At 36.5% G+C, this 60,948-nt stretch overlaps 3 protein-coding genes and 1 pseudogene across 5 annotated transcripts; all 4 read right to left on the reverse strand.

Moving 5' to 3' along the window:
• Nucleotides 1–289: 289 nt before the first annotated feature.
• Nucleotides 290–4,936, reverse strand: LOC113320233 (annotated as a pseudogene).
• A 32,667-nt stretch (nucleotides 4,937–37,603) lies between these two features.
• Nucleotides 37,604–40,493, reverse strand: LOC113323202. Its single transcript, XM_026571479.1, has 3 exons — nucleotides 39,885–40,493; nucleotides 39,429–39,791; nucleotides 37,604–38,347 (listed from the first exon to the last, which is right to left on the reverse strand). The coding sequence occupies exons 1-3, from the start codon at nucleotides 40,131–40,133 to the stop codon at nucleotides 37,820–37,822; spliced, it is 1,140 nt and encodes a 379-aa protein (XP_026427264.1). The 5' UTR covers nucleotides 40,134–40,493; the 3' UTR covers nucleotides 37,604–37,819.
• A 115-nt stretch (nucleotides 40,494–40,608) lies between these two features.
• LOC113323203 (constitutive photomorphogenesis protein 10-like) lies at nucleotides 40,609–48,524 on the reverse strand. Of its 2 annotated transcripts, none has more exons than XM_026571480.1 (4): nucleotides 48,278–48,524; nucleotides 47,168–47,241; nucleotides 46,405–46,552; nucleotides 40,609–40,931 (listed from the first exon to the last, which is right to left on the reverse strand). In XM_026571480.1, exons 1-4 carry the CDS (start codon nucleotides 48,495–48,497, stop codon nucleotides 40,834–40,836), a joined length of 540 nt encoding a protein of 179 aa, XP_026427265.1. In that variant the 5' UTR covers nucleotides 48,498–48,524; the 3' UTR covers nucleotides 40,609–40,833. The 2 variants fall into 2 exon arrangements, with proteins under 2 accessions (XP_026427265.1, XP_026427266.1); XM_026571481.1 differs by lacking the exon at nucleotides 40,609–40,931 and adding an exon at nucleotides 46,285–46,332.
• Nucleotides 48,525–48,952: 428 nt separating this feature from the next.
• On the reverse strand, nucleotides 48,953–53,329 carry LOC113323201 (glucan endo-1,3-beta-glucosidase 4-like). 2 transcript variants are annotated; one of them, XM_026571478.1, is made up of 6 exons: nucleotides 53,124–53,327; nucleotides 52,825–52,892; nucleotides 51,623–51,738; nucleotides 49,596–50,846; nucleotides 49,475–49,502; nucleotides 48,953–49,376 (listed from the first exon to the last, which is right to left on the reverse strand). In XM_026571478.1, the coding sequence occupies exons 3-6, from the start codon at nucleotides 51,687–51,689 to the stop codon at nucleotides 49,235–49,237; spliced, it is 1,488 nt and encodes a 495-aa protein (XP_026427263.1). In that variant the 5' UTR covers nucleotides 51,690–51,738; nucleotides 52,825–52,892; nucleotides 53,124–53,327; the 3' UTR covers nucleotides 48,953–49,234. The 2 variants fall into 2 exon arrangements, with proteins under 2 accessions (XP_026427263.1, XP_026427262.1); XM_026571477.1 differs by having other exon boundaries at nucleotides 48,972–49,376; nucleotides 51,623–51,741; nucleotides 53,124–53,329.
• Between the last annotated feature and the right edge of the window lie 7,619 nt (nucleotides 53,330–60,948).

Here is a 60,948-nt window from a genome sequence, read left to right on the forward strand (position 1 = left end):
TGACTCTCTAGATTTCTCTCTTGTAATCACAAAGGAAAGTGAAGATATGCAATTGATGACTGAATATTCATTCTGCACAAAATTGGGATGAATTTATAGTACAGGTTTGATTGTTAGTACACTAAGTTTGGATACAAATTGACCGGGTATTGTTGGAGAATAATGTGGATGAATTAGAGATGTAGGAATTGGTCAAAGCTGTATGGTTCACTAGTATGGGTCTTTCTTTAATCTTCACAGTCTCACCTTACGAAATTAAAAACGAGCAAGATTTGTGAACCTGTGCATGCCAAAGACAAAATTAGTCATAACTCATAACCTTTTATTAGATGTGTTTGCATGAGATTCTACAACACCGTCATCTTCGCACAGGTATGAAGAGAACAGGACAAATAAGGTACCAAAGACCAGATAAATAAGGACATTGCATCCTGATAGCTGTGTGTGGAGCTCATCTCTACTTCAAGTTTGCAACTCTGCTGTCTAACGATTAAACAATTTGATGACTAGGTAAACTGATTGGAATAGAGATACTCATGAGCACCACACCACGTGACAAAAACCATACTAAGACCCATAAGTGAACTCTAATCACCAGATAGACACCGCGGGCATTTGCAATGAAACCCAAATCCTTCAAACAGGAGGTTTTGTCACGCACCATGATCCATGCTTGCATCAATATAGCAAATACGAAGCTCTTCCCCTGTTAAAAACATGGGAGATTGATCACTGATAGCTTAATGTATAACTATTCAGAAAGATGACGCTAGTACAATAACATTCAGAAAGTAGCAGAAATTTAGTAATAGAGATCATATAATTTGGGAAAAAATAAAATAAAACAATCATGCTGATCTAAGATATATGATGCGAACCTGCTTTAATATCACGAAGAGCCTTCAATCTCGCATTTACATTCTCTATCCATATAATGTGACTGTTGGGATCTGAAACAAATAACCATGTTATCCATGCAATTGTATACATATAAATAATCAAGTTCTTCAAAAATCACTTATTATGTTTTTCCCATAGACTGTCAACAAAAGTCTTCACCATTTATCTGGTTCACGAGCCACCTTTAAGGGGTTCAACCAATCCCACACCTTTCATGTCAGTCACTCGTGGTCAAAGACTTACATGTTTTAGTACTGATTACGGTGAAGGAATTTATCAGATAGGCGCTAACATATGAAGCTCTACATATGTGAAGAATAATTTGGTGATATATATAAATTTCTTTGCCAGAAGCTCTGTAAACTCCAATATGATAGAGATAAGGTTATCAATCACAAAATAAACTATAGAAAGATGTCATATTACTAAATTACCATGTAATAAGTGTAACCACCAAACATCAATTTTTCCAACCGTTTCAATCAAAACCTATCTAGTTTTTGAGTGCTAAACTAACTCCTTAACAAACAACTAGATAATCGACAAGGTATGTTATTACAGGGCAACCTGCAAATATATTCAGTAGTCACCAATTCTTTCTTATTTACTCAAATTTTGTGAATTGTGATTACTTAACCATAAGAAATAATGCGCTCACCACAATCATGATTGTAGAAGGAAGGAAGGATATAAACAGCATTTCCAACAGCAGATTCAGCGTCAACAGATGCTGCTGCAGATTAAAGTAGATCCTCGTATGATCCTCCAACCAATTCAATGCGAAACGCATTCGTTAGAACTAATAATGTCAAAGAAAATGCTGATTAAATGAATTCTAAGGATTCATAGACAGTTACCAATACAGCCTATGTGATACTTAAATACATTTTTTCTACCATATGGAGGATACATTCCATCTGTGCGTCCTTAAAGCCTGCTTTCGTAAGCGTGCTCTTCAACAAGCCAAATTCATTCTCCATCTGGAATAAAATTAGTACACCTTTAAGATAATGATGAAAAGAAAATAAACAACGGTAACATAGGTTTGACATAAATCTAAAATCTTCGCAGTAACTAGGGTATCTTTTGGTAAGCCACAAGAGCTACAAACGTGGCATGCAAATGCACAGGGAGGGGCCAAATTTGAGTTCTTGCGATTAACTTCAACACCAAATTCAGAACAATAACATCAATACAATTTTATAACAGTTTTCATTTTTGTATTAAGTTGCACAAAGGTAGCGTATGTGTTAGTCATGGTATGTCAGTCTGACTGATATCCTACATGTACTTAGAATTGTTTGAATGAAGAAGAAAACAATATTAAACAAAAAGAACGCAACTTTAGCAGGGTAGCATGCTATAATGGATTTTGGTATATGTTGTAGAGTAGTGCGGTGCTTCATAATGATCACCTTCTTACACTTTCTGTCTTGAAAGGGTTTCTAGTCATTACCATAAAAATTTGTGAAAGGTTCTCACCTCTAAAATCATCTCAGGAATCAGCCTGGCAGGTTGAAGAATGTCAAGACTTTCTGCAGGTGCTGCTCCTGATATAACCATACATGCCAAGCGCTTGACAAGATGTGGATATTTTAAACCTAGAACCCTTCAGATAATAGTAGAATCAAAGTCAGAGTCTTTATTTATTTTAATCATAAGAGGTTTATATTACACCATTATTAGTCCTTACAAGCAGAGGTTAAAATTAACGGTTTGGTAATGTTTATTCTGTTAAGCATCCATGCCATAGTATTTTGTTAAATCGGGAATAAATTCACTAGGACACCTGATAGGTGTTTGGTCAGGTGTTTCTGATTGAAAAGTCAATGAAAAAATTGTGGGGATTTATTTACCTGCAGTGCTCATCATAGGCTGACCAATCCGCCTGCTTTTCAACTTCGTAAAAACCCTAAAAGTACAAAAACTAGTTAGTAGAGTGAAAGAGTTTCACCTTTCCTCAGAAAATGAAAAACTCGGTTTGAGTAGGTGCTAACAAGCTGGTAGAGAGTATACGTAACAACAGCTTGGCGCTAACCAGAAGTAAGCAAGCATCCGACAACAGATGTACAGTGCCACCAGCATTGGTGAATGAGAATCTAATCTCTATCCCAGACAATGATGAAATAAATGTTTATATGAGGCGAGGTGGTTTCATAAGCAAGGTGAGAGATTGCCTCAGCATTGCTTAAATAAAATGCTAGAAATAACAAGTCAGTAAACATTACTCTACAAAAATATACTATGAAATAACAAGTTAAGAATTAGTCTCACTCAAACATAAAAAACTACTGCCTTGAAGATAGAAATTATAGTCTCCATGATAAAGCAGCTTCCTTTATAACTTTGTTTGATCTCCACTTCAGTCTTCCCACATTTATGCAAAGAAACTCATATACAGGGTTTAACCCAAGATTAATTTTAAGCTTTAAAATAGATACTTATATAAAAGCCCTACGGAATTGAGAGCAAAATATTTGCTCGATACGCATTGGAAAACACAGTTCAAAGTCTTCTTATCCGAAAATGTGGAAGCATCTAGAGAAGCCTAAGAAGCATAAGCACACATGACCATCAACTTTTGAGGCGAAAAGGTGCAAATCAGACAACCTTTTTTACACTGGTTCCAGATGCAATAGAATGCTGAAGAAAGTACCAACTTATCAGGCAGCTGAAATGCAGAACAAAGTCGTGAACATGCTACTTCGCTTCAGCTGCCAAATCAGTTTTAGAAGCACCGAATCAATTTTTGGACCCGTAGAGATACTGAAATACTAGACACAACTTGCTCTAATCCTAATCAAACTAAGGTGCGCTTCACTGAATTAACTATATTTGCTTTGTACATCATTATAATTCATCACTTGCATTTTCGGCATTTACACAAAGCCCGTTATCTTTGCGGATCAGTAAGCACCTTGCACCAAAAAGACACACTATAACACTACATTTATAAACATCACATTCATAAAGTAACAAAGACAAAAGAACTAGGGTTTATATCAAAATCTCGATAAAAAAAGAAAGACAATTCACAATTCTTGATCAATTAAGCATCAAACCCATAAAGAGGGATAAGAAGTGAAATACCTTCGATTGTTGAATGCAATCTTCACTGCAGAAATGAATAGTTTGATATTTGGAATCAACTTGAATACTACTTCCTCCACCAGAATGTAACCTTTTGAGACAAAAATAACAGACATCGGAGAGTAGGGAAATGGAAGGATGAGTTATCAAGGGTTTAGCTGTGGATTAAATCTCCTGCTCCAATACAACGAGTTGCGAACACACCTCTCCCAGCTGATTCAGTAATAGAGACTTGAATTGGTGGGGGTAAAGGTCGATTCGTCTGTTGATCGGTATTATTGTAATTCGGGGTGGTGGTGGAGAAAGATGAGAGGGCTGCTGGGAGCTTATGAAGTTTGTTTTTCAGTAGTGGAGTATATAAACGACTGAGGGGAGACATCTTTTTACTACTTCAAGCAGCAAATCTCTCAATCCTACAGATTATTGATTACTGTCTCTGATTTAACTCACTAGTCACTACATACAGAAGCAAAATAAAATCGGGAAGGACAGCACTAAACCGTTGAGTTAAATTTTAAGTCAATGATCTCAAATTGTCATTTTTATACTCAATAATACATGATTGACATGACCAAGACCCAGTTGGTGTTTGAATATTTTTGAAAGCTCCACCGATATTTTAAGATGTTTGAATCTTGAATCCTTCGCGCTTCTTCTTAATCTCTGCTTCGTAAAAAAGACACAGAGAGAGGGGTAGAATCTACTAGAATGGTGGACGGGTTATTGGAGGTGGTGCTGGTGGATGCTGCAGGATTCAAAGATACCGAATGTTTCTTCGGTAATTAGATCCATCGTTCCATCGTTTTTGTCAAAACTTTCCTGTACTTGTCTGTTAGCCTGGAGATATACAAGTAGTTAGTTGATCAGTATAATATTTGTCACGCCCGGTACGCTATTTTCAATAATCAGCCATAGACTTCATATATGTTTTATCTGGTGAATTATGAAACTGTATAAACAGCTTAGATATAGGGATCAGGGAATCAACGTATTTTCGGTCACTTTTTATTTTCATTTTGTTGAAGTTGTTTAAATTCTAATTAACTCGTGAATTTGTATTGCAGGAGGGATAGATCCGTATGTGTTGATCAAATACAAAAGTCATGAGCGAGAGAGCAGTGTCGCCAGAGGTATGACTAAAGTTTTTAGCTTCATGATTATTACTTTGTGCCCACTGTTTCAATGTCTAAAACTAAGAGTCTTGGACGATGGTTGCAAAACTGCTTGGTACAGGAGAAGGTTCCAAACCAATGTGGAACGAGAAGTTCAATTTCAGGGTGCAATATGTTAGAGAAAATGAGGTTATAAAATAGTTTGGTTTTTGGTCTTGGTGCGATTGGAACTTAGGATCTATTGGTCACTAAGGACACTAGCTCATTTTCACTATTTGTGAATGAACCTTTAGTCCCACATAGGGAAAACTAAAGATGATACCTTTCCATAAGTATTGAAAATTTTGATATTAGAGTGGCCCTTGGGTCATTAGCACTTTTGTGCGAGGGAGAGGACTTAGGCAATGGGCTAGTTGGTGCAATCACACATTTTCGCACACGCGCGGTGAAATTGTTTTAATGCGCATTTATGAGACCTCTCTCTATTCTCCCCTATATAAAGCGATCACTTTCTCTCATTTCATTTTGTGTCCAGAAGAGCTACTATCCTCTTCTTTTCGTCTTCTCCCCCTGTGTGGTCCTTTATTTTTCATTCCGTGCGCAATTGTTGTTGAGGTCGTAAGAGTGGGAAAGTACTGTAGTGCTAACAGTGCTTGCAACGGGCAATTTTATCCTGGATACGAACTTGACCACAGGGTATAGGCATCACTCATTCTTGAGGCGTACCGGTCAAATATCGTGTTAAGGACAGCGTGTTGAACACGTGACTTTGTCCTCTGTTTGCAGTCCAATTGAGTGTCTATTTACTTTCCAGAAATTAATCCTTTTATTCTTACATCTTTCTTGAGTGTTTTATTGTTACAGACGCAACAATCTTAACACAATATTTCTGTTTTCTGTCTGTAACAATGGGTAAGAACGATGTTGAAAAGGCCTGCAAAGTTTTCTGGAAAAGACTTTAAGAGGTGGCAGTCAAAAATGTTATTCTTTCTAAGTTACCATGAGTTGGATTCATATGTTCTGAAACCTTTTGATGAATCACTGAATGATGCTGGTCGTGAGTCTTCTTTAGAAGAATGGAAGAGGAACAATTACATGTCTAAAAATCATATTCTGAATTGCTTGGAGGATGCTTTGTATGATTTTTACAATGCTAAAGAAAACTTCTCTGCTTTTGATTTATGGGCTGCTTTGGAGGCGAAATACCAAGCTGAAACTGTCGGAAGTAAGAAATTCTTGGTAGCTAGGCTTTATGAGTATAAAATGGTGAATGACAAATCTGTGGTTGATCAATTCCTTGAACTCCAGAAAATTATGAATGAAATTCTTGCCTAAGGTATGGTGATTGATGAAACTTTTCAAGTGTCTACTGCTATCAAGAAATTGCCTACTTCCTGGTCCGAGTACAAGAAGAAACTGAGACATGAAACTGCTGAAGTTACTATGGTTGAACTGGGTAAGAAAATTCAAGTTGAAGAATTGTTGTGCTCCAAGGACAAAAATGTATCTTCTTAAAGGGACATGTCTTACAAAGCTCATGTGACTGAACACAAAGGTTCCAATGCTGATAAGAACCGAAACAACTCCAAGAAACCTCCAGGCAAGAAAGGTATGTTTCAGAAACCTAAATTTAGCATTAATAAAATTAAGGGTGATTGCTATGCTTGCGGAAATCCTGGCCATATGGCGGTTCACTGTAGAAACCGTAAGGACCTTAAAAAGAAAAATAATGCTAATTTGGTTGAAAACAACAAAGATGAATTTTCTGGCACGGTGTCTGAAGTAAATTTGGTAACAAATGTGAGAGACTGGTGGGTAGACTCTGGGGCTACCAAACATGTCTGTGGGAACAAAGAAATGTTCACCTCCTACAGTAAGGTAGGGGAAGGAGAGAAACTCTATATGGGTAACTCATCTGCAGCTGCGGTTGTAGGAAAAGGCAAAGTTGGGCTCAAGCTCACTTCTGGCAAGACTCTCACTTTGAATGAAGTTCTTCATGTTCCGGACATCTGCAAAAATCTTGTTTCTTGTTGTTAGATGATAAGGGTTTTAAAATTGTAATAGAATCTGGGAAATGTGTTGTAACTAAGGGTAAGGATTATGTGGGGCAGGGTTATAAGACTGAGGGTCTGTATAAGCTTAATGTAAACTCTGCTGTAATGAATAATAATGATTCTTCTGCTTATGTTTGTGAGTCTTTGAACGTTTGGCATGGTAGACTTGGACATGTAAATTTAAATCAATGCTTAAACTAGCCAATGTGGGCTGCATACCCAAATTTAGTTTGGAAAAGGAACACAAATGTGAAATATGCGTAGAATCAAAGTATGCTAGAAAACCTTTTAGCAAAAATGTTCATAGAAATTCTAAACCCTTAGAATTAATTCACTCAGACCTAGTTGACATGAAATCAGTTCAAACTAGAGGCGGTAAGAAATGGTTTGTTACTTTTATAGACGACTGTACTAGGTACTGTCATATTATTTGCTTAGAGGTAAGGATGATGCCTTAGAAGCATTTAAGAGGTATAAACTAGAAGTTGAAAACCAATTGAATACTACCATTAAAACCATTAGGTCTGACCGTGGTGGTGAGTACATAACTCCTATAGGAGATTTCTGTGTAGAACATGGCATAATACACGAGGTTACCCCTCCTTATTCACCTCAGTCGAATGGAGTAGCTGAACGTAAGAACCGCACCCTTAAGGAGATGATGAATGCCATGTTAATTAGTTCAGGATTACCTTCGAACTTGTGGGGGGAAGCTGTCCTCTCAGCCTGCTATATCCTGAACAGAGTACCTTTTAAAGGATCAGATAAAACTCCATATGAATTGTGGAAAGGTAGACAACCTTCTTTAGCATACTTTAAAGTGTGGGGGTGTTTGGCTAAGGTTCAGATCCCTAAACCTAAAGCAACCAAGATAGGATCCAAAACTGTTGACTGTGTCTTCATAGGGTATCCTGAGCATACACCTGCATATAGATTTATGGTTGTGAATTCTGATGTTTCTGAAATTGGTGTAAATACTATTATGGAGTCTAGGGATTGTGTTTTTTGAAAATGTTTTTCCTTTAAAATCTGACTCTCGTAAGAGAGGTGTTGATCCCCTAGATGTTCCTTCAACCAGTCAGACTTTACCTTTAGAGGAAGATGAAGTAGAATTTGATCTTAGGAGGAGTAAAAGGGCTAGAACCAAAACCTCTTTTGGACCTGACTTCATAACACTAGCAGAGTCTGATCCTCAGACTTATAGAGAAGCCATGACTTCTTCTGAAGCTCCGTGGTGGAAAGAGTCTTCTATTAGTGAAATGGAATCCATCAAAGAAAATGATACATGGGAGATAGTAGATTTACCTCCAGGGTGTAAGGCCATAGGATGTAAATGGATCTTCAGGAGGAAACGTAACATAGATGGAACTATTCAAAAATACAAGGCTAGGTTAGTAGTCAAAGGCTACAAACAAAAGGAAGGTGTAGATTTCTTTGATACTTACTCACCCGTTACGAGAATTACTTCCATTAGGATGTTAATTGCTATAGCCGCGGTTCATAACCTAGAAATACATCAAATGGATGTAAAGACAGCTTTTCTACATGGTGAATTAGATGAAGAAATTTACATGGAACAACCTGAGGGCTTTGTAGTGAAAGGTTGTGAAAACAAAGTTTGTAAACTGAAAAAATCTTTGTATGGATTGAAACAAGCACCTAAACAATGGCATGAAAAATTTGATCATGTAATGTTTTCTAGTGGTTTTAGAATCAATGAATCTGACAAGTGTGTATATACTAAGCTTGTAAATGATGCCTGTGTGATTGTATGCTTGTATGTTGATGATATGCTTATACTTGGTACAAACATGGATGTAATTAATTCCACTAAGAACATGCTGAATGAGAACTTTGACATGAAAGACTTAGGCCCTGCAGATGTAATCTTAGGGATGAAAATTAGGAGAAATTCTAACGGTTATAGTCTTAGTCAATCTCATTATGTTGAATCTGTGCTTAGAAAATTCAATCATTTTGATTGTAAACCTGCTTATACTCCGTATGATCCTTGTTGTAAACTCAAAAAGAACAGAGGTAATGGAGTATCACAACTTGAATACTCACGAGTTATAGGAAGTCTGATGTATTTGATGAACTGTACTAGGCCAGACATTGCTTATGCTGTGAGTAGGTTAAGTAGGTATACTTGTAATCCAGGGCAGGAACACTGGGATGCACTTTTTAGAGTGTTGAGGTATTTGAAATACACGTTGACCTTTTGTTTGAATTATGAAAGGTATCCTGCCGTCCTTGAGGGATTTTGTGATGCAAACTGGATATCAGACTCAGAGGAGTCTAAGTCTACGAGTGGATATGTTTTCACTCTAGCATGTGGGGCTGTTTCTTGGAAGAGTTCCAAACAGACCTGCATAGCTCGATCCACTATGGAATCTGAGTTTATTGCGCTAGATAAGCAGGAGAGGAAGCCGCTTGGCTAAGATGCTTTTTAGAAGACATTCCTCTCTGGCATAGGCCTGTGCCGGCTATATCTATACATTGTGATAATCAAGCTGCCATAGCTAAAGCTAAAAACAGCTACTATAATGGGAAGTCTATACATATAAAAAGAAGACACGATACCCTAAAACAACTAATCTCAAAAGGCGTTATTTCCATTGATTGGGTTAAGTCCAAGGAGAATATCGCGGACCCTTTGACGAAAGGTTTGTCCAAGGAGATAGTTAGTAATGCATCTAAGGGGATGGGGCTTAGGCTCATTAAATAAACTTGCCATGAAGGATACTCAACCTTGCTGACTGGAGATCCCAAGATCAAGGTTTCGAATGAGAAACTAATTTGTGGCGGGTCAAGGTAAACACTATCAGAGAATTCATTCTCTGCCCCTTCCCTATGGTGTAGACGTGATAGTGTGACTGCATGTGAGGATGACTTTCTATTAAGTCTCAATGAGTTCTATAGTTTCAATTTTAGATTGAAGTGGGGTGTAGCAGTAAACACTCTTGATAGAACTCACCTATCTGAATGTGGAAGTGGGTCGCTTCCTATGAGAAGAGAGCTGATTCTCTAGAGCATTCGGAGAAACGGGATTTGTCCAGGGCCAAAAAGGACACAACGGCACGAACTCGACAGCACCTAGAGAGATCACGCGTGGTTATTATCGCGGATTACACCAAACGATGGTAGTTCAAGACATCGCGTTCACTGTCCATCAAGTAGTTCCGGCAATTTCTCACTAAGCAAAGGTTCAAGACCTCATGGACACCTCTTGCCTAAGTGGTATTTCTCGCTTTCCGTTTTCTGGTTTTTTATCGGTATTTCATTCATGTGGGGGATTGTTAGAGAAAATGAGGTTATAAAATAGTTTGGTTTTTGGTCTTGGTGGGATTGGAACTTAGGATCTATTGGTCACTAAGGACACTAGCTCATTTTCACTATTTGTGAATGAACCTTTAGTCCCACATAGGGAAAACTAAAGATGATACCTCTCCAAAAGTATTGAAAATTTTGATATTAGAGTGGCCCTTGGGTCATTAGCAATTTTGTGCTAGGGAGAGGACTTAGGCAATGGGCTAGTTGGTGAAATCACACATTTTCACACACGCGCGGTGCTTCGCACCGAAGCACGCACGCCGTCGTGCGTCCGTGCAGGCGGGCTGGCCGGGACGAGCCGGGCTCGGGTTCGGGTTCGGGTGTGGGTGTGGGTCAAGACTTATCTTTTTTGGCCAAACTTCTTTTGAATTTTTGAATTAATACTTAAAAAATTTCAAACAAAGTAAATCTTTGGGCGACTTTATGTCGATGCATGAACGTTATATCAACATTAATTTGCATGAACGTTTTATATCAAACTTAAATTTTCATGAACGTTTTTATTTCAAATTTAAATTTGCATGAACGTTTTATATCAAACATAATGACGCATGAACGTTTCAAACCGTTGGAAAGAATCTGAATTAATTGAAATTGTTTTAATACGCGTTTATGAGACCTCTCTCTATTCTCCCCTATATAAAGCGATCACTTTCTCTCATTTCGTTTTGTGTCCAGAAGAGCTACTATCCTCTTCTTTTCGTCTTCTCCCCCTGTGTGGTCCTTTATTTTTCATTCCGTGCGCAATTGCTGTTGAGGTCGTAAGAGTGGGCAAGTACTGTAGTGCTAACAGTGCTTGCAACGGGCAGTTTTATCCTGGATACGAACTTGACCACAGGGTATAGGCATCACTCATTCTTGAGGCGTACCGGTCAAATATCGTGTTAAGGACAGCGTGTTGAACACGTGACTCTGTCCTCTGTTTGCAGTCCAATTGAGTGTCTATTTACTTTCCAGAAATTAATCCTTTTATTCTTACATCTTTCTAACATCTTTCTTGAGTGTTTTATTGTTACAGACGCAACAATCTTAACACGATATTTCTGTTTTCTGTCTGTAACAATGGGTAAGAACGATGTTGAAAGGCCTGCAAAGTTTTCTGGAAAAGACTTTAAGAGGTGGCAGTCAAAAATGTTATTCTTTCTAAGTTACCATGAGTTGGATTCATATGTTCTGAAACCTTTTGATGAATCACTGAATGATGCTGGTCGTGAGTCTTCTTTAGAAGAATGGAAGAGGAACAATTACATGTCTAAAAATCATATTCTGAATTGCTTGGAGGATGCTTTGTATGATTTTTACAATGCTAAAGAAAACTTCTCTGCTTTTGATTTATGGGCTGCTTTGGAGGCGAAATACCAAGCTGAAACTGCCGGAAGTAAGAAATTCTTGGTAGCTAGGCTTTATGAGTATAAAATGGTGAATGACAAATCTGTGGTTGATCAATTCCTTGAACTCCAGCAAATTATGAATGAAATTCTTGCGAAGGTATGGTGATTGATGAAACTTTTCAAGTGTCTACTGCTATCGAGAAATTGCCTACTTCCTGGTCCGAGTACAAGAAGAAACTGAGACATGAAACTGCTGAAGTTACTATGGTTGAACTGGGTAAGAAAATTCAAGTTGAAGAATTGTTGTGCTCCAAGGACAAAAATCTTCTTCAAGGGACATGTCTTACAAAGCTCATGTGACTGAACACAAAGGTTCCAATGCTGATAAGAACCGAAACAACTCCAAGAAACCTCCAGGCAAGAAAGGTATGTTTCAGAAACCTAAATCTAGCATTAATAAAATTAAGGGTGATTGCTATGCTTGCGGAAATCCTGGCCATATGGCGGTTCACTGTAGAAACCGTAAGGACCTTAAAAAGAAAAATAATGCTAATTTGGTTGAAAACAACAAAGATGAATTTTCTGGCACGGTGTCTGAAGTAAATTTGGTAACAAATGTGAGAGACTGGTGGGTAGACTCTGGGGCTACCAAACATGTCTGTGGGAACAAAGAAATGTTCACCTCCTACAGTAAGGTAGGGGAAGGAGAGAAACTCTATATGGGTAACTCATCTGCAGCTGCGGTTGTAGGAAAAGGCAAAGTTGGGCTCAAGCTCACTTCTGGCAAGACTCTCACTTTGAATGAAGTTCTTCATGTTCCGGACATCTGCAAAAATCTTGTTTCTTGTGCTGTTTTAGATGATAAGGGTTTTAAAATTGTAATAGAATCTGGGAAATGTGTTGTAACTAAGGGTAAGGATTATGTGGGGCAGGGTTATAAGACTGAGGGTCTGTATAAGCTTAATGTAAACTCTGCTGTAATGAATAATAATGATTCTTCTGCTTATGTTTGTGAGTCTTTGAACGTTTGGCATGGTAGACTTGGACATGTAAATTATAAATCAATGCTTAAACTAGCCAATGTGGGCTGCATACCCAAATTTAGTTTGGAAAAGGAACACAAATGTGAAATATGCGTAGAATCAAAGTATGCTAGAAAACCTTTTAGCAAAAATGTTCATAGAAATTCTAAACCCTTAATTAATTCACTCAGACCTAGTTGACATGAAATCAGTTCAAACTAGAGGCGGTAAGAAATGGTTTGTTACTTTATAGACGACTGTACTAGGTACTGTCATATTATTTGCTTAGAGGTAAGGATGATGCCTTAGAAGCATTTAAGAGGTATAAACTAGAAGTTGAAAACCAATTGAATACTACCATTAAAACCATTAGGTCTGACCGTGGTGGTGAGTACATAACTCCTATAGGAGATTTCTGTGTAGAACATGGCATAATACACGAGGTTACCCCTCCTTATTCACCTCAGTCGAATGGAGTAGCTGAACGTAAGAACCGCACCCTTAAGGAGATGATGAATGCCATGTTAATTAGTTCAGGATTACCTTCGAACTTGTGGGGGGAAGCTGTCCTCTCAGCCTGCTATATCCTGAACAGAGTACCTTTTAAAGGATCAGATAAAACTCCATGAATTGTGGAAAGGTAGACAACCTTCTTTAGCATACTTTAAAGTGTGGGGGTGTTTGGCTAAGGTTCAGATCCCTAAACCTAAAGCAACCAAGATAGGATCCAAAACTGTTGACTGTGTCTTCATAGGGTATCCTGAGCATACACCTGCATATAGATTTATGGTTGTGAATTCTGATGTTTCTGAAATTGGTGTAAATACTATTATGGAGTCTAGGGATGCTGTGTTTTTTGAAAATGTTTTTCCTTTAAAATCTGACTCTCGTAAGAGAGGTGTTGATCCCCTAGATGTTCCTTCAACCAGTCAGACTTTACCTTTAGAGGAAGATGAAGTAGAATTTGATCTTAGGAGGAGTAAAAGGGATAGAACCAAAACCTCTTTTGGACCTGACTTCATAACACTAGCAGAGTCTGATCCTCAGACTTATAGAGAAGCCATGACTTCTTCTGAAGCTCCGTGGTGGAAAGAGTCTTCTATTAGTGAAATGGAATCCATCAAAGAAAATGATACATGGGAGATAGTAGATTTACCTCCAGGGTGTAAGGCCATAGGATGTAAATGGATCTTCAGGAGGAAACGTAACATACATGGAACTATTCAAAAATACAAGGCTAGGTTAGTAGTCAAAGGCTACAAACAAAAGGAAGGTGTAGATTTCTTTGATACTTACTCACCCGTTACGAGAATTACTTCCATTAGGATGTTAATTGCTATAGCCGCGGTTCATAACCTAGAAATGCATCAAATGGATGTAAAGACAGCTTTTCTACATGGTGAATTAGATGAAGAAATTTACATGGAACAACCTGAGGGCTTTGTAGTGAAAGGTTGTGAAAACAAAGTTTGTAAACTGAAAAAATCTTTGTATGGATTGAAACAAGCACCTAAACAATGGCATGAAAAATTTGATCATGTAATGTTTTTTAGTGGTTTTAGAATCAATGAATCTGACAAGTGTGTATATACTAAGCTTGTAAATGATGCATGTGTGATCGTATGCTTGTATGTTGATGATATGCTTATACTTGGTACAAACATGGATGTAATTAATTCCACTAAGAACATGCTGAATGAGAACTTTGACATGAAAGACTTAGGCCCTGCAGATGTAATCTTAGGGATGAAAATTAGGAGAAATTCTAACGGTTATAGTCTTAGTCAATCTCATTATGTTGAATCTGTGCTTAGAAAATTCAATCATTTTGATTGTAAACCTGTTTATACTCCGTATGATCCTTGTTGTAAACTCAAAAAGAACAGAGGTAATGGAGTATCACAACTTGAATACTCACGAGTTATAGGAAGTCTGATGTATTTGATGAACTGTACTAGGCCAGACATTACTTATGTTGTGAGTAGGTTAAGTAGGTATACTTGTAATCCAGGGCAGGAACACTGGGATACACTTTTTAGAGTGTTGAGGTATTTGAAATACACGTTGACCTTTTGTTTGAATTATGAAAGGTATCCTCCGTACTTGAGGGATTTTGTGATGCAAACTGGATATCAGACTCAGAGGAGTCTAAGTCTACGAGTGGATATGTTTTCACTCTAGCATGTGGGGCTGTTTCTTGGAATAGTTCCAAACAGACCTGCATAGCTCGATCCACTATGGAATCTGAGTTTATTGCGCTAGATAAAGCAGGAGAGGAAGCCGCTTGGCTAAGATGCTTTTTAGAAGACATTCCTCTCTGGCATAGGCCTGTGCCGGCTATATCTATACATTGTGATAATCAAGCTGCCATAGCTAAAGCTAAAAACAGCTACTATAATGGGAAGTCTATACATATAAAAAGAAGACACGATACCCTAAAACCACTAATCTCAAAAGGCGTTATTTTCATTGATTGGGAAAAGTCCAAGGAGAATTTCGCGGACCCTTTGACGAAAGGTTTGTCCAAGGAGATAGTTAGTAATGCATCTAAGGGGATGGGGCTTAGGCTCATTAAATAAACTTGCCATGAAGGATACTCAACCTTGCTGACTGGAGATCCCAAGATCAAGGTTTCGAATGAGAAACTAATTTGTGGCGGGTCAAGGTAAACACTATCAGAGAATTCATTCTCTGCCCCTTCCCTATGGTGTAGACGTGATAGTGTGACTGCATGTGAGGATGACTTTCTATTAAGTCTCAATGAGTTCTATAGTTTCAATTTTAGATTGAAGTGGGGTGTAGCAGTAAACACTCTTGATAGAACTCACCTATCTGAATGTGGAAGTGGGTCGCTTCCTATGAGAAGAGAGCTGATTCTCTAGAGCATTCAGAGAAACGGGATTTTTCCAGGGCCAAAAAGGACACAACGGCACGAACTCGACAGCACCTAGAGAGATATCACGCGTGGTTATTATCGCGGATTACACCAAACGATGGTAGTTCAAGACATCGCGTTCACCGTCCATCAAGTAGTTCCGGCAATTTCTCACTAAGCAAAGGTTCAAGACCTCATGGACACCTCTTGCCTAAGTGGTATTTCTCGCTTTCCGTTTTCTGATTTTTTATCGGTATTTCATTCATGTGGGGGATTGTTAGAGAAAATGAGGTTATAAAATGTTTGGTTTTTGGTCTTGGTGGGATTGGAACTTAGGATCTATTGGTCACTAAGGACACTAGCTCATTTTCACTATTTGTGAATGAACCTTTAGTCCCACATAGGGAAAACTAAAGATGATACCTCTCCATAAGTATTGAAAATTTTGATATTAGAGTGGCCCTTGGGTCATTAGCACTTTTGTGCGAGGGAGAGGACTTAGGCAATGGGCTAGTTGGTGCAATCACACATTTTCACACACACGCGGTGCTTCGTACCGAAGCACGCACGCCGCCGTCCGTCCGTGCGAGAGGTAGGGCGGGCCGGGCTCGAGTTCGGGTGTGGGTGTGGGTCAAGACTTATCTTTTTTGGCAAAACTTCTTTTGAATTTTTGAATTAATACTTAAAAGATTTCAAACAAAATAAATCTTTGGGCGACTTTATGTCGATGCATGAACGTTATATCAACATTAATTTGCATGAACGTTTTTATTTCAAATTTAAATTTGCATGGACGTTTTATATCAAACATAATGACGCATGAACGTTTCAAACCGTTGGAAAGAATCTGAATTAATTGAAATTGTTTTAATGCGCGTTTATGAGACCTCTCTCTATTCTCCCCTATATAAAGCGATCACTTTCTCTCATTTCGTTTTGTGTCCAGAAGAGCTACTATCCTCTTCTTTTCGTCTTTTCCCCCTGTGTGGTCCTTTATTTTTCATTCCGTGCTCAATTGCTGTTAAGGTCGTAAGAGTGGGCAAGTATTGTAGTGCTAACAGTGCTTGTAACGGGCAGTTTTATCCTGGATACGAACTTGACCACATGGTATAGGCATCACTCATTCTTGAGGCGTACCGGTCAAATATCGTGTTAAGGACAGCGTGTTGAACACGTGACTCTGTCCTCTGTTTGCAGTCCAATTGAGTGTCTATTTATTTTCCAGAAATTAATCTTTTTATTCTTACATCTTTCTTACATCTTTCTAACATCTTTCTTGAGTGTTTTATTGTTACAGACGCAATACAATATCCGGTTGATTCTGGGGGAAGTGACCCGTACAAGCTCTTCATCAAGGTCATGGACAAAGACACTTTCTCCGCCGACGATATGATTGGTCAAACAGTGTAAGCCACTTAATCTCCTTATCAACAAATATAATGCAACCCATTTCGGCTCCAATTGCATCCAAGAAAACAACAATACTTACTCATGAACCATATGCCAAAACCAAGTTACATGACTACTACATAAGTCGACCAGATGATGTGGCAATCCACCTCTCCATACTAGATTGTTATATGAATTTTGTCTTAGTGGATCCTACTAAATGCATACAGGATCTATCTGGAGGATCTGTTGGCACTAGAAGTGGAGAAGGGAAGGGCTGAAATACACCCTCGCAAGTGCAGCGTTGTTAGCCCTGATCAATCTTATAACGGAGGGATTCGAGTCGGCCTCATTTTCACCCTCAATAAGGTAAGGTGTATAAACTTTTTTATTATCATTTGCGAAATCCCGCGAAAGTTATTTGAAACTATGAATTGAACCACATTAAAGGAAGCTATTATAATTATAATTTGCTATGCGCCTGATACAACCCCTTGATGTGATCAGGTAAGTGAAGATGAAAATGAGGAAGAATTTGGAGGATGGAAAGAAGCCTTTCACCTCCATCACAAGGATGATGATGATGAGGAATGATTAGATTAGATGCATCCATGTAAAAATTTGGAAAGTGTCATATTGAACTCCAGTTTTCTGTTGTGTGATAAATCAATAATCTTTTAATTGATTATCGTGATTACTAATTTTTTCATTTTGTTTTTCCTTGGATTTCTTTTTTGAAGCATGAAAAATATTATTAGAACTAAGCGGTAATTACTAGGATAGGTTATACCCAAGGAGTCGTCCATTACGATTTGAGTGATGCATGGTGGGATTGTATATATGGTCCTAAATAAAGTTGTAAGGTTCCCCAATTGGCTGTTTTCCGCCGCCAGATTGGCCAGTCCAGTCTGCCTCCAGATTGCCTTCCTTATAGTTGTGGTTGATGGTACAATTCGAAATCTGGCTCATGATTTGCTTGGTTTCAGATATCATTCCTGAGATGTACCAAGTCGAGTGTCTGAGGTTAGGAACCGAAGCAGGTTTTCCAAGTCGGTTTCGAATTGAACCTTTGGCCAGTTCTTCTGCCGTCTTAGATACAATGAGCATTACCCACACTCAGTTGTGAGGGCGGTGCTACCAAGGTGTTGACAGAAGCATACTGCAAATGAAACCAACTCCAGTTATTATGGGTTGGCTTGCGCTTCTCCGTTTTTGTTGATCCGTGTCCAGTCTAGATTAGGTTTGACCCAACCTATTAAGATTGTAATAGACATTTGTATTCTATTTTCTGGATTTGCAGGAGCAAGTATTTAAGGTAGCATAGGAGGGAAATTCTCATGTGCCCAAAATAACTCTCTTTGAAGACTGAGAGCCATATGGGGAATGTCACCTTGATTTGGTTTCCTTTGTCGATAGATGTAATCATCCCTAGCTATCCATAAGGACCGGAAAAGAAAACAGTAGACTATTTTGACAGAGTGACGAGTTTCCAATTATAGAATTTTGTGAGATTTTCATATGCGAGTTTGGAAAGTTTGGAATATTTTGGGTTGTGGTTAAATGAGTAGGGAGTCTTGTGAGGAGAAGCATCCTTCAAATGAGGTCAACGACTGTCTGGATTAGGTAACAACTCGTCGGGTCTAGGATTTTAGCGAATTGCAGGATCCAGTTTTCTTAAATAGGGTTTGTAATATGTTGTTTGATTTTGGAAATAAGGTATGCTAATTGCAATATGGAATAGCTAGAGTTCCTAACAACAGAAGTTGCTTCTTATGATATGTTGCAAAGTATAGCATAGACTGAATCCCATTTCTCATGGGTGTTTCAGACCTGCTACATGATTAACGCTTTATTATGATTGTTGCTTCTTCCCAGAATGACTTCTAATTTGGTCTTAGTCAACTTATTATAACCAAGTGGGCGAAGCTTCTTGACTCAGGGGTCATGTCCCTAGAAAAAGTTTTGGGTGATACGATTTATTTTCTTTTAGTACAAAACTCTTATTACATATGGATAAACAAATTACATAAGAATTCATTTTACATGCGCTTGATTCCAAGTTTCAACAACACAATAACCTGCATATATTCAATCAATAAATGTCGTTGTTGACGTTTGAATTACAAAGCTTATACTCCCCCTAAAGGAAATCTAGGTAGATATTCAATCCGAACATCTTTGTTATTCCCCCTTTTGTAGTCAGGATACTACAACAGCAATATGATATGTTTCTCCCCCTTAGTCAATGTTTTACTCTTTCGTTAGATATAAAGTTTAAGCACAGTTGTCCTTTCATTATTTACTGCAAATCACTAGTTTAATTCATATATTTCTCCCCCTTTTTGTCACAAAATGACAAAGGTTCAAGCAAATAAAGGACAAACCGAAAGGATCTTACAAATCTAAGAGACTTGTAAACAACCTATAAGAGTTAAGCACGAAGTTTTCACATACCACTTTAGATAACCAATATTAAAACCGGAACGACAAGTAATTTTGTTTTAATATTTTATCAAGGAAACAATTGCTCGAAGCAATTTTCTCTAATAGTTTAAAAAATCGACTAAGAAAATTAGTTCCCTTGTTGAACCGGTTGCGTATGTACAACCACTTGTTTCGATAAGACCAAAACAAATATCAGAATTAACTTTATTTCTCTCATCATGCTCTAATTATTCAGACAATAACTTAGACCTTTCTCTTTAGACAAGACAAACACTAGGTTAGTTAACTAGTTTTTCTTGTCAAGCCATTCGATTAGACTTGAATAACTGAATCCTTCAATTTGATAAGTCTAACTAATATCAGAATTAACTTAGTTTCTCTTATCTAGAACCGATTTAGACTAAACAAATGATCTTGTATTTCGTTAGGCCATAAACAATACATACAAACCAAAATAAATTGACTTCACAATTATTTTCTTCACCGGAAGCAATTGAAACAAACATAGACATTATAGTACCGCAATTGCACCGAATTTCGTTAAGCAAAAACACTTGATACCCAACAATAAAGAAGATACCAAACAATAAGTCAAATAAATTGACACAGTTTTTCTTAACCGGAAACAATTGAATCATACATACACACACATCCATACACAATAATGGAACATATCAATTGTACCGAAATTTTGTTAAGCAAAAGCAAAATATATGCAATATAAACAGGCTTTTCTTAAAAAGGAAAACGATGAACTAACAAATTCGTTACCTCAGGTTCCGCAGCCTCTTCTCCCCATAAAGATATACCATTAAGTGCAAGTTCAAGTAAGAACTCTCCCCCAGTATGTTGTCATCCTCTCGCAAGAACAAAAGAACAACAACATAAGCAACCTTTACCAGAGAAAGGTTGAAACAGTTTTAATTAATGCGTAGCAATATACTGGGGGAGAGTTCTTTCCGGGTTGAAAAGTTGAAAACCCGGAACACATATGTTATGATAAACGCAACTCATGTAAACATAAATTGATTCAACATATTGTGACTTTTTACATGTGAGTTTCAGTTGGAACACCTTATGATCCTTTGATAAAGCCTACCAACATGGGATAGAACTTAATCTCGCTAAATCAAAAAGCCACAAACCATAAGGGTTACATCATATGGGATCGAATATTAAGGTTAATGAAAACTGAAATCAGACATCCCATAAACTGAATACACATAGCAAAAATATAAACATTCATTCAAATGCTATGTAATCAGTAACTATCACAGGAAAAATTATAACGAAATAATTTTCTTCATGATTAATGATAGTTTTATTCAAAATAGACCGTATGCAATAATTGAGGCAGATCAAAACATTGATGTCTATTTTTTGGGTTAGATATTTGAATAGTCTTCTCCAAAGATCATCTTCAATATCCTCAAATTTCTCAGGATCTTCATCAACTTCATTACGACTTGTTTCCCGAATTCTACACACAGTACCTTGATTATGTTCACAAGCTAAATCATTAACCTTTCGATTAATATTCCGAGCATACACCCTATTACCGATTCCAAGTTTAATCATCTTTCTTTGGTTACGAATAACAATTCTTAATGATGTTGCATGTTTGTGATGAGTTTCAACAGTATTGAGGAGGACTTGACGAAGATTGAGAATATCAATCTTAGTATCCAATCTATTTTGGACTTGAAGATTAGTAACTCCTGCTTGAGATGACACATCTTCATTCTTGTTTCGTTTATCCTCACAACCAGATTTCTTGAAGGAATCGAAAAGATTAATGGTTCCATCAGAAGCCATTCCACTCAAATCTTTCAGAATCTTAGCTTAAGATCTGGTTTGAGAATACATCTTTTAATATAAGTTCTAAAACAGGATGAGTACATATACCAGAGGATTTCAACACCTACCAAACATAGGTATCATCCGTAAATAAATAATTCTGACCAGATTCGCATCTTATGTGTTTCCAAATCATAAAAAAATTTCCGAAAAGAATCAATCTTATAAATCATGTATCTAAAAACACTTCTAGACAAGAAAACTCATCATGTTTACACAAGTTGTAGTAATACAAATTTTCTACATATAAAGAAATCTTAAATATCTTCAAGTAGATTGTGTATTCTCTCTATGTTGAATAAGAGAAGTTAACAGGATTCCTGATGCCCATATACTTGTGCTTCCTTACATCAAAAGATTGGGCATTGTACGGATGCACTTTCTAACATTGTTAAGTGTTGGGGTGAGAGGGGTTTTTCTCACCAAGTACCATTGAAGCAACATCTTACTTTTTTATCTTTAGGGACATGATCTTGTGTCCTCATATGGGTTTGAAATGTGTTTGATACATCTTTTTCATCATGAATATTGCGAGACACTATATTCTTGATTATTTTTTGAGCCCAGGATGATATATCCTTTTTATTCGAACCCAAATAGTCTTGATCTGACATCAAACAGATTGCAGATATTTTTCTTTCAAGACTTTCAATATATCCTCTTAACGCGCAGCAGCTCCGATGTGGTCGGGCCACATCATAGAAGTATGTGGCCCCTCTTCTCTTTTTGCCACGCCTTAGAAATCTTCAGTTCTTTTGCTTTTCAGGGGATTTAGATGGGGCTAGTTTTTAGGACAAAATTAGTTTTGATATTTTGGGGGAGAAAAAGTAGGATATGATTTTAGTTAAAACTAACTTTTTATTACGTGTAAATAAAAGAAGAGGGGCAACATACTCTAAGTATGTGGCCCGACCACATCGTAGCCCTGGCGCTGTTAAGGTATCCATTCCTTCTTGAAAATGTTTTTCTAAACATTCGTCAACGTATACCTTTTGACATGATTCTGTAAGAAGGTCTTCTATAAAGATTTTATTCCTTATCTGTGAATGTTCCAGCGATTGTGTAAGATATTCACACTCTGAAGTTTGCTGATTCATTTCATTACACAAAGCCAATTTTTGTTCCAAAATAATCTTCTAGATTATTTTGAAGGCTGAGTTTTTCACGATTTTCTTCACAAATTCTTACATTTAGTTGAACAATAAGTTCTAGGACATCTTTCGGATTGTCAATGGATTTTCCTGCTTCTGAAAGGGTTTTGACTTTGTTGAAAAACCTTTGTAATCCATCCATTAATTCAGGATTAGAACAAGAGAGTGAATCAAGGTTCTTCTTTCTTTCTAAAATAGAAACAAAAGATCACTAGTAATTGGAATCGGATCCAAAACATGCTTTGAACTAGGTACTTGTTCATTTTCTTTTGGATTCATTTTTTTTTGAACATGATTCTCAATCAAGTTATCAGTCATAGACTTTGTTCTTGATTTCAGAAAAGAATTACGAAACCAATTTCCATTGACCCTTTTGAGAGGTTATTCTCAACATCTTGATGTACGTTAAATGAGTCCTTCATAAGTTTAGCTTTGTTTTTCTCATTTCGACTCATATCTTATAGGTTGGATCGCACCAAACACGGATTGTTAGATATTTTTTTGTTTGCCCGCTCTGATACCAATTGGAAAGACGAGGGTACCTAAATACACCACAATATTTTATTTATCCACTTATAAGTCCTCTTACCGAAAGTGATCGTCTATGGACAGAGTCGAGACAATACAACAAATCGGTATTCACATTTTTTTTTGATTGTCTATGGATACGAGATTGAGACAATACGACTACCAAAGTATGATACCTGATAATAGGTTTGGACTTAACCAAACTCTATAGGATCACTATCAAGTATATCAGAGTTAACGTTTGTGTAATTTAATTTAAATTATATAAACAAATATAATTACGGAAAGCAAAAGTAAATCACTCAATAATATTTTGTTAACGAGGAAAACTGCAAGTGCAGAAAAACTCCGGGACCTAGTCCAGAATTGAATACTCTCAGAATTAAGCCGCTATACAAAATCTAGACCAACTTCGTATAGTTGAGAACAAGCAACTACTCCTAGTTCACTTAGTTTCCTCAGTATCCCTGCGCTTTCTACTTCAATGAGTGCACGCACTGGAACAATTCCTTTGGATCGTATTCCAAACAGTAACTGAACAACAATTCTGTGTGGTAACAACTCTTTCTATTCTTTCAAGATAAAGATATCTCAAGTCATACGCAAAGGCTCTTCCGTTTAATCTAATAAACTCCTTTACCTGGTTAGATCAATCTATCAAATAACTACCAAAGTAGTCAAGTTTAGATTCGCACTCGATCAAAATAAATCTCAAAGACATATATTGAGAATGTCGATCTCCCGTAACTAATCGATCGAATAAATCCGATTCTAGTTGGATCCCAGCCGATCAAGGTTTGTGCACACACAAAGATTTGGGAACTAAATAAGAAATCTTTTTCGTCTTAAAATCTTCTTTGATCATCAATAAAAACCTGCACAACACCACTTGAATCTCTTGTGACATACATAACGGAGTTTGTTAACAATGGATTATCATAAGATGTCTATAAATCTACAAACAGTTCTAAAGATCTCGTCGATACTTTGATCTAGTTTGAGTGAATCTTATATCAGAAGAGAATATTCTCAAGAATAAACAAACTAGGTGCAATCAAAGTTTCAACAAATGTTAGTCAATCAAATCAAAACTAATAACACTGGTAGAGCTTCTTGATTCCACAGAAGTCTTTAAACGAGCGGTCGTAAGATATTTCACCTAATTAGGATACTCTCCTCTCTGAATAGACGGCTCCACCAGAAACAACAAGAATGAAGTTTGTCTAGATCTTAGGATAGTTTGCTAGAAATGCAAACTTAGGTATTTATAGACCAAGGATGTTTGGACACCAAGGAATTTCCAAAACCGAAAATATTCTCAAGATATGCAATGAATAGCAAAATTCGGTTTTCCTAATTCCAATAAATGCTTGTCCAAAATTTCTGAAATCTCTCAATAGAAAATCTCCAATTAATAAACGCACATTACCAATTTCTATTCTCTAGAGATATGCATTTAATTGTTGGTAATTAAAGCATATAAAACCACAAACCTTAATTAAAAGATTCTCAATTTATTTCGGCATATGATCTCCTTAAGTACTAAGGAATATCTTTGAACAATAAATGATAAGAGTTACTGTACGTGTTCAAATTATGTTGACATCTCTTCACTGTAAATCCTTTTTCATATTTACATGGATTTACATTCTTGGAGTCGGTTATACCACACTTCCAAGCAAGTTTAGTATTGGTTCACCTGTATTTCAAGATAATTATGTGATTGATCAAATCATATACGTGGGTTCAATCGATTCTACGAATCACTAGGATCGGTTATACCTCAATATGGGAATACTTTTGATCGGTCACACAAGTTACCAGGATAGGTCACATCAGTTACCAGGATCGGTTACCTCAAATACCAGGACCGGCTACCATATTCTCATGGTATTTATTGTGATCGGTCATACCATTTACCAGGATCGGTTACACCAATTACCGGGATCGGTTACCCCAATTACCAGGACCGGTTACCAATTACAAAGATCGATTATAAAACACTCTATGATCGATCACACCAATTACTAGGATCGGTCACACCAATTACAAATATTGATCATGCCATCTCATGGTGATTACTTAGGATCGGTTAAACTAATTAATAAAAACTAGTCATACCAAATCATAAGTCAGGCATTGTGATTAGTTATACCAATATACATAACAAAGTCACGATCGGTTCTACCATCTCATACATATTGGTTGTTAGAGCACTGCTCGGTCGAACTCTAAAGCGTTGCTATCTCAAGCATGTTTGTCAAGTTTAATTGCCAAAACTATAAGTCTTGATTCTAGTCTACTTATAGATAAGTCTCGGATTATGATAGAATGTGTAGTTGAGCTTTAGACTCCATGATGTTCATCAATTGAAGACGAAGAACTACTAAGGAGAGCTTGTGGAACTTCATCAACAAAAGGTATGTGGAGACTGGAACTCATTTTTCACTCAAGAGTCTATTTCTACTTTATCTCCTATTTGATACAAAAGTCGTATAGCTATATAGACTTCGATAATACACATTTGATATTTCGAGCTGATTTTAACTCGCTTACATTCTTGACGAAAGTCAAAAGATGATCATGTGAAAGTCGCCTGGTAAAATCTTACATGATTTGTGTGAGACAGTCATTTGATGTAGACTCAGAATATTTCGTATTGATATATCGATCACTTGAAAATTGCTTTGAAGCTAATAGTTTGTGTGAGACAGCTATTGTCGTCTTCTAGGAATGTTTCAATGATTGAAATGGGAGTTTAGAACAATTAACCATTAATTGGATATAGCACAGTATGCATAATAATTGTTGCAAGTTATTCCAAGTCCGGGAACCATAGTATACATACCCGTATGCGTACTGCTTTGTTAGTTGAAGTCCGGGAACTTAGCGTAAGTTCAATTCCGGGAATTCAACTGAATTTGGTGGTGTACGACAGTATGTGTACCCGTTCCCATATTGGCGAACCCAGACCAAGTCCGGATACTTAGGTATGCGTACCCGCTTGCATACTTGAGTGAGTTATGTTATAAAATCGTTTTTTTCATGAACTAATACATTTATAAAATAAGGAATGCAATCTTTTGCAACCGTGGCTATAATGTTAATGAATTGATTAGAGTGAATCAAATCGATTTTGCTTCAATTGTATCTTGTATACTTCTATGAGAATATAAATAATTGAACAACTCTATAACTAGTTTCATTTGAGTCATTTGAACTAGTTGGGTTAAGATGAACAAGGTTGATATGAAAGTGTTCATATGGCTAACTTCAGTTAACTATTGTTGAGCCAACAAGGTGTACACATTTAGGTACGGTTGCCCATATCTAAATGAAGTCACTTTTAATTTGTGTGTAACAAGATAAGTTCAATCTAACGGTTGAAAGATATTAGCTTGAGTCTAATAAGGTTTTCATCCAACGATGAATATTGAATGCTTTGTTACCAAGGTAACATTGATTGCAAACCCTGATTTGGAGATTCTATAAGAGAGAACTCTAGCAACTGGGAAACCTAATCCCACACCTCTTGTGTGATACTAGTTGCAACTAGAGTCGATTCTCCTTTAACCTAGGTTTTTTCTCTATAGTTGCGTGTTTAGATATTGCTTTATTCTATTGTATTGAGTATTATCTTCTCTAAGATTTGCTCGAGATTTAATCTCTGATAGGCAAGATAAAAAGTAGTCACAAACATCTTCGTCTCATCGTTTGTGATTCCAAAATATCTTATTTTGCTACCATACGATTAAGATTATTGTGAGGTGATTGATATTACTAGGCTGTTCTTCGGGAATATAAGTCCGGTGTATCAATTGGTTTCTGTTCACCTTGATTTATCAAAAGACGAAACAAAACTCGTAGGTATTTCTGTGGGAGACAAATTTATCTATTCAATAGATTTTTCTGTGTGAGACAGATTTGTTTAGCAAGTCTTCGACTTTGGGTCGTAGCAACTTTAGGTTTGGGTGAGATCAGCTAAGGGAATCAAGTGCGTAGAGTCCTGTTGGGATTCAGAAGCGTAAGGAATGTGACTGTACCTTAATCAGTGTGATATTAGTTAGGGATCCAATATATTCCAGACCGAAGTTAACTTGCAGTATGCTAGTGTCTGTAGAGGCTTAATACAGTTTGGTGTTCAAATCTGGACTAGGTCCCGAGGTTTTTCTGCATTTGCGGTTTCCTCATTAACAAAAATTCTGGTGTCTGTGCTATTTCTTTTCGACATTATATTTGTTTATATAATTGAAATATCACAGGTTGTGCGTAGTTCAATCAATTAGATAATCCAAACTTTGGTTGTTGATATAAGTTGATTGACACTTGAACATTGGTCTTTGGTACCGTTCAAGTTGTTTCACATAATAATCAGGCTCATGGATTTCTATCTGTTTGATTTGTTGATTACATTATGAAACAAAGATATAACTCTTGGATATATCTCCATTGATTGAGTGTGATTGTCTGTTTGATTCTCTTGAAATTATATTGGAGTTTGTCCATACAGATTTCCTAAACGAAATATTGGGTGTTGATAGACACATTTTTGTGACCAAATTGTCCTCAATTTTCAGTACTGTTGGTACTCGATTTTCTACTTATTATGGTGTTTTATGTGTTTGTAGGTATTTTTGGAAAATAAACATTTTTGGAAAATTCGGCTCGAAAAGTTGGTATAGGCACCCGGAGACACATGTTATTCAGACTCAGTTTTGGATAAGGGGCACCTAACTGATAAGGGGCACTCCAGTGAACCAATTGCTAATCGCACCCCATTACTGGTTAAGGGGGATCCATCTCTTCCTTGATTTGAAAAGAAAAAATTGGCGGGAAATTTGGTTTCAACGGTAAAGGATTTATTATCTTTAAGATAAGAATATCTTCTTGCCTTACAAACATGAAGTTTTGAAGAAAAAAGAAGTTATCTTGTATTAAACAAGAAAGATATCCTTAGAAGATTTTATCTTGGATTTTATTCTGCGAATTAAAGAAGATATGGGTTTAGTAAAGAAATATATAGAATAAAGAGAAGGAAAAATTCTGAAGATATTTTTAATTAAAAAGAAGAAGATTTTGGAGTTGGAAGAATATATTTGAGTGATGTGTATTTGTGTGTATAAATAGAGAGCTAGAGAGCACATTTGGTATTGATAGTTTTTGGGAGAGAAAAGAAAATCACTGTTTTATCATTGTTTCTCCCATTTCATCTTTGTAAACACCCTTTGAGCAATAAAAATGAATTTTGAGCGTGTTTCCATGATGATGAGCTAATTCTCGCGCAACCAAGGCAATGGATGAAACTATCTATGCATGAATGATTGGTAATAATTTTATTTTCTCTAATTTACAATTTATAATTCATTCAATCACCGCTTTTGCGGAGTTCTAAATGTTCACATAATTTTCTTAATTACTATAGGAAATTGAACAAGGTCACTAGGAAGGACCACTTTCCCCTTCCCTTCATCGACCAAATGCTAGAGAGATTAGCTGGACGTAGCCATTATTGCTTTTTAGATGGATATCGCGGTTATAATCAGGTTGTTATTCCCCAGAAGACCAAGAGAAAACCACTTTTACCTGTCCCTTTGGTACCTTTGCGTATAGACGCATGCCTTTCGAGCTATGCAATGCTCCTACGACCTTTCAACATTGTATGCTGAGCATATTTTATGACATGGTAGAACAGTCTTAGAGGTCTTTATGGATGATTTTTCAGTGTTTGGCTCGTCTTTCGATGAGTGCTTGCATCATTTGTCATTAGTTTTGACTAGTTGTAAGGAAAAGAATTTAGTGCTTAATTGGGAGAAATGTCACTTTATGGTTCGTTTAGGAATTGTTCTAAGGCATATCGTATCTTCGAAAGGTATAGAGGTAGATAGAGCCAAACTTGACCTTATTAAAACTTTACAGGTCCCAAAAACCGTAAGAGATATTAGGTCATTCTTAGGGCATGCAGGTTTTTATCGTCGATTCATTAAGGATTTTAGCTTAATTTCTAGACCTCTTTGAAATTTGCTTGGAAAAGACGTTAAGTTTGTCTTTGATGATGCTTGTTTAGAGGCTTTTGAGAAGATTAAGAATTTACTCAGTACCGCCCCCTTAGTCCAGGCACCCAACTGGAACCTACCCTTTGAGATCATGTGTGATGCTTCAGATTATGCTATTGGTGTTGTGCTAGGTCAGCGAGAAAATAAGTTACTTCATGTGATTTACTATGCTAACAAAACTCTGAATGATTCCCAGTTGAACTATACCACTACGGAGAAGGAACTATTAGCTATTGTGTTTGCCTTAGACAAGTTTAGATCCTACCTCTTAGATTCTAAGGTCATAATATTTACTGATCATGCTGCTTTAAAGTATCTTCTTTCCAAGAAGGATACTAAACCTAGATTGATTAGATGGATCCTATTGTTGCAGGTATTTTCCTTAGACATCAGAGATAAAAAAAGGTGCAGAAAATATAGTAGCAGACCACTTGTCTAGGCTTGTTGTGGATACCCTTAATGATTCTCCTCCTGTTAGGGATAGTTTTCCTGATGAACAACTGTTATTTGTTACCCAAGCACCTTGGTATGCGAATATAGTGAATTATCTTGTTACTGGTCGAATGCCCCAACATTGGGGTAAACAAGATCGTTCCAGGTTTTTAGCCTAGGTGAAGCACTTCTTTTGGGATGATCCTTATTTGTTTAAGGAGATGTATTAGGAGATGTATACTTGAGAATGACCAGTCCAGTATTATTTCCTTTTGTCATGATCATGCTTGTGGGGGTCACTTTAGTGCTAAGAAGACTGTTGCTAAAATATTGCAGTGTGGATTCTATTGACCTTCGTTGTTTAAAGACTCCCACAGTTACTGTGTTACTTGTGAACGTTGCCAGAAAGTAGGAACCATTTCCCGTAGGAACATGATTCCCTTGAACCCTATTTTAGTTGTTGAGGTATTTGATGTGTGGGGTATTGACTTTATGGGTCCGTTTCCTAATTCTTTTGGTAACTTATACATCCTTGTCGATGTAGACTATGTCTCTAAGTGGGTTGAGGCGGTTGCGTGTAAAACCAATGACCATAGGGTTGTGATTGAGTTCTTGAAAAATAATATACTTACACGTTTTGGTACACCGTGAGCTATAATTAGTGATGGAGGGTCGCACTTTTGTAATGGACCTTTTAGGCTTTTGATGAAGAAATATGGTATTACACATAAGGTAGATACCCCATATCATCCACATACTAGTGGTCAGGTAGAGGTTTCCAATAGGGAGATAAAGCGTATATTAGAGAAAACAGTTAATCCTAATCGGAAAGACTGGTCGTCTAGGCTTACTGATGCCTTATGGGCTTACCGTACTGCGTTTAAGACCCCCATTGGAATGTCGCCTTATCGGCTTGTGTATGGCAAGGCATGTCATTTACCTGTTGAATTAGAACATAAAGCTTATTGGGTTGTTAAGCAGCTAAATTTTTCACTTGACAAGGCAGGAGCCCATAGGAAACTCCAGCTCAATGAGTTGGAAGAGATTCGTATAGATGCTTACGATAGTGCGATGGAGTATAAGAACAAAATAAAACTTATGCATGATAAGAATATTTTAAGAAAGTCATTTTCTTCAGGTCAAAAAGTTCTTCTGTATGATACCCGCTTGCATATTTTCCCTGGAAAGTTGCGTTCTCGGTGGACGGGTCCTTTTATTGTTCGCACTGTCTTTCCTCATGGAGCTGTTGAGATCGAGACACCAGATGGTAGTAGTTCTTCGAAGGTTAACGGTCAGAGATTGAAACCCTTTTTAGAGTCCTTTCCTACAGGTGATGTTGAGGAGGTCCCTCTGGAGGACCCTGTTTACCCTTGATTGACCATCGAGGCGATTGTATGTTGTATATTAGTTTTTGATTTTTCTCTTCACCCAGATACTATCTTTCCGACTTCTCTCTTTACTGATTCCTCGTGTTACCTTACTTTTTGGTATTTCTCTTTCATTAGAAACATTGAGTACAATGTTAGATTTAAGTTTAGGAGTGGGGAAGAAACTTTTTGTTAGATTTTAATTGCATTAAATAAACTCCAGAGCCTAGAAATTTATGCTTATTAAGGTTGACACTAACCAATCTAAGTGGATGGGAACATCTTGGTTGTAGGAGTTGAGGAACCAATCTGATTAGATGGAAACATATAAAGAGTCTATTCATAAAAGCACAGAGCTCAGGTGTTAGAATTAAAAAAAAAAAAACATGGTTGTTTCTCCATAACTCGTTGAATCTTAATCCCTTCTGTTTTTATTTCTTAAGTGATTTGGTGGGGCACACGACTCAAGTTTTTACCATTGCTAGGGTGAAATAGGGTGATTGAGATACCTAAAGAAAAAATAGAAAAAAAAAAGGTTTGAGACCAGACCATCAGACCAACCGGAATAAAATCAGTAAAGTCGACCACTGGTGCCCTTGTATATGCCAGTTGTATTGACCTAGAGTTAGGTTTATCGACCACTGGTCCCCTTGTATATGCCAGTTGTGTTGATATTAGTCAGACCGGTATCTCAGTCCATTAGGATAGGTTCATCTTGGCAGAGGCCTTCAGACAGATATGGGAAACACCGTTCACTTTGAACCATCTATTTTTCTCTTTATCCATCCTCTTAATCTTTCCATGTGATTGGTTGACTCCGTGTATGATGTCTAGAAACTATCTGAGTAGAGCTCTGTCACTTATATATGAATTTTAGTATGCTGAGTGCAAACTCGTGTACAGTAATTGGAATTTCGCATCAGGGTACTTCCTCTTATAGTCAATGATTGTATGCCAACCAAGGAGATTCTTTAGTGCCTTCCAAGGTTCTGCATAGATAGCTAGGGTCTGGAGTAAAGGTTTTGTGGGTACACCTCTGGTAAACCCTCCGGAGACAACGCTCCGCCGCTAGGGCCACCTAGCGGTTTAACGGCTTGCTGCACGTGCTAAGTGTAGTCATTTTTATTTTTCTAGATTAGATTTGCTCGAGGACTAGCAAATAATAATTTTGAGGGTATTTGATAGACACATTTTTGTGACCAAATTGTCCTCAATTTTCAGTATTGTTGGTACTCGATTTTCTACTTATTATGGTGTTTTATGTGTTTGTAGGTATTTTTGGAAAATAAATATTTTTGGAAAATTCGGTTCGAAAAGTTGGTATAGGCACCCGGAGGACACATGTTATTCGGACTCTCAGTTTTGGATAAGGGGCACCCCAGGGAACCAACTGCTAATCGCACCCCATTACTGGTTAAGGGGGCTCCATCTTCTTCCTTGATTTGAAAAGAAAAAATTGGCGGGAAATTTGGTTTCAACGGTAAAGGATTTATTATCTTGAAGATAAGAATATCTTCTTTCCTTACAAACATGAAGTTTTGAAGAAAAAGGAGTTAACTTGTATTAAACAAGAAAGATATCCTTAAAAGATTTTATCTTGGATTTTATTCTGCGAATTAAAGAAGATATGGGTTTAGTAAAGAAATATATAGAATAAAGAGAAGGAAAAACACTGAAGATATTTTTAATTAAAAAGAAGAAGATTTTGGAGTTATGGAAGAACATATTTGAGTGACGTGTATTTGTGTGTATAAATAGAGAGCTAGAGAGCACATTTGGTATCGAGAGTTTTTGGGAGGGAAAAAAAATCATTGTTTTATCATTGTTTCTCCCATTTCATCTTTGTAAACACCCTTTGAGCAATAAAAATGAATTTTGAGCGTGTTTCCATGATGATGAGCTAATTTTCGGGCAACCAAGGCAATGGATGAAGCCATCTATGCATGAATGATTGGTAACAATTTTATTTTATCTAATTTACAATTTATAATTCATTCAATCACCGCTTTTGCGGAGTTCTAAATGTTCACATAATTTTCTTAATTACTTATGATTCAATTTGATAGATTATACTTTGTTTAATTGATTGATAGTCTATTCTTAGGGAATACAATTAATATTTGGGAATATGTTTGATTATGTGTGAATTAAAAGAAAGGACTTAATGGATAGTTAGAGTTTTGAAACATATTTGGTATCGTTCATTCATGTGTAATAGTGGAATCTAGTGTCTAGGTTACTTTTAATATCTTGAAATCAATTTTACAATAAGTTTTATATTTTTAAGTTTTATAAGTCTAAAATATTTTGCTTTCACAAGTCTCAACGAACTTATTACTACAACATCATTGAAAAATATCATCAGTTGTGGTTGTTAGACCCCCGCTTTTTCATTGGTAATCCAAAGATTTGCAATGAATAGTTGTACCAACAAGCCTAATGATTTCCATTTCGATTCATAAAACAAGTTCATGAATGTACTTCCTTTAAACAAATGTATAACATTGTTTCCTATGATGAAATCTTCACCATAACCTATTCACATAATCAAAACATTATATACAAGATTATGTCGATGTCATATCTACGAAGTTCAAAAGATAAGCGTTATACTTCGTAGTCTAATTCCCTAATACTATGATCATACAAACATGACTATGTCACATCACTAAAGTATTATTCAATATGTACAGTATATACAGCTTCACAATTATGTTTTCAATATAGCACAACTTTAAAGATACGTTAGGAATGAAACAGTTTAAGTCAATATTACTAACGTCAAGAGGAAGGATGATGTTGTCGTTATAGTTCGCTTCTTCTTCACATTCTTCAGGTCTTCGGAGTAATACTTGTATGTCTCAACATTCCTAGACTTTCTAGTCTAACCTAAACGAAGTTGACTCTAGTATATAATCAAGCAACTTTAGATGAGTTTTGACACACTAAAATATGACAACCTAACATGATATACCAACGCTTGGTGAGTCAACCGATCTGTGCTCTAACAAGATCCACCAGTTGGATATTTAGTGGTTGCAGTTTACAACAACAAAAATGGATATTTATTGGTAAAATATTTATCTTCACTACAAAGACACTGTAGAAAATTACTTAGTGTTTCTTTTTCTTCGATTTTGGGTTGATCAGCAAAGATGCTAGATCCAACAACACTAAGGGAAAAAATAGTACTATGTAGTAATCACAAAGTGTTTATATGCCAATTGCATGTATCGCATAATGATACCAAGAAACAAGGTCTAGGGTTCATAATTTTTTCCGAGTACAAACAATAAAAGCTTATTTTGTTTTTCCATATTTTTCTCGGTAGACGGAATACTAGATTTGTGGTATAAAGATCAGAAGGTACTTCTCTCTAGCTCATACCCTCAGACTCTTGGATGGCTGTTTGTGCGTAATGAAGGTCATAAACAGAAAGCACCTCACTGGTCACGATCATTTGCAAAAACCATGATTTCGTGATTAAAGATTCTTTAGAAAATGACATTATTTCGTTTGATTACCAGTACCGCAATAGCACCAAGTTTTCTCTTTTGGATGTTATATTTGTTTTTCATGATAACATTAATACAGTGAGAAAATTGAAAGGTATCATAGTGCAGAGGTCCAAGCATAACTCCCGAGCTATTTTGAGGGAATATGAGAAAAGAGCGAACAAGTCTCCTAAAATAAATTCAGAGGGAACAAAAATACTGTTTGATAAAACAAAATTATTGCATACATAAATAAAAACAAACTAGTTTGTATTCCTAACAAATTTTAACTAGTTGAATCAAAATGATCGTTGTATGTTTAATACGTGGCGAACATCTGACAATTTCTCTAAGTTACTTTATATACAAATAATTTCCTAAATTATTGATGATATATTACTAAGATGCATAAATATTTCTTGTAAGTATAAAAGTAATTAAATGAGAAATGCAATAAAACAAACATGTTACATGCCTAATGCGATTCCTCAATTCAATTTTACACAATATTATCAATTTGAAACAACTAAATATATGGTTTAACCTGTAGAACAATATTTCGGGAAGAATTAAGCAATCAAAAACATGCAATATAATTCATGCTAAATATCACATAGTTTCTTCAGTCTATTGTATATGTAATAACAACTATTGAGTAGGAGTAAATTAGATAAGGAATCGAGGCGAGGATCGTTATTTTCTTAAGATGTAACTTACCCTATATGCACATGCTGAACACTTAATGGTAAAGGTTTCCCAAGATATAACGGTTACATTTCGAGTAGGACATCACTTGAATGCTTCGAAATCAGGCGAACGCAAGGTGAAGAACAAAACTCTCTGAATTTTAGAATGCTAACGGTGAATATTTTCATATATAAAAACAGAGACATACTTGGGTTTTTATATCTATCTCTTTGTTTGGGAATGTATTTCTTTGTTTGTGAATGAATCATATTCCTAAAGGTTATGTATGAAAGGTTTCAAGTCATACTGTTAGATTAATTAGGTCTGGTATCTATTGAATGAAGAGACACAATCTGAAATCGTTGGATTTTTAGTTCCTTCAATAATTTCCCATTACTGACGAGCTAGAGATTCAAACGCAACTTGTGACTATCCATGTATCTATTAATGAAGAGACACATCATAACTTCCATATGCTCAGCAGAAGAAGCAGATATTCGAGCCATTAGAAATTTCCTAAATTTTGCGCTGGGAAAGAAAAAAGACTGGATTATAATTGAAAGTGATGCTATGAACACCTTGGATCAAATTAAGCAGAAGACATTTATGGGAGACCTGAGAACTCATATTATTTACCAAGATGTAAAAAACCTAATTCATAAATTTATATTCTTTAATAAAGTTGCTCACGATCTCGCTCGGTGGGCTAAGATTAATATGAGTCACACAGTCTGGTTTACCCCACAGGTCTGGTGAGTGCCAACTCTTTGTAGTGACCACCCAATGTTAGGGGGGAATATGTAAGTTTCTTTGTTTTGCCTTATAAAGAAAAGAAGAGGAAAAATCCATCCTGGTCTTCATTATTTGATAAGGTAGGGACCAAAGAATTTGCAATTAAATTTAGAACATGTAGTTGTTTTAGCCACAAAGCTACATTTATATCAACTTATCCATCCCAAAATAACACAATGAATGGACCAAGCCTAGATGAAACTCTTGAATCACTGTGTGATTCACATCTAAACTCATTAGCACTTATAGCTGAGATTATTGACCCAACTACACATAAGTGGAACTCTGAAAAAGCTAGAAATAACTTTCCTCAAACTATTTCGGATAAAATTTTTAATATCAAACTTTTTCATGACATCAATGGGAACCCGAAAAGGGATATCTTCAGATGGCTTTTCACTAAAAATGAACAATTTTTAATCAAAACAATGTAACAAGTCACAAAATAACTCTCTAAATAAGAGTCCTCAAGCTACTGTCTCATTCTGGAAGGAATTCGAAGCTTAATGTGTCTCAAAAAATAAATATTTTTTCTGTGGAAATGCATCCACAATGCTTTACCAGTTGGGAAAATCCTAGGACAATATATGGATAATATTGATATTCACTGCATTTTTTGTAATCATCCCTGTTAATCTTTACAACACTTGTTTTTTTATTCTTCTTATGCAAAATATGTATGGATGTTTCCTCATTTGGCAGGTTTGAATTCATCCTCACATATGATCTTCCTTTTTTGAGCCTATACACTAACCGGATTGCATGAAAATCTACAAGCAATATTATTGAAGTAGTTGCTACTAAATGTTGGTTGATTTGGAAGGAAAGGTGTACGAGGGTATTTTAGGATAAAATTACTACTAGTCTTCAGCTCTCTTTGGGTGTTCTTAGGCATTTAAGTTTTTGGTCTCCTACTTCTCTAAATCCCACATTTACTGATGTTGGCCTTAATCTTACATATGGTATGGTCACAAGCCCTGTAAATAACCCTGACAGGATCTCAAATAATAATAACACTCGTCTGCCCCCTGTTTTGAACCAATTCAAGCTTAATTTTGATGCCTCATGGTTTGATGAGAATAAAACTGAGGGACATGGTCTAATTTTTCGTTCTTCAACAGGTACAACCATCCAAGTTGGATCTGGGACCAATGCCTCCAACCCTGAAGAGACATAAGCTCTAGCTTTGCTTGAAGCAGCAAAGTGTGCAACAATCATGAACTACAAAGATTATTGGATAAAGGGAGATTGCAAAGGAGTTATTGATTTTGCTCAGGGTCACAACAACATAATTCACTGGAGAAGCAAGGCCATTGTAGCCGAAGCTCAAAGAATCCTACAGACTTGTGAGCACTTTTTAGGTTTCATTTTCAGTCATATAAGCATAGCAATGATGTAGCATGCTTTGGCAAAGCAGGCAAGGAGGCAGGGCCACTACAAACAACAATGGAGACCAATGCCACAATTTCTCCTTTCTGCTTTAGCTTTTGAATGTAGTCATATCCGAGGAGAACAACTTGTGGGAGGATTCTCATATTTCAGTTCCTTACACTGAGATAAGGGCAGCCAACAGGGAAACTAACCTCTTGTAACCTTTTTTGTTTTGTTTGAATGATATTACCTTTCAAAAAATAAAATAAAAAATACAATGAATAAAAAATACTAATCGAGAAATTTACTGCAAACTAAAAGAAATATAAAACACCCTGAAAATTCTTTAGTCATGAGATTCAGTATGTCTTTATTGTTTGTTACATATGATACAAAATTGCATGTGGTCCCTTTTTTTTTTGCTTACCTTTCATGAATTAGTAACCAAGGCTCATTTGTTTTTGAACCTCTAAAAGTCTAATGTCAAGTCAATGTCAAAATAATACACTATCACTGCATCCTTTATCATCAAATTATCAATCTAAGGATGATCTCAAATCATTCATCCGAGCCAACGATTCATTTCGAACTTCTTCCGGTGGTATAAAACAATCCATTGATAATCCAGGCACATTATACACCATATCGTCGATCGTCCACGTCTCTTCCATCCGTTTAACAAGCGGACCAACCTTAACATTGTTCCCGAATCTCGTTAAACTTACCGTAGAATGACCGGAATGAGCAATCATTACACCACCATCCACCATCCTATAGTCCTTGATACTTGATCCCATTGTTGTTTCCCAGTAAACTGGTTGAGATCCGAGTGACTGAATTCGAGTTAAATGAGAGTCCTCGAGATATACCAACAACCCACTTCTCTGACTGAAATACCCAACCATATTATGTTTAATGATTTCTGCTGTACTATCACTCCGATCAGTTAGAACCGTTTGATCAGCTGACAGTTTTAGTGCAAAACAGTCTTCATCCTCAATCTTTTTTTCTCCCGAAAATTGTGCTGCCGAGAATACTGCTGCTATGGCTACAGGATCTAATCCCTGCACATAGACAAATTCATCAATCAGTTCCATTTTTGGAATGACACGGTCCAGGATGAGGTGATGAAGACAAAGAGAATTCAATGTGATGTGATCTATTATGGAAAAAGGAGGGGCCTAAGGGAAATGCATGTGCAGCAGGAAAAGGGACATTAGTGGCAGTACAATGAATGACTAAAAAAGTTTGGAATGAATGGATATGAAGAATATATGAGGGTCTGTACATGCTTAAAAAGTTGTAAAGAAAAAGGTATCCATCAAAGAAAAAATACCACCAGATTTCATGTGATGGGAATCATTTCATGAGTTGATGAGGCTTCCAGGGAACTGAAAATGGTGCCCACAACATCATCTGGTGTGGACACTGATGTCATTATGCACTATATCTTGAATCACATCTCTTAAAGCAAAGTTTCTACTGTCCAGATATGTGTTCACATCAGAATCAGATTCCAATACAAAATAGATCAAGATTCTAGAGCTAAAAAGTGAAAGGAAAGTTGAATTCGCTGGTACTAGGTAGTGTCCGGAAACCACTAAGTTGCTCAAGTCTTTACGGGGTTGGAACTAAAAGCTAAAAATATCATCGAGTCGTAACAAGATTCAGTATCATCAGTATATCAGTTTATGTATACTAATTGGTGAAATACCTTTTCTACTTTGTTCGCGTGTATGCACATAACAGGCACTTGGAAATATGACAGGCAAACTATGCGTACTTTGTGTCTGCCGTATACAACATAGCAGGCGTAAGCTTAAGATTAGAGGATCTTAGAGAGTCTATAAAACTTGAATCTGATCACCTAATCAATCTTCTAGGATGTGATAGTTGAAATGGAAACAGATACAATTGCACGAAAAATTAAATGAGGAGATGGTCAAAATAGAGACAGATTAATTTGCATTAAAGCAAAAAGAATAGTACTCCCAACTCCCAGTCCTACCGGTCGGTTTGGTAAAGAAATTGACTATGGCAGAGATAGAGACTCATCATTTGTAACTAAAAAGTTCACCATAAAATAGAAAAGCAGAATATTCCAGATAACTTAATGTAATACTAAAAGAAATGTGAGCCACTTGCCTGAAGAGCGCGCCTGAGAGGCCGAACACCGCCTTTAGCAGCGTGAGAGCCAAGCCAAGGTGTATGACGCCAAGCCACATTTCCATCACTACCAGCAGTAATTTTATGGCCGGAGACAACTAGTTCCATCAACCATTTATCAGGTATCATTTGCCACATCACAAAACAACCCTGTTGCGGCACTCCAGATGATCCATTTTTACTGCTTCCGGCCGATGAGCCGCCATTTAAGCCCCCATTTTCTTCAGCCATTACCATCTTAACATTTCCTATTGCATACACACTCTTTACAATACCTTCTGTTTTCTTACACCCAGTTGCTGCTACAAAATGTTGAATTATGTACTGTGCCCTTGTCGCAACCTACAATACAATAACCCCAGACATCATCAAGAACAGTGAACTGAAATTTCTATGCCACACAGAAAAATTAATGAATAAATGTAAACTACTTACATTGTTGAGTTGAGATTGTTTGTTGTTAGAAGAAAGTGGAGAAAGAGGACAACCTAAAACGCTCAAGAGAATTTTGAGATCGGATTTTTTGTTAAAGATGAAAGGGAATTGATTTTTGAACCAAACACTCCATGATTGATTACTACCACCTGATACTAATTTCTTCAGAGAACCACTTCTTTTGTTTTTGCTGTGATGCGTATTCTCTTCATTAATGGGTTCTTCTGAAAGTGGTGCCAGACGATTCATTGCTTGTATATTTGACAAATAAAACTTTCTTTTTTCTTTTTCAGTTCTCCCAATTTCAATTTTTTGTTCCGTTTTATGGTGGAAAATGAACAGATTTTGTTTGAGATTGATATCGGTACCTACAAGAGAGAGAGAGAGAGAGAGAGAGAGATGGGGAGTAGACAACTACTTGCTTATGGGTAGAAAATGGGAAGAAGAAGAAGAAGAAGAAGAAGAAGAAGGAGCTTTTAAGGCAGGCTAGCTAAGTAGGCAGGCCAGGGGTCCATATCTACATCTGTGTGATAATGGCTTCTTTCCTTTCCTATTTGCTGGTAGTTGGTACAGAGAAAAAAGAAAGAATCGCAGAGTCTTTTGGAGTGCTTTTGAGGGTACATAGAAATATATTTATTATTTCTATATTAAATGTTTATATTTATTCTTAAAGAGGAATTTAAGGAAATTTACTATGCCCAAAAAGAAAACTAAAAATATACTCATATTCAAGGATTTCTTGATCAAATAGAGATACATATGTCTATTATAAACACTTGAGTTGGTTGCCAAAATGTAGATCTCAAGAACTCGCAATGAGCTTCATTCAATCTTACATAGATGGGAGAAGGATACATAAAAGTTTCTGGAGGATAAAATTCTGCCTTCTTTTGTACACATGAAAGATTTGATGTTACTCTTCATCCATTTCGACATTTATCATCAGATTTTACCTTGCAAAACGCACTGTCCATGCTGCTGCTATTTCGTCGTGTTTAGTTTTATCTTCCAAGTACAAGTGAGCAACACCCGAGACAAGTGGGTTATCTGGAAGGATGAGAAAACAACCAGAATTCACTGACTAAATAATGGAAAATTAGATGACTAATGTGGAACAAGGTAAAAGAAAGCAATACTAGATTGCTATAAGCAAGAAGAGAAGAGAATTCAAGCAAGAAGAAAAAGATAAGTTTTGTGTTTAATAATTTGATTGAGTAATGGATAGCTCTTACAAGACTTAATCTAGCCTTTATATAGGCTTGAAGAATAACTAAACTAGGAAACAGAAAACTAAAAGGAAATCTAAAAGAATCCTAAAAATAAGAAAGACTGAAACTAGGAAATCATGAAAGCCAAACCTCTAAGCGGAATCTTCTGGAATTGTAGTATGCCCTGCATCAGTCCCCTCTTCTAGAGTAAAACTCGTCCTCGAGTTGTCCAAACAAACCAGAAGTTCATTGTCACCATGAAACGTAAAAATCTCTTGAACATTAAATGTGTTGGAGATATTCCAATCATTTGGTAGATCAATAACATAAGCATTATCATTGATCTTCTTTAAAACCTTGAAAGGACCATATTTCTTCATCTTGGTTTTGTTATAAGTACCCACTGGAAATCTCTCTTTTTTTAGATGTATCATCACGAGCTCCCCTTCCTTGAAGGTTTTAAACCTCTTGTGTTTATCAGCATCCTCTTTATATTTAGAATTGGACTTCTCCAGTTTAGATTTTACTTCATTATGTAATTCAGTTGCTTTGTCTACAAAAGAGTCGGCTGCAGTGTTTGTACTCTGTGTGGTGGGTAAGGCTACCAAATCAAGAGTATGATTAGGTACTTTAGAGTACACAATCTCAAATGGAGTTTTCCCAGTAGAACGATTCACAGAAGTGTTGAAAGCGAATTCCATATGTGGCAATAACACATCCCACTGCTTACTATTATCCAGGCACTTAGCTCTAATCAAATTCCCAAGTGATCTTTTACAACCTCAGTCTGTCCATCAGTTTGCGGATGTGAAGTTGTGCTGAATTGTAAAACTGTGCCTAAGCGCATCCATAAACTTTTCCAGAAATAACTCAAAAATTTTGTATCTCTGTCAGAAGTGATAGACTTTGGAACCCCATGCAATCTTACTACTTCTTTAAAGAACAAAGAAGCAACATTAGAAGCGTCAGTTGATTTCTTACAAGCTACGAAGTGAGCCATTTTAGAGTAACGATCAACTACGACCATAACAGAATCATTACCTCAAGCAGTACGAGGTAAACCAAGTATAAAATCCATACTTATATCAACCCAAGGTGCATCAGGAACTGGTAAAGGAGTATACAACCCGGTATTTTGAATTGTACCCTTTGCTCTCTGACAGACCATGCATTTTTGTACGAACTTTTGTACATCACGTTTCAAAGATGGCCAGAAATATCTTTCTTCAATCAGGGCAATGGTTTTATCTCTCCCAAAATGACCATCAAGACCACTGCCATGTAATTCTCGCATAAGATGTAAACGTAAAGACCCTCGAGGAATACATAATCGATTCCCTTTAAAAAGAAAACCTTCTTGTATAAGAAAATCATCAACTCCATGAGTTTGAGAACTGCATTGATCCCATAGTTTGCCAAAATCTTCATCTTCTGGATAAATGTCTTTGATATAGTCAAATGCATATCTCTCATTACGAATTGTTGTTAATAGATGACTTCTTCTACTTAAGGCATCGGCAACTTGATTCAATTTGCCACTTTTATGTCTCATGGAGAAAGTGTATTTGTTGAGTGTGGAAAGCTATCGATCATGCATTCTGTTAACTTTAGCAGAAGTACTCAAAAACTTCAAAGCATGGTTGTCAGTGTTGACAACAAATTCCCTATGTATAAGATAAGTATGCCACTGTTTAAGAGATTGAACAAGAGCCAATAACTCTAATTCATATGTAGACCATTTCTTTTGTGCATCTGAATTCTTCTCACTGTAATATGCAATTGGATGACCCTCCTGTGATAATACTGCACCAATACCAACAACAGATGCATCACAATCTATTTCAAAAGACTTGTTGAAATTCGGAAGTGCAAGAATTGGTGCCGTACAAAGCTTTTCTTTAAGAAGAATAAAGCTTTTATCCATTGCTTCCGTCCACTCAAACTTCTCCTTCTTGAGACAGTCAGTCAAAGGTGCAGAAATAGAGCTAAAGTTCTTCACAAATCTTCGATAGCAAGAAGCCAAACCATGAAAACTACGAACATCACGAATAGAAGTAGGAACTGGCCAATCTTCAATTGCTTGAACTTTAGAAGGATCGACATGAATACCATCAGTAGAAATCACATATCCCAAAAATGTTACTGAAGAAGCCATGAAGGTACACTTCTTCAAATTAACATATAAAGAGTTGTCAGCAAGAACTTGAAACACTTGTGAAAGATGTTGGAGGTGTTCTGGCTCACTGCGACTAAAAATTAGTATGTCATCAAAATAGACAATAACAAATTTACTGAGAAAGGGTTGGAGAACCTGATTCATAAGTCGCATAAAAGTACTAGGTGTATTAGATAACCCAAATGGCATGACCAACCATTCATATAAACCTTCACGTGTCTTGAATGCTGTTTTCCACTCATCTCCACCTCGAATGCGTATTTGGTGGTAACCACTGCGTGAATCCAACTTAGTAAAAATAATAGAGCCCGACAGTAAATCAATCATATCATCAATACGGGGGATCGAAAATCTATAAGGAATGGTGATGCGATTTAATGCTCTGCAATCGATACACATCCTCCATCCATTGTCTTTTTTACTAACCAAGAAGGCAGGACTGGCACAAGGACTGTTGCTAGGTCGTATCAAACCCTTTGCAAGCAAATCATTTACTTGTCCCTGTAATATCTCATGCTCAGCAGGACTCAAGCGATAGTGTGCTTGGTTTGGTAAAGAGGCTCCAGGAATAAAATCGATGCAGTGTTGAATATTCCGTAAAGGAGGTAATGCAGTTGGTAGTTCATCTGGAAATAAAACATTATATTGAAATAATAAGGGCTTCACCTTTGCAGGCAACTCAATCATAGGCTTAGAATCTTCATGGGAATGTAAAGAATGTTGTGGGTGCAAAGAACGAATAACAGTGGCTACGACAGCATCAGTCTGCGCACAAGAGTTTGAAGTGGAATTGGATGGACGAAGAACCTTGGTTTTCCCATTATGAACAAAAGTGTAAGTATTCTCGAATCCATTGTGAACCGCGTGAAGATCGTATTGCCAAGGTCTGCCAACAAGAACATGGGTTGTCGTCATATTAATGACATCACATAGAACTGTGTCTTCATAACCCTCAAAAGAGAATGACACATAACACTGAAGAGTAATCTTCTGTGTGCTAGAGGCATGAACCCATCCTACAGTGTAAGGTTCTGGATGAGAAGTTACTGGTAGTTCAAGCTTCTTAACTACGTGATCAGCAATATAATTATCCACACTGCCACTATCAGTTATCGTCTTGCAGATTTTACCCCCAATATAACATCTGGATTTAAAGATACTGTGTCTCTGAGACTTGCATTGTTGAGCAAGAAATAATGGACGAATCATCCCAACAAACTCATCGTCATCACCAGGTGAGTCTTCATCTTCGAACTCATTAAGCGCACCAGTGACTTCATTAATGATCTGAGGTTCACCAATCAAAGCATTGAATTTCCGACAATCACTAGACGTGTGCCCCGATTGCTGGCATTTATTGCACTTATCTCCACGAAATTTTGCATAAGTATTAGTAGTTCTCTGTTGCGGTGGAAATTGTTGTTGCCTGTTATGAAACCGATTCCCTGTAGTAGGAGGAGTTGGTTGCAGAGAGTGAGACTGCTGACCCGGCTGAAGATCAACTGGATTGGCTAAGATAGGTGTAGCCAGAGGTGGAGTATAAGGCACAATATGGCTAGGTTGTCGATGTGAATGGCTAACATCATCATAAGGAGGCCTGGGAATAGTCAAAACAGTATCTGGAGAAAAAATTTGAGATGAATTGGTACCCCTGGAATTATTTTGATAACGCCCTTCTCTGGATGGATAAGTCCTAGAAGAACGAAGAAGGCGATTTTTTATCTTAATAGCTTGCTGCACCGCTTCGACCATAGTAAAAACTGAATGAGTCATACCATTTTGTATTAATCTATTCATCCTCTCAATGAATCTTGCAACTAACTGTTCTTCAGATTCTTTAAGTTGATTTCGTGCCACCAAATTATAAAAATCGGACACATAATCTTCAACAGTGCGTGCCCCCTGCTGAATGTTCTGCAATTTGATGAAAAGTTGTTGCATAAAGTCTCTAGGTAAGAACTTATCCCTGATCAAAGTTTTCATACGTGTCCAAGTACGTATTTTCGGTTTGTTAGCGTTTCTACGATCATCACAGATCTTATCCCACCATGCTGCAGCTCCTCCTTTGAGCTTGTAAGTCACAAGTTTGACCTTAGAATCTTCAGGGACTTCCATAAATTCAAAAAAAGCTTCTACCTCAAAGAACCAATCAGTTAGTTCTTCAATACGAAAATTTCCAGAGAAGTTGGGAATATCAGCTTTTAGCTTATATTCGGGTAAAGAACTGTAAGGGTTGTGACCAGTTTTTAAACGTCGTTCTTCAATCCAATTCTTCTCTAGATCGTTCTCACGTTCATCTTCATCATCACTGTCGAGTGTAGGAGAAACTAGCTTCTTCTTTGAATGACCTATGAACCCTTCATACGGTTTCTTAATGTTTAAAGTACGCAATAATCTTTAGGTACTTCATCATTCTGTAAAAACTGAAGTGTATCGTTTTTAGTTTTGTCTTCTAAGTCTACAAGCTCAGGCATATCCAAATCTATATTTATGTGTTTTGCAACCTTGAAAAGCTGATTCTGCATTGCTTCAAGCTTGTTATCTCTTAACCCTAATTTTTCCTCCATGGACTTCTCAAGAGTTTCAGTAATGTTTTTTGCCAAAATCTCGGTATGAGATTTGATGAGAGCTTCGATTGCTGCTAGAGTAACTGGTTGAGCAGTCATGTTTTTTTTTTTTTTTTTTTGTGTACTTAAAAGAATGAAAAGGTGTTGCGGAAGCGAAGTAAAGGATCAAGTGATAGGATGAAAAACCTAAAACTAAGCTCTGATACCAACTAATATGGAACAAGGTAAAAGAAAGCAATACTAGATTGCTATAAGCAAGAAGAGAAGAGAATTCAAGCAAGAAGAGAAAGATAAGTTTTGTGTTTAATAATTTGATTGAGTAATGGATAGCTCTTACAAGACTTAATCTAGCCTTTATATAGGCTTGAAGAATAACTAAACTAGGAAACAGAAAACTAAAAGGAAATCTAAAAGAATCCTAAAAATAAGAAAGACTGAAACTAGGAAATCATGGAAGCCAAACCTCTAAGCGGAATCTTCTGGAATTGTAGTATGCCCTGCATCAATGACCTTGAGCTAGCTCGCAGTTTAAGGAAATTATTGCGCAGAAACTTACAAGTTTTACTTACAAGGATTGGGATTCGTAAACATTGATCTGATCGCAACTAACACGTTTGAGATTGTAAGAGCTGGACTCCAGCTGTCTTTTAAGATATCCAAGCTGATATTTCCATTAAGATCGACATTGCAGTGATATATCCGAGTTTTGAATACTACCTGAAACATACAAATAAGGAATTACGTTTGCCTAGGAAAAGCATGGTTAAGAATATGATGTTATGCAATATCTACTAAGGAGGCAAATATCTTTCTTTGAAGAATTGGGTCATTCTTTTTTTTTGGTAAGTTAAACTTATCGTGAGGATGATGGGAAGAATTGGGTCATTCAAAAATTGAATAAAGCATAAAAAGCCCCCCACTAAGAAATTTAATGTACAAAGGTAATTGTAGTTCAGCAGTTTGTTACAAAACAAAACAAAAAAATCTGAAAGTTTTCAGAAAATCATGTTGGGTCACTTTTCAACCAAATGTTAATACACGCGCCACTTCTTTGATTTCTCTAGATTTATAAACGAGTATGCACTTACAGGAAAGAGGAATAAAAACAAAATGGTTTATGTTGACTACTTGAATTTGTGCTAATACAGATTGGAAAGAAATTGTTGAAATGCGATCCAAAGTAAACATAACACAAAAAGATATCTTCTTTCTGTTCCTGTTGTCTACTGAAAGATATTACTTAAACCCGTCCACCGGAAAAAATAAATTGTCACGTTATTGAAAATGAACTATAACTTACTCTTTCTCATAGAAGAGGGAAATCAAGTATACCTTTGGGGGTTTGAATGGATAATCGGCTGGAAATGTAATATCAAGAAAAAATACACCTCCTTCATATGGTGATCCTGCAAACAATAACATAAAACACTAAATATTGGGTTTCATAACTTCCCAACACCAAAACAACAATACCCCTATGCCACATTTCTCAGATTGTATCCCATAACAGCTACTTGCTTGCTTAGTGAACCATAAATTAGCCATGGCAAGATGAGGTCTGTCAGAGGTGTTGTAACTACGACAAGCCTGAATAACTTACTACTCCTAAAAGGCTTGGAATGTACAAATCTCGTGTATTAATAATCTAGCAATGGTTTTACATAATCTCGACATTAACTAATAAGACGAGGATTCTGGCACACAGCCTAAAAGATGCTTTGGATTAAACACTAAGAAGAATTGGTTTACATCACCGACCACAACAGCATCTTACAGCCACTTCTCGCATTAATCTAACCATAGTTCACCCATCTCATGGGACCAAAGGTATGGAAGGAGGCAATGGTAGTTATAAACTATTCAGCATTAAGCCTCCTCTGCATATGTTGACACGGATACCAGACATGAAATCCAAGTTCAATGTTCTATAGGTTCATATCAATGATTCAGTCATGAGAAGTATCAAGTATGTTAACAGTGCCTGAGCTAGAACACAAGGAAGCAAACTCCTTGTTGTCAAGGATAGCTCCCATGGCCACAAGGGGGAGAGCTAGGTAGGGTGGGTTCAGTTGCCCCCACCTGCTAACCAATCTCCACAAGCCTATGTAAAATTACTTTCACATAAACCTCCTTAACATGGTGTCTGGGATTACTCTTATATGGTTTTTGCCCCCCTCTGACTAGAACCCTTGGATAAGCACATACTGTGATAATTAATTTGGGGTTTAAGCTAAGTTTTCCATTAACAAATCATAAACTGAAAATATTGAAATATTCAGAAAGGGAAGTAAAAAAATGGAGAGAAATCTCGAAATTGGAGTAAAACCAGATACCATAGCCTAAGTGTGGGGAAGGAAAAAAAACAGAACCCGAAAGGGTATTCTATTAGTTGAATTCGAAGCAAACTAAACCCAGAAAACAAAGAGGGATGGAGAGAGAAACCTGGAGGACCAAAAATGGTAGAAATCCACTGATAGAGATTGTCACCTTTAGGACCAGCAGAACAATCAGGAGGAGGTTCACTGTTGAATTCCAACATTTCCTTTCTTATCCTCTTACCTGATGCTGATACTGATGTTGCCGAAGCCCATGACCTTCCTCCTCCTCCTCCTCCTCCACCTCCACCACCACCACCCACTCCTGAGGTGCTCGTGCTGTTCATTCTCAACAACCCTTCCAATCTCTCTCACTCTCCGTCTCTCTATCGTGGAATTCCTGCCCCGGTGGTTACTTACGTAGTGTTGAGTAGAGCCATAGGTGTGGCCAGGGTGCGGTCAGGGTGCCAACTGCCAACCCAACAAGTATTTACACATGAACTGGGTTTACAAACGGACTTGAAACCCAACACAAGTTGAATTTTTCAATCATTTTCAATAGAAAAACAGTACAATGAAAAGTGATCGAATCCTTTGATGAAATATAAATTTGTTACCGGGAAATGAACAGATCAACTCCCGGCTGAGTGCAGTGCCATGCTTCCGGGGGGATTTACATTACACACTCCTTCCTGTCCAGTCTTGTAAATAAAATTAGAGTCCCTGAACGAGCCTTTTGACTGTTCTGTATAGGTTCAACTATGACACACTGGTAACTGTCAGGCTGATCAGTAAGCAGCAGTTCCACAATCCCAACAGGCTTTTCTCTAAATTGATTACTTAAAAGTCATTCTTGAATTACAGATGAGATCCATCTTTCACAGATTGTACATGATCTAACTACAAAGCACATTAATACAAAACATTGAAGAATAGACAACTACAACAACAACAACAAAAAACTAACATTCAACCATAGTTGACTGTCCTGAATATCATGGCGCTCCGGAACTCTTTACAACACTGCATCTCCAGAGCACTACCCTAACGGTCTGAGCAGGTACAAAATTGGTTTGGTTTCTCATCATAGTTGGATAATTGCAAGAAGTACTGTCAAAACCATATAGGTTATTCCAGAAAATTGCAGTTTAAGACCACTTTTACCGGGAATAAAAGGTCCAGGTGCTGCAGGAGGCATGAATGGGCTGCTTGAATTTGATCTAGAACTGTTTCAACAAAGATCAAATTGTTACTATAAATAAATAATGATTCAAGTCTGACAAATAGCAAAATAATTTCAAAGGTAAGTTCAAGTAATTCTCACCTTCCCATGAATATGCACGAACCATGGCCTGCACAAATTAAAAGTTTATGTTATAATTAAAGGATTCATGAACAAATCAGGAACTTATTCATTTACATGTGAAGAGCTTGAATGAACTTACTTGGATCAACACTGGTAGTAGTGGCAGTACCACCAAAGTCGCAGGTCCCACCAGCACTCTGCATTCTATGGTAATAATCATTGTAGGCATAGGAAGAATGGCTCTGGATATTGTTTGGTTGAAAACACGGTTGCCCTGCTTGAAGAGCACTACAATTTGCCGATCCTTGACCACACGCCCAATCAAGACCAGACTTCAATGCACTAGAATCTGCATCTGGCTTAGCCACACAGAATAATCCACTCCCTGATGAATCGCCCGTAAGGTCTGAAGTACTCATGGGCAGAGAATAAACCATTGTGCCGTTTGGAAAGAACATGCCCCAATTCTTCTCAGAAATGGGTCCTGGGCGCTTATCTTCATCGAATAGCTCATAGATGTACGTACTGATAGGTGTCGATGGCTGGCTAGGAGTTCCTGAATCATTCAATACCCGTCGAAAAAGGTTACCATTGTAAGTCTCTGCGTTCTGCACTGTCGCATCGCGTTCATTTGCACCACCAAGGGAGGGCCAACCTGTTTCAGTCACAACAATAGGAATCTCCGAAAAGTTCAGGGCTTCCATAGAGTAATAAGCAGCGTCAACCATGGCATCGAACATACTATTATAATGTAAAAGAGTGTTTGAATCCACGATCTGTTTGCTAGTAGGTATCGGTCGAAACAAAGCATAGTCAATAGGAAAAATCCCGTTTCCATTGATGTAGCCATAATAAGGGTAAGCGTTTAGCATGTAAAAAGACTTGGTGTTCTTCAAAAACTGGAGGAATTGGTACATTGTGGAGTTCCACGAGGAATTAAAGGTTGCAGTGGAAGGAGGGAAAGATTTAGGAATTATGTCCATGGATTGAGGACTTGAAACTTTGACCTGGAAATTGAGATTAGAAGCTACTAGAGCACGATGAATATTGTTCATGGCTGGAACCAAAATGGGAGCTGCATGCGGAATTGTACTGAGAACTTCACTACCAACAGCAATGGCTGTTATATTAATTCCTGGAATGTATGCAGCTACGTTCTTATTGACCCATGCTGCTGCCAGGGATGGGGTTTGTCCAATACCTAAGACCTCTTGATTAGTTACTCCTACCATGACTTGAATTCCAGTGTTTGCTAGGGCGTTTAACATATGACGATCAGCATCAAAAAGGCGAACATGGGTGATCTGGTAAGATTTAAGAATTGCTACCACATCCTCTGCAGGAGGCAAATTTGACATATCGGTGCCAATGTTTAGTCCGAAAAATGCACCTAAAGATTATATAAAAGATTTAAGTTCCTTGTTAGTAGTGCAGTAATATTAAGCTCATGCAAAGATAAAATAAACAAAGCGATGTAAAACAGGAAGAAGAATTCTTGGACGAAAAGAGCCCGAAAGTACCAGAAATACAAAAAGTATACCTAAACATAAACAGAAGAAAAGGCATACCCGTTGAACATCTCTTAAACATATTAATAACCAGCAACCAGTAAAAGGAGTTGGAAAAATGACCAACATTTAATACCTTAATCAGACCTAGAACAATATGAAAGGTAACAAATAATTTGACTTCAAGATGCTAGTATAATTCTTAAAGTGCATTGTATTGGGCGTACTGACTGGATTACTGACAAGGAGGTATGCAGTAAACAGAAAAAATCTTGTTTTACATTTCATCAGGTTTAGAATCTGGACCAGCAATTTACAACCTTCAAAGATTTTCAAGTACCGATTATTTGGAGCCATGCAGAAAGTACGAAAAAAAATCGGATGTAGGAGTATTTAGACTGAGAAATTTAGAGTAAAAGTGTATATATTTGCAAAGAAGGACAGGATCCACATTTGAATGCGTGGAATTTTAGGTCGGTCGTGGGGATTTGCCTACTGGTTCTGCCTTGTTCTTTTAGTCATTTACCAAGGGCAGATGATGGTTTGTTAAGAAACAAAGTTCAAATCAAAACAGTACCAGAATTTCTCTATAATACTCACCCTAGTCATCAAACAGCACAACCAAATAAGATTGACCATCATGTATTTAGACAATTACCTGATGCACTGGAAATCATACAAAATAGCAGCAGAACCAAATGATTTCGCCATTTTTCAGGCGACATCTGGATAAGGAGAATTCAACAGAAACCTTCAAGCTCTGGTTTGCCTTCCCTGCTATAACCAAACATTTTCAAAAAAGAGCAAATTAAAATGTGGTAGTAGTTCTCCATCAAAAAAAAATGGTAGTAGTGACAGGCAAACTAAACTGCGATACAGATGAGAAATTATGATATGAGAGATGCAAAACAACTTTTATAAGGTAGTGACATTCAAAAACAACACGGCTAATATGAATTCGGACCTAAGCGGATAATAGTACTACGTAACTCGAAGTATTGAACAGTGCGAAATCCCTTCATAACTAGATAGTACTAACGAGAATTCCAGAGCTGCACTCTTTTTCTCTATTTAGTGTCTAATACATACCGCACAAAGATGAAATCTCTTTTTAAGCTTTTTGTGTAAATCCCGTTATAATAAGAAAAGAATGCAGAACAATGCACATATACAGATTGACCTTGAAAATTTGATACCAAGGATTTTAAGAACTGTCAAACTCAAAAATGTAAGCAAGGTGTTTAGCATGTAAATCTTGAAGAATATGAAATACGAAGGCAATATGTCTACGAAGAGCAGAAGACTAAGCCTAATTCTTGACAAATCCCATGGGATTTATAGATGAGAGGGCCTCCATTTAACTTTCAACAGGGTCAATAACCATTATACATCCCTGTGTCTTTGAAGTACATCCTCGTGTCTTTGAAGGAGTAAACAAACATGGTACATGCCCAAAGAAAATGCAGACCAAAATCATGAAATTGTACAACATAAGCGAACAACTCAATTACAGACTGAATAAAACAAAGACAATGTCTACTGCTGAATGGTAGCTTGGGACATAAGCGTAGACACTTAAAAACCCTCAATTCCAGTTCAAATTTCCATTTCAGAATGCATCTGTTAGGCCCATTTCTGTTGTTATAGTGGCATTAACAGTTTTAAAAGCATTCTGACTTACATCCTACAGGTGGAAACTTCACTACGGCCATTAAAAACAAAGAGAAGAAAAAGTGAAGCTGCAAAAACCCAATCTACAAAAAAAGGAAAAACCCTAATCACACAATCCAGAGATGTTAAAACCACACAGACAAAATATCCATAAGAAGAAAACCAGAGAAAAGGGAGAAAAGTAAGTACCTGATCCAACTTCACCAGCTTAGAAGAAAAACCACTTCACTTCACTGAAGAACTCTTCCAAACAAAACCTGTAAACCAACCCACAACCCACTTTAATAAAGTTGAGTGTAGTCTAAGATGAAAAGTAAGTTAAACATTAGAAAAAGGAATCTTGGGAGATTTTAAAAATCCCACCAAACAACTCAGCTGTTTCACACTTTCTGAGGTAGATGAACAGCTAAAGACACTTCTTCAAGTACCATTTCCACTAAAACTGAAATAAATTGCTCAAATTTTTTGAAAAAAATAGATGCCCTTACCCCTTAAACTTGCTCTTCTAGAATCCTAAGTCCAACTCCAGATAAAAAATGGAAAAACTTTTGAAGTTTAGATACTTTTATTTAATGAAAGTAGAGCTGATATCTTTATTGAATATATGTATATTTAGTTGGCCCTTTTGTTTTCAATGGCGAAAGAAAAGAGACATCTTTTTCATGGCAGTGAAGAGTAAATGTAAGAGAAAATGGGCTCTAGTATATTCGTTAAAGCTGAAAAGAAGAGCTGGTAATTATCACAAAGTACTGTTTTTTTTATTGGGTGGTCGGCAAATGAGGAATCTAGAGGGTTTCTCTACAGCGATCAATGTGAGTCTTTTTAAATTTTTTCTGTTTCTCTCATCTAATAATAATAAATTTATGGGGTTATTCGAAAAAGTAATGGGAATGTTTTCAATCGAAAAGTCAATAATTTGTTCCAAGTTAGCAATGAGTGTGCAAGTCATGAGTGACTAGTTATCCGAAATTACTTGCTGTTTTTGGTCCTTTGGATTTGAAATTTGAAACGTTTTTGCATACAATAATTATGGGTGAACCCACCGAAGTTTAGGTGCTTGAGTTTTAACTTTGACCGTGTTTGACCAACTCTTTGTTGTTAGGAAAACCATTTATTTTTAATTACAAAAGCAAAAAGAAGAGAAAAAAAACCTACCATTTTTAGGGGCCACTCAAAAGGAATTAGGGGCCATTTTTATTATTCTCATCCATTGAAGAGTGTTAAGGGGTGTCTTGAAAATAGAAATTATCTATGTTATCCTTCACCTTTATTCTAAATCTAAACCTATATCCTTTAATTTCATATCCACCTCTTCTTTTTTTTCTACTCATCAACCTTTTTTCATGGTTTTAATTTTGAATGAAACCAAAGACGTCGATCAAACTAATTTTATGGTTGATTGTTTAAAATTAAAACCCAACATTCATTAACCTTAACGTTGAAACTTAGAACATCAAAAAAATTCGAGCTAAATAAACAAAATAAATAGAGGATAGTAGTTGTGATCCAAAATTAGGATTTGATTGCTTGAAATCAAAAATTTGATCGAAATTTTTTCTAAAATTTGCAGTACCAGGAATATAATCGGTAGATAACAATCAATTTATCTACCAGTGATGGTTGATGTACTTGGATTTACAGTAGTAGAAACATAATCGGTTGATAATAATCTATTTTACCTACTGATTGTGTTTCTGCTACTGCTTCAAATTTTCTGTACTAAAATTAAACACAATCGCTAGATAATGAACATAATTGACTACCGATTATGGCAGTACAAAAATTCAAAAACTGAAGGATTTTGGCAAAATCTCATTTCAGGGACAATACACATTCGGATGTTAAATTAACACAATTAACTACCGATTATGGTAGTACTAAAATTCGAAAACTGACTATATTCGGAGGTTAAAGTAACACCATTTACTATTGATTATGGTGGTACCAAAGTTCGAAAATTTTAGGATTTTGGCTAAATCTCATTTTGGGGCCAATATACATTCGGAAGTTAAATTAACTACCGATTATGGAAATACTAAAATTCGAAAACTGAATATATTCGGAGGTTAAAGTAACACCATTTACTACCGATTATGGTAGTACCAAAGTTCAAAAATTTCAAGATTTTGGCAAAATCTCGTTTTGGGAATTCACATTCGGAAGTTAAATTAACTACCGATTATGGTAGAACTAAAATTCGAAAACTGAATATATTCGGAGGTTAAAGTAACACCATTTACTACCGATTATGATAGTACCAAAGTTCGAAAATTATAGGATTTTGGAAAAATCTCATTTTGGGGCCGATATACATTCGGAAGTTAAATTTACACAATTTACTACCGATTATGTTAGCACCAAAATTCGGAAATGTAAGAAGAAAAAAAACTCAAATAATTCTCGTAGCACTAACTACTGAATTGCTATTTAACCTTCGATTATTGAAGGGCAATTTGGTCATTACGAAAAAAAAAGATAAGGGGTGAACTCAAATTAGGTTTGGGTGACCTTTTTTGTTTTTATTGTTGGTCCGTAATTCCTTTTGAGTGACCCCTAAAAATGCTAGCAAAAAAAACAACCTCTTACTGAGATGAGTAATACAAGAAGGGCGGAGAGTTAACCACATTCCAGAGGATTGGTTACAACAGCATGAGCTATTAGATGACGAGCCACATTGTTGGCCTCGTTTCTGACAAAATGAAACATGACTTAATCGAAGATATGTAATAGCTCCCTGTTTCTGCTGGTGGAGTTATGAACACACAATGGCTAATGATAATGACTATACTTGAGGGAATTTATGATGATTAACGAGTCCCGCTCAAGTATAATGTCCATGAGCCCCTTATTGATAGCCAACTCAACTGCTAATAAGGCTCCATGAGCCCAGGCTCTGCTGCAGATGTGAAATTAAGTATCTTATGTTGACAACCCTGTAAAGTAACATCATTATCTCTAGCAACTGCTTTGTAGGAAAATTCTTTAGGACCAACAACTTCATCTTTTAGTGGGAGGGGGTTCCTAGTGACCTTTTTTGGTTTGAAACAAGTCACTCTCGATTTAAATGACATCTGAATCAACAATATTTACTTCCATGTTGAACCAATATATGGCTTCCTGAATAATATTTTGTAAGCTGAGGTTATCATTATTGAACATTATATCGTTTCTAGCTTTCAAATAGCTCAAAGCAAACAAGCTCTCATCTTCAGGTTTTGAATAATCTTCATCTTCAAACAACCAACTTATAACAGAATCTTGAATAATAACATTTGGCGGTGCACTAGTTCTAAGTCTCAACGGAAAAGCAAAAAGCACAACTTGAGACACCTCGCAATCAAGAAATAATTGCTCAGATATCCCAATAGTATACATTGATGCAATATATTTACTGATATTTCCAGCCACAGCTAGTCCATTCTTCGGCAATATCCATGGAAACAAGTGGGTCTTAGGTGGAAGAGTCCTAACTTTCCAGAATTTCTTCCAAGGAAAATCATCACTATGAGAACTAGATAGTTGCTTATCTGACTTGGTTTTAAGTTCGGTCAACTCATGTTCAATTAATTGACTCCAAGGTATGACAAAGACCAATAAGTTTGAGATATATATTGACTCAACGACCTTTATCTGAATCATGTTCAAAAACGAAGGCTTTCTCGCCATATGGATGTAGCCTTGAACTTTCTATGCTCTCTGTTTTGAATTTTTTTACTAATGTGCATTCTAAGGGAAATGCTCATGAGTTTTCTTGTCCTCACACTCCATATAAAAATGGAGTTGCAGAGACTATGCATAAACACCTAATATGGGTATGACTCTTTTAATTCAATCTGGTACGCCTTTCACTTTCTAGGTTAAAGAAATAAATATTGTTAGATATCTCATTAATAAATTACCTACTGAATCTATTAAGTTTGTATCTTCATTTAAAGTTCTTTTTCATAAAAAACCTGCTTATGGTTTTCTTTTTTTAAGGTTTTTGGTTGCCCGTATTTTCCTTGGATCAAGCCATACACTACCGTTAAGCCGCCCTAGGGAAAAACAATATATGTAACATTGTATGTTTCTAGGATATAATATGTTTCACAAAGGTTATAGATGTTTTCACCCTACAATTGGTGGAGTATACATTTCTATACATATTTATTTGTCTCTTCATCCACTTCATCTTTTAAACCTTAAAAAAAAAAATTGTCTAGAAATGTGTGGCTTTAAGCAAGCACCAAGAGCCTGGTTCTCTAAATTGGTTGATGTAATGTTATCTCTTGGTTTTGTAACTTATCTAACAACTATTTGTTTTTTCAGAAACTTGATTAGAAACTTAATATAATGTTGGTATATATAAATGACATTCTAGTCACATGAAATGATTTTGGTTATATTTCTCAGTTTGTCACTGATTAGGGTAGTTATTTTACTGTCAAGGATCTTGGATCTTTGCCTTATATGCTTGGTATGGAGGTGAAGAATTTTTTTTCGGTCTCTCTTTCTTTTTCAGACTAGGTATATTCATGTTTTACTAAATATAACCTATAGTTGTATAAAGCTTGATTTTTCATCTGCAGGTTATTCCTGATGGTATTTTGCTTGATAATCCTTCTGAGTTCAGATCCCATATAGGTGCTTTGAATTATTTGACTTGAAGTAAACCCAAAATTTCAGTATACGTCCAAGCCTACTATTACATAGTTTATAACACCTAAAGGATTTTAAGATACGTTAAGAATATAATTCATCTTGGCATGTGCTTCAGCAAAGGTTCTCTAGTTCTTAATGGTGTCTCAGATGTTGACTTGGACTGGTGATATCAATGATAGAAAGTTCACTAGAGGGTTTTACATCTAATTTGGTTCCAATCCAGTTTCATGGTTTGCCAAGAAGCATGATATTGTCTTTATATCATCCACGAGATATGAATGTAGACTTTTGGTTATCGTTGCAGCTGAAATGGCGTGGATTTGGTTTTTTTTTCTTAGCAATGACTATCAGATATGGTGTTAAAACACCATATCTCTCTCTTAAAAAAAGTAGAGAGTAACTGATAATGTGCTTTGATAGTATGAGAAGCACTTTGTTACAAACTTTGACCAAAAAATTATGTTTGGTAAAAAAAATTCAAAGTGCTTTCGGGGAGAAGCATTTTCATTTTAGGCCTACTTTTAAAAGCTACCCAGCACTAGCTTTTAAAAGATGGAAAAGCAAAAGTTGTAGACTCACATACTTTGATATAATTGATTGGGATATTTTGACTTTGAGTCACATAAAAGTGACCAACTTTGCGTTTGGGTCATGCCAAAATTTTAATTAGAGTTTGGGTCACGAGACCATCGTTCACCGTCTTGACCGTTTGGAAAGTTAGTTAAATACTAAAATGACCAGAAAAAAAATTAAAGTTTGATTTATTTACTAACTAACCCATCAAATATTTCGTTTGACAGCTGTATGATTCCTAATAATTAACAAATGCACGGCTGAGATTTAAAACGTGTGTGGATAAAAGAAGTAACCAGATTCTCTTTTCCCACTTAACCAAAATCGAACTTTTAGTTCTAGGGTTTCACTTCTCTTTCCTGGTGTGATTGCAGAGGAGATTTTGCCTAAAATCTGAGAGTGTGTATCGTGTAATTGTGGAAATGGTTGATTTCAGTTAGTATTAGTTCTTATTATCGCCGATCTACAAGGATTTCGTGGTAAAAGTTGTGTTTCAGTTGAGGTAAGTACAAAAATTTCCCTAATCTCTTAATTTAATTTGGGGATTTTCGTTTATCTGCTTTTTAATGATACCTGTGAGTGTTATTCGTTGCAGAAATAGTAATTTAATGGGTCAATTTTGTTTTTCCTTTGTTTTATAGGGTTTTGTTCTGTTCTAGAATTTTTTTAGGTTTTCTTTTTGATTCCTTTTTTACTTTTGTCGAGTGGTGCTTTATGATAAAAATTGCTACAAGTGGGTGAGAGATATTGTGGTCCTAGTGATAGCTTAAAGTATATAATTGTATGAACAGTTTAGGAACTGTGATTATTGTCAATAGAAGTATTCTTACGTGTTTAGTCTTGGTAAAATCAAGTTGCAGTGGTTCTCACCTTCCATACTTAAAATATGTATGAAAAGGTATATACAGCCAAAACTGGAAGTATTCAATGATGATGTCCTTTTCAAAAATTTGTACTACTGGTTTGATAAGAAACAATCAACCATTTTTGGTTGGTACATATACAGTACATACTAGAATTAAATGTTTAATTAATTTTAGATGGTTGAATAATTTGTTATACCGAAATAGACAGGAGCAGCATTAGTACGTATTCTGGCGTGTTTAATCTGCTTATAGTTTACACCCTTATGCTAACTCATACACCCAAGTAGTTGTCCTTTTAGACTACTGTTCTAGCCGATTTTCATGTTTAGTTTGCGTACATTTATTGGAGTAATTTCTTGCAGACAACTGGGTATGTAAGGTTTTAATCTTGGTGGTTGTGTGTATTTAAATGCAGGTACAATGAATGATTTATTTAGATACTATCCCACTAAAGGTGGTTATGTTGTTGGAAAAAGTGCAAGGGCTGAGCATCCTGACATGGAGAAGATGCCTGACTATATACCTGAAGAAGACTTGGATTTTCTGCCCATTTTGGACCCAAAGAAAACTTCTACAAAGGCCATTCAAATTGAGTCAAGCACATCTGAAAGTCAAGCATCTACAGTTGTTGACCCTAATGAAGTGATCTCACAGCTAGATGATGAAGATATATTTGCATGTACGTACAATGAAAGCAACTCAGCAAATGAGACAGTAAATATAAATGAGTTTCCTGATGAACCCGATGAGAGTGATGATAAAGAACTTCTTTATGAACCTGAGATTGATTACGATGAAGAGATCAACCTCACTTGTCAGATTCAAGCAACACTAGAGTCAACTGAAGAATTCAAGGAATATGTTGTAGAAACTGACAACATAGATGGAGATCACAAGTTGTCTGAAGGTCAAGAATTTGTGGAGAAACTGTTTGTTGGACAATAATGGTTGAGTAAAGAACATTGTAGGGAGTATTTGAAGGATCTAGCACTTGACCTGAACCATTCCATTGTTCAAGTGAGAAACAAGAAAAAGCAGCAAGAATATAAATGTAAAGAAGAATGGATACATTTTTTAAGTTTAGTGGCTGAGGAATTGAAGGCACTTCCCAGGGCTTTGACTTTCATTAGAGACAGGCAAAAGGGTTTGATTGAAGGTGTTGCTGTAAATTTCAGTGATAGAAATCACTATCATAGGTACTGGTTTATACATCTTTACAAGAACTTTAAGAAGCTTCATCCTGGAAAGAACCTTGAGTTTATGACATGGCGAGCAACAAGGTCATTTAGTGAGGTAGGTCATAAAATTTGGATGGACAGACTCAAAGAGGCCAAGACATTTGCACCAGAGTGGTTTGACAGAGAACCAGTTAAGACATGGGCAAGAGCTTACTTTGATAGGTCATCAAAGTGTGAGCATGTGACATCAAATTTTTATGAAGCTTTTAATTCATGGATTCTTGATTTAAGGAAGCTTCCTGTATGTAAGTTAGTTCAGAAGTTTCATTTACTTATGATGAGAATTTTCTATGATAGAGAGCAAGTGGGTAAAAAAAAGCCTGATGATGAAGTGGTCCCTAGAGTGACACAAATTGTTAACAAGCACTTGTATTTCTGCCATGAATTCACCACACAACTTTCATATGTGAATATTTGGCAAGTTTTTGACACAAAGAAGGACATATCATGGGTGGTGAACCTGGAACAGCATACTTGCACCTGCAATTCATGGCAAGTATGTGGAATACCATGTGTGCATGTTATCTGTGCAAGTTTACGTGCAAGACCAGAGAGTTATAAGAAGTAAGTTACATTCTTGTTATAATTTTTTGTCATTTCAACTACTTAATTACACTTGGATATGTATGCTCTTACATTGTATGTACATTTGTTTGCAGGTATGTGCACTCTTACATGCATGTTGACACATACAGAGACTTGTATGCTCCTTCAATTGAACCTCTAAATCACCAATCTTTATGGGCCAAAGTAATCTTAACTTTCATTTCTTTGAATCTTACTGTATGATCACCTAGACTTGTAGTAACCTCTGACTTATGCAGAATTCAAGGGAGGTAAAGCCTCCTAAATGTGGTAGACCACCAGGTAGACCTAGATGCCTAAGAAGAAGGGACAGGGATGAAGGTGGCAATAGCAGAAAATACATGTGTAGGAGATGTTATGTGTATGGTCATAACATGAGCACTTGTAAAGGATCTTCAGATGAAGATCAA

The sequence above is a fragment of the Papaver somniferum genome, chromosome 11, assembly GCF_003573695.1.
Source record: "Papaver somniferum cultivar HN1 chromosome 11, ASM357369v1, whole genome shotgun sequence".
NCBI lineage: Eukaryota > Viridiplantae > Streptophyta > Magnoliopsida > Ranunculales > Papaveraceae > Papaver > Papaver somniferum.

Coding starts and splice junctions, on each gene's coding strand:
- LOC113323202 (XM_026571479.1), bottom strand. CDS start 40,133: ATGAATCGTCTGGCACCACTTTCAGAAGAACCCATTAATGAAGAGAAT. Junction 39,792..39,884: donor AACAATCTCAACTCAACAAT/GTAAGTAGTTTA, acceptor ATTGTATTGTAG/GTTGCGACAAGGGCACAGTA. Junction 38,348..39,428: donor CTCTCAGGCGCGCTCTTCAG/GCAAGTGGCTCA, acceptor GTCTATGTGCAG/GGATTAGATCCTGTAGCCAT.
- LOC113323203 (XM_026571480.1), bottom strand. CDS start 48,497: ATGAACAGCACGAGCACCTCAGGAGTGGGTGGTGGTGGTGGAGGTGGA. Junction 47,242..48,277: donor TACCATTTTTGGTCCTCCAG/GTTTCTCTCTCC, acceptor TATTGTTTGCAG/GATCACCATATGAAGGAGGT. Junction 46,553..47,167: donor ATCCATTCAAACCCCCAAAG/GTATACTTGATT, acceptor TGTATGTTTCAG/GTAGTATTCAAAACTCGGAT.
- LOC113323201 (XM_026571478.1), bottom strand. CDS start 51,689: ATGTCGCCTGAAAAATGGCGAAATCATTTGGTTCTGCTGCTATTTTGT. Junction 50,847..51,622: donor TATGATTTCCAGTGCATCAG/GTAATTGTCTAA, acceptor TATAATCTTTAG/GTGCATTTTTCGGACTAAAC. Junction 49,503..49,595: donor TACTACCAGTGTTGATCCAA/GTAAGTTCATTC, acceptor TAATTTGTGCAG/GCCATGGTTCGTGCATATTC.